The sequence below is a fragment of the Papaver somniferum genome, chromosome 10 (assembly GCF_003573695.1).
Source record: "Papaver somniferum cultivar HN1 chromosome 10, ASM357369v1, whole genome shotgun sequence".
In the NCBI taxonomy this organism is placed as follows: domain Eukaryota; kingdom Viridiplantae; phylum Streptophyta; class Magnoliopsida; order Ranunculales; family Papaveraceae; genus Papaver; species Papaver somniferum.
Window position 1 is genome coordinate 124786034 of NC_039367.1, and position 72089 is coordinate 124858122.

Below are 72089 nucleotides of genomic sequence, written 5' to 3' on the forward strand. Positions count from 1 at the left end.
GGGAGGTGGGGGGTGAGGGTTAACAGATTACACAAACTTGTACGAAAGTAATGTAAAGGGGTCATCAATATATTAACGTGAGAATCCAACATGCATATGGTGGGAGAAGATTTTGAATCCTTCAGTGTGAAAGAGCTACAAAATTTGGAGCACCAACTTGATACTTCCCTGAAGAACATTAAATCAAGAAAGGTATATACAAATAAACATTACTTGGTAACTAATTTGTATCTCTGTATTGAGTTATTTATACGATTTTTTTCATATTTATTTTATACGGAACCAGCTGTTGAATGAATCCATTTCTGACCTTCAGAGAAAGGTGTATCCTCTCCATTCCTCTCATATACAGAAAAACATGCTTTATATACGTTTGACTAATCATAGGTGACAAATTTCTCATGCATATACATTGTTGTCGTTATAAATGACATGAGAAAGCTTTAAAAGAGCAGAACACCGTTCTAGGGGAAAAGGTAATTTACTATCTCTAATAAAATAAAGGGGTAGCATTAGTTGGATTCAAATAGAGGGTGGATGCTTGGTCTAGGGTGTTAGAATCCACCTTAAAAGTAATTTTATGTCAACTTTAATATCTTTAATTTTCTAGCTAGGAACGTTCTTGATCATGATGTTATTCCTTGTTTTATATAGATCAAGGAGAAAGAAAAGAACTGGGGACATTGAGTCAGTAGCAGTGCAACCAAGCTCAAGTTCAAAATACATGCCCCAAAGCTCAGAACAAACCGACCATCCTTTTCTCGTAGGAACTTCTTTATGAGCCTCCTGCAAGAGCCATAGTTATTTCGCGGTGGATGCTTGGTATCAAACAATAGAAGGATATTCACTTCCATGGCGGGTGCTTGGTCTCAACTCTCAATCAATAGAAAAATATTGTGCTTACTAGGTATAGCCCTTGCGAATTTCATTCATAGCAGGTGCAAAAAAGATATTGCATCTACACAGACAGTGCAAAAAGTGTACTTCACCATAACGGCGAAAATATTGACCAATGTAAGAGCAACTCCAATGGGGTGCAAACAAGCCATTTTACACCCACAGTAGGACGGAAAAACAAGTAAAATGGATGTAGAAACCATCAAATAAAAGCGTTTGTCCATCGCCTCCTAAGATGAACGGAGCGTCTCAACTTAGGACGACCATCCCAAGTTGAGATGAGCCCTTCAATTGAAAATATTAAGTTGTATTGTATTAAGTACTTGTATCAGTGAGGTTCTGTTCAAGAGTTGTAGGGTCTCCAACTTCTATGGATCTCTTGCTAGTCTTAGATAGGTTACAAAGCTTTGCTATACCCCCCGAAAATATATTAAGCACCGAGTGGGCATCGAGAGGGATCGCACGGACCCAATACATCGTAGGGAATGGCAGAAGTGTGCCCCATCATAGAAGAGTAGCGTGAATTGCACTTCGGGGAAATCTGACGGAGTATGAATGGCTCTGAACATCGGGATAGGGAGGGGGCAGGAATGGGCCCCACCCTCCTCTCACACAGGGCACACACCGCTCGGTGTATAAATCATTTCCGGTGGATAAATAATTCTCTTTACATACTAGGCTACCATTCTCCTAGGGCATGGACTATCGAAAATCGAAAAAGAAAAAAGAGAGATAAAAGCAAATATCTTTTCTGAAGATCGGGGGCAGAGTGACTACGACTTGGATATCTAATTAGTACTACTATGCTTGGAAGGGTCTTGTCGTGTCATCTAAAGAGAAGAAACCCTAGCATAGACAAGGGGTGAGCAGTCAAGCAGACATCGATCTTATTAGGAATACAGGGTTCAGTCAAGTCCAGTCGTACTGACTTGACCTGCCCAAGTCTGTCTTAAATGTATCTCCCCTGTATCTGTTAGATGTACTGAATTTACCGTGTCATGATGGGTTTCTCACACCACATTGGTTGTTCTGGTTGTACATGGTGTCATGACTTTCTATTTAAAGCTCTCAAGAGAAGGCCAGGTTTGCTTCAACGACGTTGGTTCTTCGCAAGGCTTTTTTCTTTTTTTTCCTATTCGGTTTCTTGCGCTTTAGAGTTTTGTTGTCTGATATTTTTTGTTTTATTATTTGCTTTGCATGTTTCTCGAAAGTATGGTAGTTGTTGCTGATGACTACGACAACGGGAGGCGGTTTTGGAGCTTCATGGCGAAAGAGACTCATTCAAGGTATAATGAGATCATATTTTTTCATGTTTTGAGATTTTTCTTTGCTCTTATTTATTACAGTTGTTGGTGATACCGATGAAATTAATTTTTTTTTTTAAATTTCTAGGGTTTATACTATTTTGTTTGAACTTAATTATCCTGCTTCACTTTTGTTGTTTATAGCAAATAAGAGGATCTGAAGATAGGGAACAACTCAGGTGATTTTTTCTCTCTTTTCAGTTTACCTTGAACTTTATGTTTTAGGTCTTCAGAACTTCGTGTTCTTCTATGTAGAGTATTGTGTGTATAGATAAATACAAAATGAAGTTGCAGAATGGGATAGGTCAAGAGATTCTAATGTAGCTGGGTAAGTGCTGAATTCGTACTATAAAACTTCATACAAACTGCATATGAATGCTGGACTTCTATTAAATAAAACAATTAATCTCTTCGGGGTTTTGTTTGTTCTTTCATATGATCTTTATGAAGCGAAATAACAAGATCCCCTTTGTTTTATTTCTTATTTAGTCAATTTTATATTCCAGGTAATCTCATCGTAGATAATATAAAATTGTCTCTTATTTGATGGAAGAGATGCTAGGGACAAATTGCGGCAATGGCCACTGGTGAACCAGTTCTTACGGGAACATAATAACTTAACTGCGAATATCTTTCATTTTATAGTTTTGCGAGAAAAACTTGAAAAATAATGCTTAACAATGAACTAAAAAATAGGCGGCTGATTTGAGGAAGTGTTTTCTATATTATATTTCATTTTTGGATCGAATATATATAAAGATTGCAGTGGATCGAATATAAAGATTGCAACACAGTAATGTAGTTGTTTTACTGATTTCTTCTTTGTGGGTGCAGTGGCAAATGGGATGAAATTAATCGTTGTTTTACTGATTTCTTCTTTGTGGGTGCAGTGGCAAATGGGATGAAATTAAGAAATCAACTGTATAACTGATTGTGCACTGTAGGTTCATCTCTGTTCTTTTTCATTCTGGAGTTTATAGTTGTTGTTTTTTAGGTTTTTATCTCATATCAACTTATTTTCCTCTAAGTCTTCTGCAATCATCATGTGGAGACTTTGCAATCTATGTATATTTGGGTTCATTTCTTTTTGCACACAAGAAATAATGCTTGCAAAAAAAACTAAAGTGCCGGAGCAAGGTATAACAATATATCAACAATAATATCCACTTATTTTTGGGTTTTTGAAATTTAGTTGATCTCTTTGCCCAAAGTATGTAATGATGCTTATATGGGTTAAACATATGTATAGATATTGTTTGAGTTTCCGCAGACCTTTAGGCCATGGTTTTTGTGTAATGATGCTTACATGGGTTAAACATCTGCATAAATAAACCCCGCAGAATCTTTTGGGATTATCAGAATGGACCTTAAGCTATTAATATGTCAAAATAAATATTATTTTTGGTGTTATTTAATTTTCTGATACATACGGCTGATTAATTACGGACACTGTGTAGGTTACTTGCTGCCATAATTCAAGCATTAACAATGTTCGAGAAAATGTACCCTGTACAAAATGATGATATACAATAATGTAAGGAGAAATCGGTTCACTTCATTTCAAAATATTCGAGCACCCCATGGTTCATGGTAAAATTTGTCTCGTGCAACTGCATATCTTTGGTACCTTTAATAAGAAACAAGTAATAATTGCAAACTAAGCTTCCTACCAGAAAATATTTGTGGTGTGGACATCTTTTTTACCGGTTTTTGTTTCTGTTAGAAGCTAGGAGCTACATACATGTAAAAATGATCAGAAATAGAATGTTTTGAATTTTCATACGTAATTGCAGTAGGCTTGATTTATAACCAATAAAATTCAGTGGGTTATGTAGTTCCAAGATAAGCTTGGGAATGTGTTTGTGGAAAATACGCAGCTTGCTATTGCTAAAAGAGAATCGCCTAAACAAGTGCGTCATTTTTTAAAAGAGAATGCGTATGGTTATATGTTTTGTTGCTTTGGCAGGTCATCTATGGGAGCATGAAAGCTAGCAGGCTCTGAGGATATAGACTCGCTTGCATTGTTTTCACTTTTGAGTAGATTTTTCTTCATTGTTCATGATATGCGTTATGGTGATATTATATACACCAGCAGCTGATCGATTGAATCTTAATGTTCCATTTATAGCCTTCAAGACAACCTGGTGGTACTATCACAGTTTCACAATTAAGGTATCTCCAAGGGCTGCACAAATCCTTAATTGAGCCATAAACCACCAGTAATTTCATTGATCCTCAGTTAATATTCGAAGTTAGCTGTTTACTTTATATTCTTTTAATTACTCCGTACTACCATAAGTTTAGTTTTGGAACTAAGTCAAATTGATTGGATTTTATTACACAACTATTTGAGTTATCGGTTTCCTATTTGAGTTGGTCACGTACATTTAACATGGATAGAGAGAGGACAAGAAGGGTTACTCTACGATTTTGGTTTTTTCGAGTTTTTTTTTTTTGGTTACTCTATGATAGTTTTTTTTAGTCCATATAGATGTTGCTAGCCTGACAATATCTTTTACAATGTTTTTGGCAGTGTTTTAATATTTTTCTTATCAGCAAAGACCAGCAACCAGGATGTACGCCTTGGTAGGTTAGAGTTTGATGTTTTAGCTCACTGAAATTGATTATCTAAGTCATCATGGCAGCTTGCTACTGCACAGTAGCGTCTGATGATTTCAAACTCAATAATTACATACCTCCTTCATCTGCTTACTTATAAAACATTCACTAAAATCCGCATGAAGCGAACCAAGTTTAACAGTTATTGGCTCCTATATCAGGTAATAAAGTGGATGCTTTAACTGGAGGGCAGGCCACTACTATGTTATTGCCAGATGATACGTGATTTAGTTAAAAACCACGGGCCAGAAGGACTGGCACATCATTTAGCTAGGAAGTTGGTGATAACATGTCATTTAGTGTAGTGTGCAAGGACACAGATGGGCATGCATGGATAACTAATGGGATCACTACCATGACTTGATGCGAACTTGATATATGAGAACTGAAGTTCAAAAAAAAAAAAAAAAAACTATAGCTCAACGAAGTTTGTTTTGCAAAGGTGTCGAAGTTGTGTGACTGATTAGCAATGATGGTTCACGAAAATACAAATTTTTGTTGCCCTTCCGTCAACTTCTATTCCTCAGTTTCACATTCCTTTTCCCGAGATAATCAATATCTAAAGGAATGATTCTACGTTGACGTCGTAGAATCCCGGATTACAAGTGATATAGCCCCTGGGCTGACCGGGATTATTGTATCCAAAAACATCTACCACAATTGCTCAAACAATAAGAAAAATGATAAAATCATGTCTAATAAACATGTGTGGAGATCGAAGCGGCTCAAACAAGAAGAAAATGATAGCATGAGATCCAATAAACAAATGCGGAGTTCGAAGGGCAACTGGTTGCCAAAATTGGTCATCAATAGTGTGAGAATAACGAAAATAAACAAGTGGACATGCACTTCTTATGTAACTTAATCAGAAACAATACCTAACCAATAAACTACTCCCGTAAAATGGTATCCCATCAACTCCAGTAAGAGGAAGTCAGCGGTTCAATCCCCGATATTATAAAAAGGTTTCTGTTAAATTAATTGTATAATGGGTTGAGCGGTGTTGGGTCTGACAGAAGGGCCAGTCCAACTGGCTGGGTTTCTGTAGGAGCCTAGGTCCGGCTTTCGCGTATAAAAAGAAAAAAAAACCAATAAAACAATATTTTCTTCCACAGAAAAGAAAATGATTACTACTATGCTTTTTTTTTTACAGATACACCGAGTAATCTTAAAATAATTGTATGGAATTCATAAAAAAGAACGAAGAAAAAAAAACTCAAGCGCTAAAATATAATACTCATGACAGACTTTCTGGTTTTAATTCTCAATGAGAAATTTAAGCATGTCTATGGAAATCTAAGATTGCACTTCTCCGATTAAACACGCATCAATTTGGTTATCGAGAGGTAAATGAAATTATTACATACATTAAGTTTTACTGAACCACAAGATATTCCAATGAATTGTGCAAATAAATTCTTAGATTTCCCACTTTGTATTTGATTTTTTTTCTCCATCGTTTAAATTCTTATTATTCAATTTTAATGATCTCCATGTAAATATATTTTTATGTTTGTCGAGAGATAAAGAAAACTAAGAGAAAATCATAGCTTAATAAAATTAATACTTGGCATAAGCTTAATAAAGTACCAAAAAAGTTACATGATATATTTGAGATGGAGAAATTTATATAGAATCAAGCAATTAAACTACATCAAAGAAAGAAAAAGAAAAAATCAATTAAACGAGATATATTAAGATTATGATGTACCATGATCTCTCGATAACTCTCCACAAAAAAAAAGTGAAGCATATAATGATGATGGACCAAAAAAGGAAAAATTATATAAGAAAAAAAGAAAAACATAAGCCCCATAAGTCAAAGAATATTAGATTTGCAAAATGACTAAAAAGGCATAGCTTTAGCAAATATATGAACCGGAAGTAAATACTATAAGATCGGAAGCTGTTGAAATCCCAAATGCTTCAAAAAAAAATGTTGCAATCCCCTGACTTTTTAATTTTTTTATCTTCCATAGATTTTCATTAGTTTACTGAATGTTTCATTAGTTCTTAGTAGTTTTTTAGTAGCTTATTGATTTTCTATTAGGAGTATCGCATAATATTTTTTGAGAAATGATTCCGTGCATCGCACGGGTGAAAAACTAGTAAAAATAATGGAAATCAGCATATCACGGGAACAAATATTGTCGTCTTGGAATCCGAAAATCGGTGAGAATGGAGATTTGCACTTGAAACACTGATGTGAAAAAAAAGAACACCCATTTCCCTCGGAATACACATAATATTAAAGTAGACCACCACCCTTGCATCAGTTAGGCGGACAAAATAAGCTGCTTTTCCAGACACAATGATCAGTTGTGATGTTTCCGTCCTTGTAGTGATGCTCAAGCATTAGCCGACGAAAACAATAAAACAAAGCTTTAAGATCTTTGGCACTACGTAACCAGCAACACACATAAATCTTGCGAACATTCACATCAATGCCACTAAATCTAAAATATACCTTCGACGTAGATATCATTAGCTATATTTAGCTCATCAAGTTGAGCCACCAAGTTCTTGAGAGTGCGGCTGGTTTTCCAGACCATAACCTGACCATTTACCAAGGCATCATCTTACTTCTTGATCAAATTATTCAACCGCGACACTTTCTGATTGTGTGGCCTTTCTTTATCAGCTTCAATATCCTCAATAGGTTTTAAAGCACAACCATTGTTCCTCAAGTTTTTCCCTACAAGACATTCAGAATAGTAATCATCCTTCTTAGCGACCCACGCATACAGACCTTCCTCTACCAAACCCCCAAGGTTATCCAAAGCATAATGTTTTTCCCTAAATTGGTTGTAATTATACTCACTCTCCAAAGACATTGCATGAGTAAAGCCCAACCAATCTTCCGTAAAATCCATAATCGCCTGACCAGTAGGGCTATTCTCAGGACCCCATATAGTACGTACCTTCACAGGATTAAACCCAGCCAACTGCTCCTTAATCGCCTTGTTACTGATATCTATGACCTTACTCACAACAACAACTTTCCATGGGTATACAAATTTTTTCTTACCCACCACAGTAGATGATGAACCAACATCCCTGGAAAACTCCTTAGCAGATTTGTTCTCCAAATAGCGAGCTAGAGCCCTATGATTGGATTTACCTCGAAATTTAAGGGAAGATCTCATCTTACCAGAATCCTTAGCATGTTGAACTAAATGATCATATGCATAGGTTTTTGTTTTTTACCTATACGATAAGGACATTTATACATAGAATTACTTTCTGCTACTATAACTAAACCATTTTATAGCATTTTAATATGCTTTTTCTTCATAACGTGGCATTTCACTCTCACTTTCGCTCTCACATCTGTTTTCTTCTGATGAATAAATCTCATCTATTTTTCTTTTTGGAGTAGGAGAAGAAGAATCCATTCTTGAACAACTCTCTGATTTTTTTACTAACTATATCTCCTAATGTCTCTGATATGTTTTAATGGTTTCTACGAACTCACAATGCTTCTAAGATTCCAGATGAATGCTTAATATATTGTGAAAACCTAGGGTACTTGATTTCGAGATACATACCCTTTGCCTAATACCCATACCCACTATTGTCTTCCGGCGGGGCCCACTTGGACCCACCATACCAAAACTGTGAGAGATTTTTCCCCATTTTCCTTTTGTTTTCGTGGTTCAACAGCTCGGTCTGTTTAGAACTACTGTTACCTCTATATTGGATGTCAGTCTCTTGTCACATTTCAGTCATTTACGTGTGGTACACAGGGTATGTCTGTCTCTTGTCTTTTCAGTGACACACGTATAATCTTAGTAAATCTTAATACACCCCTACGGGGACGGAAAAGCAGACGTCTTATATTCCCCAGGACAATTTCAGTGGACCCACATTTCGAAACAAGGGAAATGATTAATTTATCGGAAGAAAATCCAATAAGTATATTGCTTGGGTTTCGTCTCGTCTAGTCTAATCGGTTAGAGAGTAGTACAGTTGAGCGTAGATAACATAAACTCTAGACTCTAGAGTTCTAGAATCAGTAAGTTTGTAACCAGGAGGAGGAGAAGCAGACATCAAATATTAGCTGTCTAGGATAGGTAGTGGCCTGGGTTTGGAAACGGGTCAATAAATTCTAGCGATTCAACTTTAGATTAAATTTTCACTAATATGTTTGCAGATTTAAATAATATGATTCATGCGCACGCGTAAGCCCACACATGTAGGGAATTAGTCATTTAACGGTTAGTTTCAATATCCGGGAAATATATTTTTTATTTTTTGTAGAAGTAAGGGAAATATCCAGTTTATATAAAAAAAATAGATAAGTGAAAACGAGACATATTCACCATTTTCCCTGGAACAAGCATGTGAGAATAATAATTCTTCACGGCGATGAAGGTGCAAAAACCAAGTTAAAGTTACTCTTAAAAATCCAAAAATTATGTTTTGCACTTGAACACTGATGTGAAAAACCAACTTCCATTCATCACAAGTGAAAAATGAAATATTCCCTGAATACTTGAGACAAAAATAATTCTTCTCTCGATTCTAAATAGAGGCGCAAGACACAAGTTATAATTATAAACTCCCTCACTTTAGATGATGTTTTTGGAATTTTCATGTATATTAAGAAATGGAGAGAGATATGAAGATTGTCCATCTATACCCTTAAGAAAAGTCTTCAAACATTACAGTTAAACCTCTATAATTTAATAGCCTTGGGACCACTAAATTTTATTAATTTAAAGAGATATTAAAGTATTATTGACTATTGACTACAGAAAATTAGATATTCATCAATTGGAAACTGGTGGTCAATAACCATAATTAAACCATCTAAATTGTTGGTCGGTCATTAACCGTAATTAAGGATGAAATACAATTAGATTTGAATTTCAAAGAAAAACAAGCAACTATTGATTCATATTTTTCCTAAAGTTTGATATGTATAAAAAACTTTCAATTTTTTTATTAGTGATTATATTAATTTATATAATACATAGGACCTATAAATAGTTAAGGGAGATTTTTGAACCGTATTAAATTATTATATTATCGAAATTATTATTTTAGCACTATAGGCCCAAGAAGGGACCAAGAAATTTTATTATTTTAGTGAGATTATTATTTTAACGAGTATTAATTTACAGAGGTTCTACTGTAATTGCTATTAGTGCATTAAATTTTTTTTTATAGTTCCTAGAAAAAAGTTAGGGTGTTATATTTTGTGGAACAAAAACATCATCTTTAATGGAACGCAGGGGAATATTCCCTTTTTCACTTATGAGTTTAGCACTTGGGCACTAATGTGAATAAGACAGCTTCCACTCATCACAAGTAAAAAGAGAACTATTCCCTCACATAATATAGTTAGTATAAGACAACACATTTAATGCACGTAAAAACCACAATGTTTCACTCCAAATAATGTGAGAAAATAAGTGAAAACGGGTCATTCACCATTTTTCCTGGGAACAAGCATGTGAGAATAATAATTCTTCACGGCAATAAAAGTGCAAGAATCAAGTTACTATAAAAAATTAAAAGGAAAATTATGTTTTGCACTTGAATACTGATGTGAAAAAACCAACTTCCACTCATCACAAGTGAAAAATGAAATATTCCCTCAAATAATAGTGCAGATAATGCAGGTAAATAAACAGTATTTCTCGCCGAATACATGAGACATAAATAATTCTTCGCTCGATTCTAAATAGAAGCGCAAGACACAAGTTATAGTTATATACTCCCTCCACTTTAGATGATGTTTATAGAGTTTTCATGTATATTAAGAAATAGAGAGAGATATGAAGATTTTCCATCTATACCCTTAAGAAAAGTCTTCAAACATTAATTTCCTCCTCCATCGTGACCTGATTAGATTTAGAAATTAAGCAATCTAGGATATTGCTTGTGTTTCACTTTCGCTAGTTAGTTAATTCTTATTGATGGTGTTTTAATATAACCATTGAGGCCTTCGGCACAAAAGGTTCAAAGATATTATGTGGTGTTTACATAATCGAACATAACTATCTCCCTATCTCCTTCGTCGCACTTAAAATTTAAAATATGGTGCACAATCAATTCATTACGTGATATTCAGACCTCTTTGGAAATTCAAAATTATCTTTTTTTTTTGGTGAAAAATCAAACCACGTTTCATTCAATCCAAAAAGGTGATTACATGATTGTTTACAAGAACAAGAACATAAAAATACAAGAAGATTAGAACTCAAATACAAATAAAGATACCAATTACATGTAATTTACGAAGAGAAAGAGCAAAATACCGCAAAGATACTCAATTTTTGTATGAAAAGTAGAGAGAAAAGATGGCATAATCCGGAATCAATTCCGACCATTTTGATTGTTTGTCTTCTATAACAAGAGATACTCCAAAAATAAAGGAGTGCTTATCCCATAGTCTTGTATATATGAACGAAAAATCTGGATGCCCTAAATCCCTTTTGTTGAAGATGAACTCAAAACGATGCCGTGTTGAATCGTCGATGTTCTCGGATCTAGAATAACATGTCATGAACCAACCAACAAAGATTGAACAAATCACCATCAAAGTGAAGAAATAATCTCTCTCAAAATGAAAAAAGAATCGCCGAAAAAGTAAAGATAAAATCACCAAAATGGTGAAGAAATGTGTCAAAAGACACCACAAATTAAAAAACAACATCTTGTTCAATCATAAAATATACTAAAACAAAAGAAAAACAATACAAAAGACTCAAACAGATAATGAGACTCTGAATTCCATGATTTATAAAGGCTGATACCAGTATTATTGGGGGTTGATACTATTTAGTTGATCCAACATCCAGGATCACTTAACATCTTGAGATGGTATCAACCCTTAATAATACCAGTATCAGCCCTTATAAATTGTGCTAAATTCTTCAATTGAAAGTTTCAAAGTAGAATCTCAAAATGTCTCTCTCAAAAAGTTCCATCCTAACCAGTTGTGTGTAAAAAGGGTTTAGCACCCAAAAGTCAAAACACTTAGGCCTCTTCCTATGCACATGTCAAAACATGATATTTGGCATATATGCACCCACTATGGGTATGCCAAACTGCCAAACTCATATGCCTATATGCCAGTCCTGGCATATAGGCATACGAGAAAGAGTTTCTATCAAGCGATAGAGACTCCATCGCGCGATGGTCTTTCCATCGAGCGATGGTCAGACTATCTCCAAGTAATTTTATATATATAAATATTCTCCGTCTCTCCTACTTTCTCATTATTCTATTATATTTTTATATTTAAAGGGTCCCACTAAATATATTATATCACTAAAACTTTTATAAATACCCCACCACATAAATACAAATATATTTTTTATTCATTAGGGCCCCGCCCAACACAATTAAATGTCTGTTTTTAATCAAGTTTGACATGTCTTCCATAGTGGGGAAACTCATTTGCCATGCCACATGGCATGCCAAACAACATATTTTTGCCATACCCATAAGAATAGGCCTAAATGGAAAATAAAAATATCCAATACCAATTAACAAACAATAGGTTACATCGTTGACTTTGAATAATAACTACCAATGACAAGTGCAAAACAATTACCTCACATCCAACTAGATACACGTTCAATTTTTCCGGCTTTTTAATATTCAAATGTTGTGCTGAAATATGAAAAATAAAATAAAATAAAAGAATCACCTTAATGGAGGTGGGACAAATTTATAAGATGCTTCACACACATCTCAAAGAGGCCACAAATATCTCAAGGGCCCACGCATTTTCTTTTAATAAGTATTTGTAGTATTGTATTTGACTTTCTTGGAACATTAAACATCAACTATAAATGTAAAATTATAATGTAAGTTTGTACATCATTCATTTTTCTTCCCTTTCTTTTTGTATCCCTGAGATGATGAACGTGGATCTCCGACTTTATAATTTCCAACTTCCCATCATCCTTTGCAGCATTTTAAGGCACCGATGGAGGATGCTTACATAATCATCCTTTATCAATGCGGATAAATTCTCTCTCTAAGAGGCCGTCAAATCCTAGACCCAGAACCATTTTCGTACTACCACCATCTACTGAGATTGACATCTTAGGGGACACACTCACCCGGAAGTTGCTCCTATCCCTAGGAAGCTGAAATCGAAAAAAAAAGAGAGGGAGAAAAATAAATGTCTTTTCGGATGATCATAGGGGGAAGACTACGACCTAGAAATCTAGTAATAAGTACTATGCCTGTGCCCTGGAAGGGTCTTGTCATGTCATATAGAGAAAAGAGACCCAGTATAGACCGAGGGAAGCAGGCATCAGTCTATGACGGCAGTGCTACAGAGACACCGGATTTATACACCACTATGTGGCGCCTATATTAACCGCAGTAGTTCTTTATGGACCGTCATATTGAACTACATGAAAACTAATTAGACACACAAACTGTGGACCCCACCCCCAAGAGAAATGCAGGGGGTCCCACTTTTAGGTATAGTTGTGAGTATGTTGTTTTCAAGTAGTTTATTTACACGGTTTGTAGAGAATTTTTATATCAACCGTTGCTTTCCTCCCACTCTACCCCACCAGGAAAAACAAGGGGCCCCTTGTTTACTACGTTCCAAAAAATAGGCGTCTTTGTAGCAACTTCGATCATTTATCACATTCCAAAAAAAATATGTTTAAGCTTAGAAAAAAAAAGTTTGATTGACACCTAGCTTCAGCCAGGGGAAGCCTGTGTGTGCAACTGTGCATACATGATCCGCCCCTATTTGTTCCGAAGATTCTTAACCTTTATGCACAATACCCGCCCATCGTATCCAAACCCTCCCGTACCCGCAAAATCCGTGGGTTTTTAATCCAAACCCGCCCGTTGTGGGTGCGGGGTTGGAGGCAAAGAAGGACACCGTTGCTTATAGAGCTTTGTAGGTTTTCGGCTAATCTGTTCTGTGGAATGCATGACTTGCAAATAGTTATGAAAATGAAAACCCGCTGTCTATGGGTGCGATGTTGGTTAAACCGAAACCCGCCCAACCCGTAGCGGGCGTGTAACAAAACCCGCCCGCTATTTGGTTTTAGCTTATACCCACCCAATCTCGCCCATGTGCATCCCCTTTATGATGGTCGAAAGAAGGTAGAAATACAATTCTTCACCTGGAACATTGGTGAAAAAACAAGTATGCACAGACAAACTTCACAAAAAGGGTGAAGCGCAAGGAAATAAATAACGTTGTTATTCTACACAGTACCTCGATCCTCGACAAATAAATAAATTTTCTGTTCCCAGACTTGGATAAAGGGAATAAATGAATAACCTCGATAAATGCATTAATGAATAAATCCTCCACGAAATTATAAGTGAATAATTACTAAATTCCGTACCAAAATTGTATTGTAGTAGATATTAGACTAGAGTACTATTACATCCATTTAAAATATTTATTATAAGAATTCAGCTCTTCCAAAATAAATACATTCAAAATTGATTTTTTTCCTTCACCTCTTTATTTTTTGTAATGGTGCACAACTTCAAGAATATTATGCTTCAAAAAAAAATAAAAATAAATGAACTTCTAGAATATTTTACTATGTGTGGTACATAGTAATTTTTAGTGGAGGTTGTTATTTGAGAAGCCTCATTTGATATGGCACCGTTATTACATGGTTCCGGATTGGGATCCATAATTTCTTCAGAGATAGTTAATGAGACGTAACTGCAATATTCTTGCTAGGATTGATTCATCAAAGGGTGATTGTAAATATGTGGATTTTTTACTCCCTTTATATATTAATTTGGAAAAAAAGAGTCCTTTTTACCATAGATACTCGATTTCCTAATTGAATTTGGATTTCCATAAAATTCCAAACATCGTAGGTAAGGTTTACCTTTTGAGATTTTAACTTTTAAACCAATCATACTTTGCCAAGTGTCCTCGTTGAATCCATAATGAATGTAGTTTCCTTTTTTTTTTTTTTTAATTCTTTTCCTATTTTTTTAAACTAATCATACGTTGCCAAGTCTCCTCACCAATTCCAAATTGAATTTGATTTCCTTTATTTTATTTTCTTATTCTTTTTAAACTAATCATACGTTGCCAAGTGTCCGCACCAAAATGTTGAAAAGTTTTTTTTTCTTCGGTCACTTGGGAAACGGGGATAAATGAATTCTTAAAAAATTCCCATAAATGAGTAACCTCCACCCAAGAGGTGGTATTTTGGGGAACTTGGAAAGTTTTGGAATTGTTGTTTTTGTGATGAAACCATTTTTCTACGAAAATGCTTCCCATTTACCGGATTTTCAATAATGCTTGTTGTACCGCCTAGTTAGCAATTCGGGGTACGGGTAGTAATTCAAGACGACATACGTACGGGAACTGTAAGGATTCAGATAGGTCGGATTCAGTCAACGGTTCATTTTTGGGACAGTAGTTCGGAACGACATACGCACGTGCATATTCGTTTTATAAATGTGAGTTCGACACTTAAAATTCGGCTTACATATATGATAAATTTATAAGTATTGTGACCTTATTACGAGACTAATATTGTTTGTATATGATTTTAAGATGGATTGAATTCAAAATCGATTGAATTCAAAAAATGTTTGGAGACTGCAACACGCCAACACGTTTGTTATGTTCTATTTCTCAATACGGGTTTTGAGACTGTAAAAGAAATTTTGTGATCCTGGCCTCCTTTTTTTTTAGCAAAAATTGATCCATTTCACCCAAATTCATCTTAGTCCAGATAATGGGTCAATTTCATGTTGCATTAGACCAGTGATACACTAAGTGAGAATGTTTATCAACTTTATTTAAGCACGACCACCACAACACAGTCATTTGAGTTTGACACAAAACCACATCTGCAGAATATTAGAGAATTGTTAGGAGTTGTAAAACATCACATTAAAGAGGAGATTGTTAGTTAATGTGATGTGCAGAATATATTCTTCACTTGAACTAGTATGTTAGTTAGAGTGATGTTTTCATTCTTCACATGGACTAGAATGATAGTTCATGTGATGTTTCTGTTTTGCACAAAAAGTTGTGTAACCTATACATCCGGCCATCCGTTCATCAGGCAATCCCTTGGTTTCCCGTCATAGTTGTGTTTCACTTGATATATTTGTTTCCTAACTATTCCTAAAAGGATATATTTATGGAAAAAAGTCTAGATTTCCTTCCAGTACTCTTAACCCTAAAAAGATGTGTTTATTTATAATTTCATTAATGGATCTATGAAGGCCATTGTAAGCTGCAGGAATTGATGAGAGATGCAGCACTGCTAGATTTCCTTCCAGTATTCTTCATCACCACTCGTGTTTTATTGCTTATCGCCTAACAAGTTTTAATATCATGTAAACATCAGTATTCTCCCTTCAGCGGTACATTATCCCGGTCAACGTAGCATCTTACTGATTGTTCCAACTCCAGCGGGTGCCAGGGGTTCTCTCTTGCGGGAATTCTGGCGGTGACGCCCACGGTCAGCGTAACATCATTCCCCAAGGGCTCCATGTGACCCTTCATTCCCTCTCACGGGATTTGTGGCGGTGATAGTGGTGGTCATCCTAGCATCACTCGTATAGAAGCAAGAGAATGATTTAGTGACCGTGGAAGAAACCGGGAGAAATCTCGTGGCATTAATACAGGTGGGCCCCACATCCACATGTATTACTCATAGAAGCGGGGGCTCTAAAGCATTTTCGAGCTGAGAAAGCGAAAATGCTCGGAGGTGGTCGGGGATGGAAGTGATGGAAGGAGGTGAAGTGATGATGACATATGGCCTAACCAATGCATAATTTCGGTTGATGATGACATATGCCCTAAGACCAAAATGCATGTACCAATCAAGATATGTCTCTTCTGGAGCTCCGAGACCAAGAGTGCTTCAGCGTTATGCTAAGGTTATTTTGGTAACCATCCAAACTCTTTTTCCTTTTAATACGAAAGATCCCCTCTCCATAGCCTCACTGACCTACTAATCGTGTTATTACCTTTCGTGTATTGCTGGATTATATGGTAGTCAATAATGCTAGGTTGACCGCGAATAATCCCGCAGGGATAACCGCGTGAGAGATAAAAAAAGGTGGTGGGTCCCACCATTAACCCCACCCCCTGCAAATCTCTCCAACAATGTTACACATACCGCCCCTGTCACCGCCAAAAATCCTGTGGATCTGATCCAAGGGCTGAGAGGGGAGCCCTGGGAGAGATTTGCAGGGGGTGGGGTTAATGGTGGGACCCACCACCTTTTTATATCTCTCACGCGGTTATCCCTGAGGATTATTCGCGGTCAACCTAGCATTATTGTCCCACACCCAACCCAACACATTAACCTAAATCATTATTACAAATAAAAAAACATCAGCAAAAGCACAAAACACTTAACTTTCCGAATGCTCAATAATAATGCTTGATCTACAATGTATTCTTCTTAATCAATAGCGTTAGAAAGCACACAAAACTTCCAACTTTGCGTATGCTGAAGAAACGTTCAATTTACCTTCCATTGGATGCAAAATACTGTTGTCGGAGAATCGTTCAATCTTCTATCTTAATGCTTGTTAATAATTGTTAAAAACTTCAGTGTACTTATCTTTCTTCCTCGAATCTCCGGCCACAGTATATTGCTCCAATGGAAGGTAAATATATATCTTCACGGTCCTATATTAAGAATAAATTCCGGAAAAAGAAAAGAAAAAGATTTCCTTATTATTCCAAATCAGTTTTTGTTTATATAATGGTTATAGGTTTCTTCGAATTAGCATTGAATTATAAAAAGGTAAACATATGGAAACCCTCATAATTTTCTTTGCCATTTCCCCCCCCATCTAATTCAGTTCATGACCCCGATCTAATCTCATAACCCAGTTTGTTTCCATTTTGCAGCCATCAACACCACAATGCAAAGAATATTCTTTACAAAAAATTGTTTGGTTTCTTCGAATTTTGTTTATATATGACCCTGATCTAATCTCATAACCCAGTTTGTTTCGATTTTGCAGCCATCAACACCACAACGCAAAGAATATTCTTTATAAAAAATTGTTTGGTTTCTTTGAATTTTGTTTATATAATGGTTAGGTTTCTTCGAATTAAAAAGGTAAACATGTGGAAACCCTATAATTTTATCCTTAAGAATTTTCTTTGCCTTTTTTTTCTTCCATCTAATTCAGTTCATGACCCTGATCTAATCTCATAACCCAGTTTGTTTCGACTTTGCAACCATCAATACCACAACGCAAATTCTTTTTTGTGTTTAGCCCTATATATCCGGTTTGCAGAATGTTTTATTTGTTATATGTCGTGATAACATGTAGTATTATGCAGCTTGGAAGAATGAAGGTGGATGAATGATTTAAGGTAATTCTCTACTGTTACATTATATCAGTCGATACTGAAATCTGTTATTATCTGAGACAAGTCCAGCAAAGTTCGTGAGTGGTTAATTGACAGGAATACAGGATGTAAATGTATATTCAAGTCTGGCCTCTATCACCCGAAGTAACCCCTTTATCTGTTTGTTTGTGCAGCTCTGACCTGAATGAGGGTATCTGGCATTTTGGATATGCAAGTATTATGTCGATGAGCTTAACCCTGGATTTGTTCATGGTTATTTTGCCATTTTTTATTAAATGCAACCACACCTTTTGTTGAAGAAGAAAATCCTTGTCGAAATTCTATAGGTCGTATTCTGGTCGTTTAAAGATGCAAAAATTCTGTTAAACAAAAATACAAGTTGCTTGATTGGCTGCTTGGTTGGGCTTTTAGTTTTTTTTTTTTTGGGCTTGCTTGCCTTTTTCTTTGGTTATCAAAATTCACCTAATTTGCGGATTTAGCCGGGATCAACCGTTCATTTGTGGATGGATGTCCGGGCCGTTCGTTAATGGTTTGGATGCCGATGGAATTTTGAAATCCAACGGATAACGGATCCGGCCCTGATACAACCTTGAAAATCCGTTGGACATCCATATCCGTTAAATTAAAATAAAGACACACAGCAGTAGGAAAAGAAAAGAAGAATATGCTTGATTGAAGAAACAAGATAAAAAAAGAAGTAGATATTCAGCAAGTAAAATTCTAGGATAAAAATTTAGCTAACCCCAAAATGCCATTTCATTCCTCTACAGCAGACACCACTAATAAACTGTAAACTACTTCCTCCTAAATGTCAAGATTCAAGAATCAGTTTTTTGTTGTTGTCCGTCTATACATAGGCATGGTTCCTGTTCTTAGATCACTCTTTCCATACCCCTAATTATGATAGTCTTGTTACACAAAATAATTTAGTACTGTATTTCGTTTTCATCAAAACGAAAAAGAGTAAAACAATAAAGAAGGTGGGATATATATTTATAAAACCGTACAAGGTCCCTATGGTTTGGCTTACTTTTGATGATATCCATAAAACATTGGGGCCAACCGGCCAAGAACAATGGTCAAGCCTTTTCCTTGTTCATTTGACTTCCCAAAATTTCCAAGTCTCCCAAATTATCTTGGTTAGAGGTTATTCATTTATTGATCATCCATTTATTGAGCATTCATTTATCCCCTTTAACCAATCTTTTTTTTATGGCAGTGACTAAATACAACCCTCACTTGGGTTAAATACAATCCAAATTTTGATTTATTGTACTTTAAAAACAACTAAATACAACCCAAGTCAAGTCAAATCCGAATGATTATCCAAGAGTTATTAACCTAAAATAACTAATTGTTTCTAATTAACCAAAATTGATGTGAAAATTCCTAAAACTCTAGTGCTTTCACCGTCAGATTTTACTTAAGTAAGTTAAATCTTTAAAAAAAAATAAAAAAAATATTAATATATAATACTTATGTTTACTTTCGTGTTTTTCTCTCTGCGTGAAGAATTCTCTCTCCAACTTTTCTGAGTGCAAAATTAGGGTTCCACCTAAATTTCTCCAAAATGAGGGAAGGGCTATAGCCCAGATTATCCCCTTGCAAGGCCTGTCCCTGACGGTAAGGCTTTGGTGTAGAGTACTTGTAGTTGCAGGAAATCCTACACTACACCCCTCACAAGATTTCATTAACATTCAACTCATTTTAGATGAACAATCTTAATTTTATTGATGAATCTTTGAACAATCTTACAAGAAAAGATAAAAGAATCAAGAATAACCACTGCTCTAGGTTTTCTCTCTCCTATTTACTTGCTTCTTACTCAAAAAAGATCTCTTTCTTTCCTTTACCACTGAATGACTATTTATAGGGAAATACATAGTGGATGACAGCTAATTTATCCTTTATTTTCGGATATGGTTTGCGATATTCTCGCAAACTTACAAATGTTAATCTCACTCTCTAATTTTCGCAGAACTCTCACATCTTTCTCATGATTCTAACTGACGTCGTTTATTATATCATTTTTGAAATTATTCTGCGACGTTGTTGTGTTGTGTTGTTGTTAATTTCGATAAGGCATTATTGCTGCGAGATTCTGATCCTACATCTTGCCTCTTCTCATATCTTCCCTGCAAAGTAGAGAATGATGTGAGAAATGCCGCAGCTGTTCATCTCTTCATATTCTGTATTTATCACACGTATTTCTCCTTCCATCTGTTTCTTGACACGTCTTCTGTAACCGCTATTTTTCAACAGCTCACGTCTTTTCGTTTTAATGGTGTTTATTTCTTCGAGTAAAAAATCTCCTTTATATACTCTTCTTACTCTTATTTCCAGTTTCTTTTTACTTTCTCTTCTCTTTTTATTCTCTCATCTCTGCAACTCTGTTATTCTTCTGCAAGTTCTGCTACTGTAATTTTTCCCCCTTCAATCTTCTTACTTTTCATTCATTCCTATACTCTATATTCAAATATGCCTCCAAGTGGTCATAGACATGAGAAGAATTAAAATATGTCTAAAAAGATCTTGTTGAGAAAGGTTTCACACTTTCTACTATTCCCGGTGAAAGTGCCAAGTCAATTCTTTCTGTCAGACTTTTCTATGATCAGTATTGTGATGATCAATCAATCATAATTTAGCTAGATCGGATTCTCGCATATCTCCCCATTCCTCTTTATGACCCAGATATTCCTCTATTCTATGAAATTCTCGCTCACTCGGGATTTTCGCGAGCTATCTTCCAACTGAGTGGGGATTGCATCCGTCTGATGCTAGAGTTCGCTAACCGTGGTGCTGGTAAAGGATCTCTGTACTCCAAAGAACTTAGGGATCCTAAATTCGCAGACTTGGAGATAATTGCTGAGAAATACACAGTAGCGAGTTTCTTTGAAATTATGAATTGATCTCCATGAAGAAAGAGAATACTCGCTGGGGTATTCTTGAAAAGGAAAGATAACATTGATGAAGCTAAAATACTCATGCAAGACATTGATTGGCATTCTGGTAAGAACACAACTCCTCGCCAATCCAAAGATGATAAATGGTGTGTTTTTCCCTTGATGCTAAAGGACCTTACATTGCTGGGTCAAATGTTCTTCCTGAGAATCTCTGCTATCAACCTTGGGTATTCTCTTGGCCCGAGAAGGAGAAAGAGGTATGTTTCTTCCAGTTTCGCTCACTTTATATTCTTTATTTGTCTTTATTCTTTTGTTCGCTGACTCTTGCGACATTCTACAGATCCAAAACTGAAAGATAGTTATAACAGGACTGGGAAGCTAGTACCTTGTTAGCTCTTCGCTCATACACAGATGAGGTAAGAAATATTCTCTTATGATTTTAAAATATATTGTTGCCTCTATTTCTTATTTCTATCTGTGTGTGAAGATTATTGCTGAAATAGAAGAGCCTGCCAATGTTGCGAAGACTGGTGATAAAGGCAAAGGTGCTCTTCGCAGGGAAAAACCAACTGCTCCTCCTTCAAAGAAAAAAAATCCGTTTCCTCTCCTTCAAATATTCCTTCTCATGAAAACTCCGAGAATGATGAGGATGATGAGGATAATGATGACCTTGCAAATGAAGATTCTCCATCTGAATCTTCTATGGCTAAGCTCTCTGGCCTCTTTTCTGATTCTTTGCAAGGAATGGGAGATAGTCAATTCGCTAACACTGTAAAGCTCTCGCTACAATTTGCGATGTTCCTTTGGATGGTGATAATTCTCTTCGCGGAGTTTCTAGATCAGTGACTCCCAATTTCCTGCATTCTTAATAGTCTGGTATGCTTTATCCTTTTACTTCTTCATTGTTGTAACTCAAAATCTCTTTCTATTTTAATACTTTTTATATTTCGCAGGCTGGAAAAGCTTCTTTCGCTGTTGCCTCAGATCTAGAGAGGAGACGCGAAATCTTGAAAGAAGAATCTTCAATTTCGCGAAAGAATGAGGAACTGGAAGCTGAAGTCAAATGTCTTCGCGAGAAAACAGACAACTAGAAATTGATTCTTCGTATAAGAACAAAATCTCTAGTCTTCAGCAAGCTAATAATACTCTATTATGTTACTTTTCTCCTTTCCTTCATTCATTCATCCTGTTTTTTATCTTATTTAATTGATCCTTTTTGCAGACATTTATGGTCTTTCTGATGAAGCTACCATTCTTCGTTCATTTCCTAATGCCTTGGATAATGATACCCTTCTTGAGCGTCTTAATAAATCTTTAAATAGTTTCTCAAATGATAAAATTTCATCTCTTTCTCTGAATGAACTAAGATCCAAATTTCGCCTCTTAGAATTGACCATAGATCTAGTTTAGGCTTAGCCAACCGATTTAAGCGTCTCTTCTTAATTCTAAAGAGAAAATCAATGAGCTGAGAACCAAAATTAGCGTCTCATAGATGATAAGGATCGCATCTCTGATCAAGGTGCTAAGGCTTTGGCGAAATTCCAAGAGCCCTTCTTGAAGTTCAACTTGAACGAGATGAAGCTAACCGCAAGAATACCGAGCTCTGTGCGAAAGAGAAACCAAATTCGTTCTCGTCTTCTTATAAGTAATGAGGATGAATTCGCTTGGGCTGCGAAAATCTTAGATGCCAGAAAAGATTTAGGTGTAAATGTTAGTCTCCAAGTTGAGCATACACCTTGATTAGAGATATGATTTCTGACAGAGAAGGTTATTAACTGTTCTTCTACTAATCTTTTGTTTCTTATGAATTTTCATCAAGTTATTAATTGATTGCCTTTTGCTCAGATTCTGAAAGTAGATATCGCAAAAGATTGAGGAACTTGAAGCTGAAAAAGAGGAACTCGCAAAGAATCTTTCTTCTCGCAACGACAAGTATTCTAGATTAAAGAATCAAATCAAGATCACTGTTGCGAACTTTAAGAATGATGCTATGCATTTTCGCAATCAAACTATTCAAATGGTTTGTGATGACCATAGTATTCCTCATTCTGATTATCCTTGTCTCTTGGAGGAGATCCAAAGAACATTCCCTCTGATTATTTCTGATAGCGAAGCTGATGATGAAGAATCTGATGTGATGAAGGTTCTGATGGTGAGAAGGTCTGATGGAGATGAAATTCTGATGCAGACGAAGAAGGGAACAAGTCTGATGAAGATGATGAAGGATCAACTAAGAAGTAGTCTTTGTTTCTTTCTTTAATCTTCTGTAATACTTGTACATTTATTCCTCTTTCTGTATATTTGCGAATTCTTTTGGTTTCCATATTCCTTAATATATGAGTTTCTTTCATTTTGACCTGCATTCATTAAAACAATTCTTCCTTGCAATATGGTTAATCAATATAATCATTAATTTTTGCGTAAATCTATCATGTGGAGACAAATAACATTTTCTAATTTCATTCATTCCCATACTTGCCTCTGTTATTTGTATCCAAATGAGAGATTTTGCAGATTTTTCTTTTTTGTGCCTCAACTTCGCAGTTGTTTATTATAATTTCGCAATCTTATGCGAAGTGAATTTTGATTCTTTTCAAAATCTCATTCCTGTGTGGTCTTATTTTGCCTTCCTATTAAAGGTCTTATTATGCCACCTCTTGTCATTGCGACAAAATCGCAGGACGTTCTTGCACTTTCATGCAAAAACCCATTGATCTTGCCTTAACTTTTTCTTTTGTATTATGGCCTCTTCAGGAATGTTGCGACAATATGACAGGCCTAAATATTCTTGCGAAAATAAAGCCCCATGACATTGCCGTCTTGCGACGAAATCGCAGGACGTCTTCGCACTTTCATGCGAAAACCCATTGATCTCGTCTTCTTTTTCTTTTGTATTATTGCCTCTTCAGGATTGTTGCACAAATATGACAAGCCTTAATACCCTTGCGAGTAAAAAGCCTCATGACATTTGCGTCTTAAGACACTTATCAGCTCCCTAATGGAGGGTGCCGCCCTTATCTTCCCCCTGGTTGCCCCTTCAAGGAGGCGTACTTCTACCATACAAGGTTAGCTCCTCCCATCCAGTCTTAACAACAACCAGTTGTTTTCGCAGCCTCTTATCCCTTTTACCTATAGGGCTTATGGTTACGAGACTGCACCCTAAGTGGGGTTTTCTTCGGGCCGAGTGCAGTATAAGCCAAGACTTGTCAAGAATGGCAAGGTACGCTTCAACGCCCCTGGCACTCTTGACTCAACCGTGTACCTCGGCGCCTTGATCAGATTCTGCACTCCTTGGGAGAGTCCTTATTACCTTAGTCGCCCAACCTAAGTCATATGCTTAAGCTGAGAATCCAAGGTGCCTCTCCCGGATGGGCTTTATTGACCCCAAATCTCCATGACTCAGGTTCCGGTGGCGGTGTAGCCTTTCCCTGAGCCATGCAACAGGTACCCCCTTATATGACGTACTTTAGGTCTTACATTTGCCTCTTGCGAAATTGTATTCGCGAACTAGGGTGTACGCCATAAAGGTTCGCCCCTTTCTCTTTTGTCATTGTTCTCTGATTGTCTTTTGTAAATTCATTATCTCTGCGAGATTCTGCACATCATATCGTATTTGCATTTCGCAATCTCAATTTTGTCATTCAATAAAATGTATTTTTGAGAATTTTATTTATTGCGAGAGTGTCGCAACAAATAATCATTCATACATTCTTATTTATTACCTTTCCATCCTCTGCTTCTTTGTTATTTTCTGCTACTGCTTCCTTGGTAGTGGTATGTTCACCATTTTTTATTCTGAGCTAGCATTAGTTTCGCAACATCTCTTCTTCTTTTCTTTCGATTGCATCCACCATCAACCTCTCACTTCTTTGTGTCTCTTTGATTTTGTGTCGCCAATTTTCCTTCTTGTTTGCTCTTCCTTCGCAGGATTCTACCTCAGTTTCGTAACACCTCTTTCCTTCAACCCAATCTCCCTTTATGATTCCTACACCGCTGGGGTGAGGGAATTTGATGCACTGGTGGAAAGTTGAAGCTACACCTAGAATCCCATGTAGCCAAGGTCGACCAATTAATGCATTGTAGGGTGATTCTACATCAACGACACAGAATAGGATTTCAGAAGATATTCCCTTCAATGGAATTCGCATAGTAACCTCCCCTTTAGGCTTGTTGGCAGTACCATTAAAACCATATATCTTATATGTTGATGGTATAAGATCATCATCTCCTCCCATAGTTTTATAAGTATGATAAAATAAGATGTTCACAGAGCTTCCAGTATCGATTAGAATCCTATTAATTGCCCATGAATCTTCAGCTTCATCATCCTCATCTTCTTTCGGTTTTGGATTAATTTCTAATTTTACTACCAATGGATTATCATGTACCTCTTCACCTTCGGGGATTTCTTCTGCGGTAAAAGAAATAATGTTTCTGCCATTCCTCTAGTGGCGAGATTTTCGCAATATTCATAATTTCTCTTCCATCATTATCTCTTGCGAACACTCTACTCAAAACATTGTCATGAAAATCTTCAATTGTCTTGTATGAATGTACGATAGAGTGACAGAATATTCTTTGCTTTTGCACCAACTTCTATGAAGAATGTTTCCTTCTTTTTCATCGTGTTTACTTTGTGATGCTCTGGTGGTGGTGGCAATGGTTGAGATTGTGGGTGCCCTACCAAAAAGTGGTTTAGTTTTCCTTGATCTATCATTCTCAGAATAATTCTTTTTACATTTCTGCAATCATTTGTAGTATGTCCATGAAAATGATGATAAGAAAAAACTCATGACTTCTGTGGTTTGGAGGTGGTTCCGTTCCCATGTTCCATGGTGTTGGTATATTCTCCATCAAAATTATAGCTTCCCATATTTTCTCCACACTTGCATTTAGAGGTGGCATCTTGATTTCTTCCCATACTACCTTGTGACCTCCTTGTCCTCTATTATAGTTTTGTCTTTGACCTCCATAAGTTTCTTGTGGCTGATCGAGTCTTTGAATCTTGTTATTTCCACCACGATTGTAGAAATTTCTTTCTCTTCATACTCCTCTTGATCTCGGCTTCCCATAGCCACCAGTTTCTGTTGATTGTTCGTCACCTTTCTTGTTGTACTTGCGAAGTTCGCCACTGTGTTTATTAGTTTGGGTAATAAGCTTGCATTCGCTGTTTGTGAACTGGTGTTCGCAACTGGGTATGATTCCATTTCATTTTGCCTTTCCTCTAGAGCAATATATTCTTCTTGAAGTTCTCGCAATTCAGTCATTGTGATCGTATTCTTGACTCTGAAAATTTGGATATACAATAGGTTGGTTGCAAACATAGCATTGATAAATGATAAGATAAGATATCTCTCATCTACACGGCCAGCCATTTCGCTACACATAGTCCTCCATCTTTTAGTTAGGTGCTTCAAACTTTCGCCAATCCTTTGTTTTAATCCAAACACGTCTTCAATACCAGGTCGCGAAGAATTATTACTTATATATGCCCCCAGGAATGTAGTCTGCAAATGATTGAAGGATGTTATTGTATTCTTTGGTAGACCTTCGAACCATTTTAACGCCTCCCCTGTTAAGCTGGATGCGAAATACTTGCATAATACGCATCATGATTTTCCCATTGCAACATGCACCTCATAGGCTTTAATGTGTTGAATTGCACAAGTTGTTCCATCAAAAATGCTGGTTAATGCGGGAAAATTGCATTTCGGAGGTATTCCTCCTAGTTGTACTTCCCTTGTAAATGGAGTTTTCGCAGCTTCTTCTATAGCTTCATCCAATTGTCTTCTGCCTACTTCTCCTCTATTATTTAGCATTCCTCTCATTTCTTCTAATTCTTTAAGATTTGTTTATTTACACCTGAATTTTGATCCATTGGTCTTTTTAATTTCGCCTCCCTTCTTCTGCGTTCATGTCTTTCTTTTCATTCTTCATTTCTCATTCTTCTTCTGCGAGTTCTTCTTCATCTCTATCTTGAATTCGCATATGATGATGTCTCTCATTTTCCCCTTCATGATTTTGTTCATTTCTTATTAATTCCATTCGCTGTCTTTCAGCCATCCTCTGTACTCTATCATACTCTTCATTGATATTACCGTTATTCCGGTTTTGTGTCGCTTCTTTCTCGATTGTCGTGATTGTTCTGGCGAATTGTTCCTGAAGCTCTTGTTCTTCCATTTCCGCTCTCAATCTTTCACGTTCGCAAATTAAACGTGCTTGTTCAGCATAATGTCTTTCAATTTCTTCTTCAATCGTTTGTTGATTTCTTTGAGTTTCTCTTCATGTAAAATTCTCCTTCCTTCCTCTCGATTCCTTCGCCATCTTGATCATTTCGTCCCTGACGTTGTCCATTCTCTTGATTTCTTCATTTTGCCTATCATCAAAAGTTTCATTTTGTGGAACGTAACGATCATCATCTTTCTCTATTTTCGCGATTTCTTCATTAGGATTTGATATTTCTTCTTGAATATTATTTCCAGCATTAATTGTGGGTGAGTTTCGCCTCATCTCTTCTAGTCGATCTTGAATATGATTTTGTAATACTTCTCGATCTTCTACTCTGTAGTCTCATATTTTCCATCCTCAATTCGTGATTTTGCCTTGTTAATTCGCACGTTCTTCTGCCTCAGCTCTTCTTTCTTCATGTATTCTTCGTCTCAACGTTTCTAACGCTCCAATTTCCTCATCTCCATGAATTATTCCTTCATCTGCTTCTTGATTTCTCTCTACCTGTCTATGGTTTCTGGTTTGTTGCTCTTCTTCTTCTGCTGAATTTGATTGCCAAGTGTGTATACTCACCCTATCATAATCTGTATTCCTTCCTTGTACTAGTGTTTGTTGAACTGGTGGTTGAATTTGATTTTCTCCATTATTTCTCATTCTAGTAGATTCTCCCATTTCACTTCTTTCCTTCCAGCAATTCTCTTGCTTCTTCTAACAGTAGTTGGTTGTTCTGATGTATTTCTTCTTCTAGCCATTTCTTCAATATTAACGAATTGCAAGGATTATGTAAAATTCTTAATCAATCACTCCAAATCTTCACAAATCTCAATATTAATCTTCAATTTTTTCTAGAATAATCTTCAATCTTTCCCTGTTTCTAGCGCCATTATGTAGTTGCAGGAAATCCTACACTACACCCCTCACAAGATTTCATTAACATTCAACTCATTTTAGATTAACAATCTTAATTTTATTGATGAATCTTTGAACAATCTTACAAGAAAAGATAAAGGAATCAAGAATAACCACTGCTCTAGATTTTCTCTCTCCTTTACTTGTTTCTTACTCAAAAAAGATCTCTCTTTCCTTTACAACTGAAGACTATTTATAGGGAATACATAGTGGATGACAGCTAATCTGTCCTTTATTTTCGGATATGGCTTGCGACATTCTCGCAACCTTACAAATGTTAATCTCGCAAACTCTCTAATTTTCGCAGAACTCTCACATCTTTCTCATGATTCTAACTGACGTCGTTTATTATATCATTTTTGAAATTATTCTGCGACGCTGTTGTGTTGTGTTGTTGTTAATTTTGCTGAGGCATTATTGCTGCGAGATTCCGATCCTACAGTACTGGTGTAAACCTTTTGCATATATCGGGGCTGGTGGTCTATCTATCTCTATATATATATATCTGATACTATATATAAAGGAAACTCCCTTCAACGATAGCGTTTCAGCGAAATTATCAATGACACAATACAACAGCGTCGCAGAACAATTTCAGAAATGATAAAATAAATGACGTCAGCTAAGATCACAAGAAAGATATGATAATCCTGCAAAAATTAGAGAGTATGCGAAATTAACATCTGTAAGGTTGCGAGAATGTCGCAAACCATATCCGAAAATAAAGGACAGATTAGCTGTCATCCACTATGTATTTCCTTATAAATAGTCATTCGAGTTGTAAAGAAGGGAGAGATATTTTTTGAGTAAGAAACAAGTAAATAGGAGAGAGAAAATCCAGAGCAGAGATCATTCTTGATTTCTTTATCTTTCTTGTAAGAACATCCAAAGATTTATCAATAAAATTAAGAGTGTAAACCTAAAAATGAGTTGATCAACAATGAAATCATATGAGGGGTGTAGTGTAGGATTTCCTGCAACTACATAATGGCGCTAGAAACGGGGACTTGAAGATCGAAAGTTGAAGATTGTTGATTGAGAATATTCAAATCAAGAAAGTGATTAAATAAATCATTGAATCAGTTAGAAGAAAGATGAATAAAATTAATGAAAATGACAAAAGATTTGAGTGTAATATGATAACAAAAAGCTTGATTAATGAATTCCATGAAAACATCAAAGGAAGAATAAATAAACGAAATTTTGAAGGAAAGAAAGTTATGGCGGTAGAAAAAACATCACCCTTGAAAGATTGGGAAAGGCAAAAAATTGCGTTCATGGCAGAAGAAATACCAAAAGAAAATTTGAACCATACATCTCCGTTGGTCATCACAATGCCTATTACACGAAAAGAGAAGGAGACAACAATAAAATCCACAGGAAAATGGATGTTGAACAGAATTTTAATCGATACAGGAAGTTCAGTTGAAATAATATTTTATCATGCATTTCGGGGAATGAGATTTAAAGACGAAGAAATGTCCAGTTCAACATATTTTGTTCACGGCTTTGGAAAATCCACAACAAAACCTAAAGGAGAAATAGTGGTACGAATTCCACTCGGAGAAATCGAAACACATGTAACATTGTGCGTGGTGGATATGGAATCGCCATATAATATGTTATTAGGAAGATCATGGATACATACGGTAAAAGTTGTGGTATCAATGTTGCATCAATGTATTAAATTCCCCACTCCAAATGGAATAGGTGAAATCAGAGGAGATGTTGACAATGCGAAATTATGTCATCAAATTGAAGTAAAACATTATGAAGAACAAGCAAAAAAGAAACAATTTCGCAGAAAATTGGCAAAGGAAGCAAAGAAGGAAGAAGAATTTAGAGTATATATGATAAGGGCAAAAGAAGGCAAAGGAATACCCAGCGAAATTTCGGAAGAAGGGGAAGGACCCATAAAAACAATAAAAGAACCAATACCAATGGGAGAACCTAAACCCAGTTACACTGCCGCAGAACCAACAAAAGAAATAAACGTTGAGACTATAGAAGAACCTCTAATATTGAGAATTGGAACCAAAATGGATATGGAAGAGAAAGAAAGAACTGTTAACTTGTTGCGAGAATATAAAGATGTTTTCGCAGGAAACATGGATGATATACCAAGAATAGATCCATCAGTTGCATGCCACAAGTTGGAGATTAACAAAAATGTGAGACCATTTAAACAGAGAATAAGAAAAATTGCAACAACTTACCATTCCCAAATAGAAGAAGAATTACAGAAAATGCTTGAGGCAGGAATTATAAGAGAAGCTAAATACCCAGAATGGATAGCGAATATGGTCATTGTCCCAAAGAAAAACAAAGGAATCAGGATTTGCATAGATTTCACTGATTTAAACAAGAGGTAATTTGCGTTACCTCCCCTGACGAAGATCATAATTTGAGTTACCTCCCCTATAGAGATACACTTAGTGAAACCTCCCCTCGTTATAAATTCCGTCTATTCCAAGTTAGCTGACTCATCAAGAATATACACGTGGCCAAAAAAATACACCGACTCAGCAAAAATATCCGCGTGGCAAAAAGAAATACGGGTGGCACAATAAAAAAAGAAAATTACAAAATACCTAAACAAATAAAAAAGTGAACATACTTTCTTCTTCTTCATCTCCGTCATCTTCTTCTTATCTCCGGCGACGTTGTTCTTCATAAGAACAGGCAAAAAAAAAATAAAAAAATATCGCAAGTACTGATTTTATATGGGAGGAAATATTCTGACACGAGTATGCCTTTGGACGAAAATATCGGACGGTTCTGCACCATGTCTGTTCTTCACAATCAAACCTGCAATTGATATTTAAAAAAAAATAAAAAAAAATTGATGTGATGAGAGTACACAAAATTTGCGAAAAATAAAAGAATTGAATCCCCTATTTGTACCTAAGGTCTTCGTTGATCGTCATCACCACTACCAATTAATCGAAAATCTATATACAGCTGAGTACATTCGAAATTCGGTCCCAAATTATAATCAAGCAATCCCAAATTAGTTCCTTTAGAACAACTCTCTTATGTTTAATTCAGCTGTTGAATCCTAACTCACCCAAAAATCCGTCCATATTAAATCCTAAGCTACCACCAAATTCCTCTTGCTCTCCATCGTCTTACAGCAAGTGGGCCATCATCGTCTTTAAGAGTCACTGATGATATAAAGAACAAATTGAATCGGTACCTTAGTTAATCAAATTCCTAAGCCATCATTAATATTTACAAAACAGACACCAGAGGATTAATATCATCGTCGAAAACAATTTTCATTTCTTGATTAATCAAAACAACTCAACAAAAAAATAGGAAGAAAACCCAAAGAACACCAGATCTGGCAATAGTGGAGCATTTCTAGCGAGTTGTTGAATGAACCCAGAATCTGTCTCCCGCATTCTACCCATGTTCGATCAGAGGTCTTGTATTATTTTTTTGTGGAGGAAATTTTCGGTATCAAAGTGCTACACGTGTCTACAACCTGTTTTATATGCTACACGTACGCGTTTTAGTTGGCAGATAACAGAATTTTTGGACGGAATTTATAACGAGGGGAGGTTTCACTAAGTGTATCTCTATAGGGGAGGTAACTCAAATTATGATCTTCGTCAGGGGAGGTAACGCAAATTACCCCTTTTAACAAAACTTGCCCCAAAGATAGTTTTCCGTTACCAGATATTCCTCAAATGGTGGAATCCGCAGCGGGAAATGATAGGGTATCATCTTTAGATGGGCACAAAGGATATAACCAAATCCCTCTCGCTGAAGAAGATCAAGAACATACTGCTTTCTTTGCCCCTAGAGGTTTATATTATTACACGAAAATGCCATTTGGTTTGCGAAACGCGGGAGCGACATATCAAAGAATGGTAGAGAAGGTGTTCGCAAAATGGATACATAAAACATTAGAAGTATACGTGGACGACATGTTAGTAAAGAGTAAAGAAGATAAAGACCATGTACAAGACTTGAGGGAGATTTTTGAACAAATGCGGCAACATAACATTAAATTGAATCCTGAGAAGTGTACTATTGGAGTTGCATCGGGAAAATTTTTAGGCTACATTGTATCAAAGGAAGGAATACAGGTTAATCCAGAAAAAGTGTAAGCAGTTCGTGACATGCCAACACCAGCAACAATAAAAGATGTACAGAAGTTGAATGGGCTTCTAGCTTCGCTGGGGAGATTCATTTTGCGATCATCAGACAAATGCAAATATTTTTTCGATATACTCAAGAAGGGTGCAAAATTTAAATGGAGTGATGAATGTGAAAAGGCTTTTCAAGGAATCAAAGAACATCTTATGAATACAACTATTTTACAAAAGGCAGAACCAGGAGAAGAATTATTGATTTACCTTGCGACAACGTCGCATGCATTAAGTGCTGTGTTATTGCGAGTAGACGCAGGAGTGGAGAAACCCATTTATTACATTAGCAAAACTTTTAATCCCCCTGAGAAGAATTACTCAAAGATTGAAAAGTTAATCTTAGAATTAGTTTATGCATCATTTAAGCTCCGTATATACTTTCAAGCACACAAGATAAAGGTATTAACAAAGTACCAATTGAATCAGTGATGAAGAATTCTAAAAGATCAGGAAGGGTGGAGAGATGGAATGCACAAGTAGGCCACTTTGATATTAAATATGAAATTTTTTCTTCACCAAAATCACAAGTTGTTGCGGATTTCTTGGCAGAATTTCCTTTAGAAGAAGATGAAGCAGTAGAAGAAACGATGGATGTAGAAGAAGAACATGGAGATCCAAAAGATTTATTAACAGAACCAAATAGATGGGAAATATTGGTAGATGGATCATCAAATGGACAAGGAAATGGAGTTGGAATTTTTTTAATTTCGCCAGAAGGAATAAAGATGGTTTTTTCATTCAGATTGGAATTTGCATCCACTAATAATGAAACAGAATATGAAGCTGTGATACATGCCTTAAAATTCGCAATAGAAATGAAACTAGAAAATGCCAGGATCACTAGTGATTCACAGCTAGTTATTCGCCAAATAAAAGGAGAGTATACTACAAATGAACCATCCTTGAATAAATACAAGAAGATGGTTGAAGAATTATCAGCGAAAATCCCAAAGATAAAATGGAGGCACATTTCAAGAAAGGATAATAGACTCGCAGACGCTTTTTCTTTCATCTCAAGCATGATGACAGATCCAACTGCGAGATGCATAAAAATACAAACAATTCTGTCACTATCAATAAATAAAGAAGAGGAAGATGTGGATGTGATGATAATGGATAATGAAAAAGAAGAACAAATAAACAATGTCGCAGACTGGAGAATGGAACTTCATGCATATTTGGCGAAAGGAGAAACACCAAGAAATAGATTGGAAACACACAAATTAAAAAGCCGAGAAACGAATTATGAATTAAGAGATGGGTTGTTATACCGAAAATCCTTTAGTGGACCATCACTCAGATGTTTGACACGAGAAGAAGGAGAAAAGGTGCTGAAAATGTTACATAGTGGAGATGCTGGCAATCATAGTGGAGGAAGATCTTTGGCACATAGAGCAAAAATGCAAGGTTATTACTGGCCATACATGCATGAAGATGAAAAACAAATATCAAGGCGTTGCGAATATTGTCAGCGGCATGGAAAGAAAATACATGCACCAGGAGAACCATTGTCATCTTCAACCAGTGTGTGGCCCTTTGAAAAATGGGGCTTAGACATTGTGGGGCCATTTTTACTAGGAACTGGACAAAGAGGATACTTAATAGTCGCAACAGATTATTTCACAAAATGGACAGAAGTAAAGGCAGTACAACATATTCGCGACAAAGATATATTTACATTCATATTCGAAAATATCATTTGCAGATTTGGAATTCCTGCACAGTTGGTGTCTGATAATGGGAAACAGTTTGAGGGGCAGAATATAAAAATGTTACTTAATGCATTCAAGATAAAATGTGGAAAGTCAACTCCTTTGTATCCACAAGCTAATGGGCAAGTAGAAGCAACAAATAAAACAATTGCAGATATATTAAAGAAGAAATTGGAAGGACATCACAGAGCATGGTGCGAACAAGTATATAATGCAGTATGGGCTTATAATACAACTAGAAGAGAATCTACTCGAATGTCACCTTTTTGTTTAACATACGAAGTTGAAGCGGTGTTACCAACAGAAGTTGTTATTTCGACAACAAAAAGAGAAGCTTGGGAGAAAAATCTTAGTGCGGGCTTAATTTTAAACAAACTTGATGAATTAGAAGAAAGAAGAGAAAAAGCTTTACAACATATGGAGAATTATCAGCAAAGATTAGCTCGAGAATATAATAAACGTGTCAAAATACGCGAATTTCAACCATGAGATTTAGTTCTGCGAGAAACACCAATATATCAGCGGGAAAATGGTGGAAAATTAGCGAAAAAATGGGATGGACCTTACATCATTAAGGAGATAGTTGGAACAGGAGCTTATAGATTAATGGATCCAGTAGGAAGAGATGTTGGTCATAGATTAGAAAGACCATGGAACAGGTTGTATTTAAAAAGATATTATCAGTAAGAAGCTTTGAGAAGTTATGGAATCTGAAAGAAAGAGGCAAACCTTTATAGCGTACACCCTAGTTCGCGAATAAAATTTCGTAAGAGGCAAATGTAAGACCTAAAGTACGTCATATTAGGGGTACCTATTGCATGTCTCAAGAAAAGGCTACACCTCCACCGAAACCTGAGTCATGGAGATTTGGGGTCAATAAAGCCCATCCGGGAGAGGCACCTTAGATTCTCAGCTTAAGCATATGACTTAGGTTGGGCGACTAAGGTAATAAGGACTCTCCCAAGGAGTGAAGAATCTGATCAAGGCGCCGAGGTACACGGTTGAGTCAAGAGTGCCGGGGGCGTTTGAAGCGTCTTTGCCATTCTTGACAAGTTTTGGCTCATACTGCACTCGGCCTGAAGAAAACCCCACTTAAGGTGCGGTCTCGTAACCATAATACCTATAGGTAAAAGGGATAAGAGGATGCGAAAACAACTATTTGTTGTTAAGACTGGATGGGAGGAGCTAACCTTGTATGGTAGAAGTACGCCTCCTTGAAGGGGCAACCAGGGGGAGATAAGGGCGGCACCCTCCATTAGGGAGCTGATAAGTGTCTTAAGATGCAAATGTCATGAGTCTTTTTATTCGCAAGGATATTAAGGCTTGTCATATTTTTGCAACAATCCTGAAGAGGCAATAATACAAAAGAAAAAGATAAGACGAGATCAATGGGTTTTCGCATGAAAGTGCGAAGACGTCCTGCGATTTCGTCGCAAGACGACAATGTCATGGGGCTTTATTCTCGCAAGAATATTTAGGCCTGTCCTATTGTCGCAACATTCCTGAAGAGGTGATAATACAAAAGAAAAATTTAAGACAAGATCAATGGGTTTTTGTATGAAAGTGCAAGGACGTCCTGCGATTTTGTCGCAATGACAAGAGATGGCATAATAAGACCTTTAATTAGGAAGAAAAAATAAGACCATATGATAAAACAAATTAATTATAAGCATTTGTAACAGATTAATTTTTGCAAGAAAGATAATTAGAGGCAAGTATGGGAATCGATACACAAGAAGCATTATCTTTCTTATCAACAAAATATTAAAAGGAAAAGTTGACTCCAAAGTTGGTTGAAAAATGTAACTCTCAAAAGTGATAAAAATAAGACAGTTCAAGAAAACAAAGCTAGATAAGAAGCTCAACCTTTAATATTAATGTCAGTAGCAGGAGATGACAGAAATTCTTCGCCAATATTCTCGCAAACTTCTCCTTTATTTCGGTTTTGATCTTCGCCATGACTAGCATCTTGATTATCGCCAGCAATTACTTCTTCAGGAGAAATTTCTTTCTCATTCTGATTAACACCAGCAGATACTTCTTTAGAAGGAACCTCTTCTTCATCTTCCAAGAAATTATCCTCTGCACCGCTTTCGTAATCATAATCATGATCAGCAGGACGAGGAACTTCATCATCATCTACTTCTAGAGGATCAATTGATGTAGGAGGAAGAGAGTTGGACAATAAAATGTCATTTACAAGGACTTCAGCCCGGAGATGAACTTGGCGAAAAAGTGCTCTTTGATGATTCCTATCTTAAATATCCTTAAAATAAGCAAGATAATCAAGTCTTCTTTCTGCTCGGTCGCGAGAACCAGTAAGGGTAGAGACGAGCAATGCATTTTCTTCGCGAATTTTAGCATATTTAGCCTCTAAATCAGAAATAGAAGAATGAAGATTCTTCTCAGACTCTGCGAAAAATAGAATACAAAATTTTATTAAGATAAGGAATTCAGAGAGATATGACAAAGAAAAGATAATTAAGGCAGTCAAACATTATGACTACCTTCCTTTTGCGAAATAAGGTGTTGAATCAAGGACAGACAACTATTCTCCCAATGGTCCATTGCGTCATCAAATTTATCTCCAACTAAACCTTTAAGTCGAGACTGAAGATTTTTCTCTTTAGAAACAAGAAAGGCATTTTTCTTCGCAAGAGAAGAATAAGATTCTTCCAATTTGGAATATTGTTCTTTAAGCTGATTTGCCTTCACACTTAAAGCTATTCTACCTTGAATGAGTGTATCTCTTTCACCGATAGATGATTTTGTTACTTCTTTAAGTTCATTTCTCAAAGAGCGAAGAGATTGCTCTTGGTCAGCACATACTTTTTGGAGAATACTAAGTTGTAGCGAAGATATCGCCATCTTGTTTAAATAAGTTCGCTTCTCTTGAGATAAGGTTTTATTCTCATCTGATAAAGTTTCCATCCCTAAATTAGCTTTAGTTAAAGAATAAGAAAGACGAGATACTTCATTACTTAATAGATCTTGTCTTTGAATTAATTGGGTATTTTCATTGGTAAGATTATTTATCTGATCAAGAGAATATGAATAGAGGTTATCTAATTGGTTATATTGATCCATCAAGATTTATTTATCAACACGAGCTTCTTCAACAGCAGATTCAAATTGATATCTCTCCATTATTCGTTTCTGATTTAATGTTTAACATGCGAAAGAGGGATTTAAAGGATAATTAAACATGGGAAGGATAAAACTATCGAAAAGGAAAATTAAAGACATAAATAAGAAAATCATACCTCTTAATTCATCATTCTTCTTGGGAAGATTGTCACGATCCAGCAAAAAATTCTGAAGCTTCTGATTTTCAAGACGAAGAGCATTACATTCTTTTTCTAAAGCTATCTGCGAAGCAGCTCTGTCAGAACCCAAATGCTTGCTCAGAATTTCGCAAACATTAGACTTGATGGGATCAATAGAAGACTTCTTTCCATCATCCAGAATTTCAGATAAAACTTTGAAAGCAATATCTATCCCTTCCACGTTTTCTTTCGACATAGGAAGAGACTTGGGTAGAGAACTGGTAGAGATAGAAGGTTGAGAAACACTCTCAATGGGAAGAGAAGAGGTTTCATTCGCAGAAGGATCCACAAGGGGAATTTCAATCATATAAAGGTCAGTTGAAGAAATGAAACCAGAGGCAGCATTTTCGCGAATTGGAGATAAAGGTTTATCTTCCGAAGATGTCGCAGGAGATTTGGAAGAAATGAGTAGGTGGAAGGGAACAGAAGTTGGAACAATTTTAAGGTGGCGAGGTTTCTTGGGAAGTTTATTAAGATCTTTATCACCCTGCGAATTACAATCCAGATAAGAAACAAAGGCAACAATATTGTTATTAGAAAAAGATAGTGTTTCTTACTACCTTCTCATTCGCAAACTTTCTTTTATGTGCGACAACCTTATGCTGTGATTTGGGAATGTTAGGGTTCTGAACTGTAAATTTAGTGTTGGAGCCGCTTTTGCTGAAATAACAAGAGTATGGGAATCGCATAAACAACATCAAATAAGGCAATAAACAAGATCAATTTCAAATATATCAATTTCAGCAAAACTCATAAAGAAGAAAAAAGAAGACTAACCTTGATGAATCCATGAAAAATGATAGCAGGGAGGTTGTCTCGAAGAAAATTACGAACTATGAAGATCTAGTATGAAGATGAAGAAGAACTTAAAAAGGTTGAAGAAGAAAAAAGAAAAGTTGCAATAATGGAATTTGCAGAAGAATGATGAAGTTGCAGAGAGAATTAAAGGAAAGAAGAAGAGAGTGAAAAGGAATATATATAGAGGGAATTTTTCCTCGAGAAAATAAACACAGTTAATATGGAAAGATATAAGCGGTTAAAAAGTAACGGTTACAAAAGACGTGTCGAGAAATAAACGGAAGAAAGAATACGTGTGATAGATGCAGAATATGAAAAGATAAGCAGTTGTGGTATTTCTCACATCATTCTCTACTTTGCAGAGAAGATATGAGAAGAGGCAAGATGTAGGATCAGAATTTCGCAACGATAGCGTTTCAGCGAAATTATCAATGACGCAATACAACAGCGTCGCAGAACAATTTCAGAAATGATAAAATAAATGACGTCAGCTAAGATCACAAGAAAGATATGATAATCCTGCGAAAATTAGAGAGTTTGCGAAATTAACATTTGTAAGGTTGCGAGAATGTCGCAAACTATATCTGAAAATAAAGGACAGATTAGTTGTCATCCACTATGTATTTTCTTATAAATAGTCATTCGAGTTGTAAAGAAGGGAGAAGTCCTTTTTAAGTAAGAAACAAGTAAATAGGAGAGAGAAAATCCAGAGCAGATATCATTCTTGATTTCTCTATCTTTCTTGTAAGAACATACAAAGATTTATCAATAAAATTAAGAGTGTAAACCTAAAAATGAGTTGATCAACAATGAAATCATATGAGGGGTGTAGTGTAGGATTTCCTGCAACTACATTGCAAATTGTGTTTGAGAATTTTACCCCCGTATCATACCAATACAATAAATTACCCGTAAATAAAGTGAGGGCATGTTAGTAATCTAGGTACTAAATATAGCTTGGATGAATCGAGAGTCCAAAAGAAGCAGAAAATGAATTGGTGGCAACATAAAAGAGACAACAAAGCTTCCGCTAAAAAGCAGTGAAGAATATTTTGTGTACCTCATCCGCCAGTGAACAAATGTTGTTTGCAAGACTCAAAACTAGATGTGGGCATGAGATATTAGCTTTGGAAAAGATCCAAACCCATCTTCCAATCAAAGTTGTCGGATTCAGTTTAACTGCATAGCATCCAACGACTACTCCATGTGGTGCATCAACTTTCGCTACTCCATCTCAACACCCTAGCCTCACATTTTCTCCCTTAACCGAACAAAATCCAAACACTCCCTTGTTCTCCTTCCCACATCAACCAACTCTATACCCGACCATTTCTGATTATATCCGCCTTCTCAGCATCCATCAATCAAGCTCCTTACGCATGTCAAAGGTCGTGACGGTAATCCTGATTTTCAATAACAAACTCATTCCAGCCCGGGTATAACAGATGCGGACACGACAAAACTGAACGTGGATTCACGTGATTTTCTAAAAAATTAGGACGCGAACATGGATTTAATTCCCACTTAATTACAATGAATTATTATACACATTATATTTGTAAAACTCCGAATCAAATTCATATTATAACCCAACACCAAATCCGTAAAAAGTGAACCCTCGGGGACATCTATTAAAATTGGAACTTTTGTGACAACAAATCAGCAATGGCAACATCCAAAAATACGGTTGAGCATTGTAAAGCAAGGCACATAAAGCTCAAGTATCACTTCATTCGAGAAGCGGTTGAAGATGGTGAGATAAAACTCAAGTATTGCAAGACGGAACACCAATTGGCGGACATACTCACCAAGGCACTTCCCAAAGGCAAGTTACAAAATTTTAGAGAATAGTTAAGAGTTGTAGAACATCACATTAAGGAGGAGATTGTTAGTTAATGTGATGTGCAGAATATATTCTTCACTTGAACTAGTATGTTATTTCAAGTGATGTTTTCATTCTTCACTTGAACTAGAATGATAGTCCATATGATGTTTATGTCATGAATACACAATCTATAAAACTCCTATTATAGATGAGTATAAATTATTTGATATGATTAAACATTTTTTTAATTTTAATTATTATCTACAAATGTACAATAATTATTATTTTAATTTATTGTTACACTTTATTGTATTTTATTGAACAAAAGAAATAAGTTATATATATATTTAAATAATTTATTTTTATTTGGTTGAAGTTACTATAATAAATAAGCTACAATAAATTTTGTATTTACGTCTATCATGCATATTTCCATATAACATTTGTTTTTACAACTCTTAAGGACTCTACAAATGTCTGCAAGACGTTGGACAACTCTGCATAACTTCGCAAAATTTTTCTCAACTCTTTATATTTCTCGCAAACTTATTAATATCATGACTTTTTAAATCTTTACAAATCTACGAATGCTTTTATAGAGTAAACCCCTATTAATCACCCTAACCTTTCCAACAATTTTCACTTGGTTATGAGTGAATTTGTTTTCCTTCACAGCAGTTGTCGGTGTATTATCAACTTCAAGTGTAAAACTCCGTTTTCGTCAATTAAGAGATTGCATTCGATTGCAAGTGTTTTTCACCTCTATTTAGAGTTGGGTGAAGAATTCGACAATAAAAAAGAACACCTTTCTCGCATGTGACCTCGACTTCTGAAATCTACTGGAGAAGACTTATTATTACCGAAGCTGCTAGGTATCCTATTTTTTTACTATTAATCCTCGAATCTCGACCTATTTTATCGTAACAATCCGAAAATGCTAGATATACACCACCATCATACACTAACATTTTACACCCCTATGTGTCATCAATACCCTAGATTCCATCTCCATTTTCGTATTGTTACGATAAAATAGGTCGAGACTCGAGGATTAATAGTAAAAAAATAGGATAAAGCAAACATCTTTTCATGACGGACCAGTAAGCATGGGGTTTTGGGGTACAATGAGACTGGATGGAAAAGCAAACGTCTCGTCTTGTCTCGTCTGGCCTCTTTCTCGTATTTTGTGTGTCCAGAGAGTATAGACCACCTAAACTCTAGACTATAGAGACCAACTTGAAGATTAAAATGTATTTTAGTTTTCTTGGGAATGTATCTAACACATAGAAAAGGTGTGGAATGTTTGGCCCTATCAAAATGTCGATCGTGTGAATAAGATCCCGGACCTGTTAATAGGAGGAGTCCTTACAAACCATTGAATGGTTGTCTATTTATAGTTAAACTGGTCCCCTATTCATCCATAATATCCCTTATGCAGATCAGAATTATACTAAAACCGATGGATAAGTTTCCTTTAGAAATCGCTACCCAGATATTAGGTCGACTCCCTACAACGTTGTGTTCTTCACAGCAAATCTGTATGCGGCAACTGGAGGGCCATCCTTAATAACACCAAATTTGGTCTCCTGTTCTGTATCACATCACGCTGGGGAAACGACTTTGGATCGCGACTCATTTACAGCGAGCACATGAACACGGAACTTTATAACACTATCATAGCTAACAATCACCCAGATGATGGACCACTTAAAAGATTATCACACCCAGTGATCGGGTCGTGCAACAGTCTTGTGTGTTTCTATGTTTACCACGACAACATCCAAGATCCTGTTTATATTATAAATCCAGAAACAGGTCAGTACATTCATCTCCCTCAAAAATATATGCTTCCGGAGGAATGTGTTGGACGAATAAACGTGTTAGGAGGTTTCGGCTACTGTCGAAGTTCTGATCAATACAAGGTTGTTCGAATTGACCCTGACGGAAAATTGGAAGTCAACACTCTCGGCGATAAGATGGGATGGAGAAATGTTGAACATATTTATGTATGTTTTTGTGGAGGTGAATCCGGTGTATATGCGAATGGGTGTATTTTTTGGCTGGTCTACAAGGACACAATTAAGGAATTATTGTCTTTCAATTTGAGGAGTGAGACATTCAGCACACATTCATTACCGCCCAATCATATACCTGGGGGTAATGTCCCTGTGGATCAATTCCCAGCCGTTGGGATGATGTTGTTTTGGGTTACTCTCTTCGTGTACAACATGCATAGTCAGCAAGAAAACCGTATATATTTCTGGACGCTAGACGAGAATAACAAGGATTTATCCACACCTGCCGATGAACCCGGACATTTGATTTGGAGACGCCGGTTTAGCATTAACTTACCAAAGCAAAATAATGATTGGCTAACTTATAACCCGATTGCTCTGGGTAATAACAACGACGTCCTGTTATGGGACAATTGATGCATATCGCGTTATGATACATCTACAAGAACATTTAGGGAAATATGGGGAACGATACCGTTTGGAACATGTATTAACATAGTTCCGCACATGAAGAGCAGCGTCTCCTTATAAGATTTCGGAGCAGTATCGGAGACGTGTGGTGACTGATTTATAGAATTAGTACTGTGTATTTGTAATAAGTTATAGAACTACTATTGTATATTTTCTGTATTATTTGTTATAACTTATAGAGTAGGTTAAGGACCTTAAGGGTAATTAGTGGATGTGAAAACATAACGTTTCACTCCAAATACATGTTAGAAAAGTAATTCTATACTCAAAATTTATTCAATATAAAGTAGATGAAAATATAGTTTTGCAACTGAAACACTAGTATGTGTGATAGAAACCACACATATGGCACATGTCTAGAACTGGCGTGCCAAATAGACCTTACAGTTCTGCATCATGCAAAAAGGTTGTTTTCTAGAAAATTGAGGAGGAAGGTGGAGAAAAAGGAAAAACTTAGAATATGTTTGTTATTATAGTTTGTTTCAAGCTTCTTCTCAACTTTCATTCTCTTTATTGTTGTGATATTGGATTGTTATCATACTCGAGTTTCTTTGCCTTCTTGTTTTTAGTAACGGCAATTATATACAAGGATTTTTTTCTTAAATATACTAGGATTTTTTTCTTAACCTTGTTTTGTCATTTGCTCCTAAGTCCTACCTTTATAAGAATCAAAGAGAAAGAAGAGAGAATGGGAAAAAGAGGTAGAGTACAGCTGAAGAGGATAGAAACAAGATCGATAGACAAGTTACTTTCTCAAAGAGAAAGCCTGGTTTAATTAAGAAAGCTAATGAAATTTCTGTTTTATGTGATGCTGAAGTTGCTCTGATTGTTTTTCACTGAAAGGAGAACTATTTGAATACCCTACTGATGCTTGGTACGTACTCGGTACTCTATCTACTTATTTCCTCGATCTATCCTATTTATCCCAAGTATGCAATGTTAATAGGTAGAGAAAAGTAGTACTGTAATGTGATGTTATGTTTTGTTCATTATCTAATGCGATAATTTAAAATTATGTATAAATAATTGATCAGTTAAACGATATAAAGATTACCACACAGGGTTTTAACTTTTAAGCTGATCATCGCAAAATCAAAAGAAGATGAGTCTTTATTTGAGTGTTTATATTGTTACTGGGTTTATTTATGTTTGGAGACTTCAAAATATTCATTTACTATATAAGTAATACAACATTTAAAGATTTTTCACACCACCCTACTACCCTTAATTGGTTTCTGTTGATCCTTTATATAAGTAATTTTAGCCAGTAGTTGTAATCTGTTTAATCTGATCGATAAGATGCAACTATCCATTATTATTATTTATTTATTTTGGCAAAGCTCACGAGGAGATTTTATTAATAAAAAGGCAAAGAAAACAGAAAGAGGGGGCTAGGCCAAACCTCAGGAGAAGGAGAGAAAGAGAAAAAGAACAAAAGATAACATTCTACAGATTATTTCAAACGATAAGAAGACATACTTGATCTCTCTTGAGAGACAGAGATGTTCACACACTTATTTTTCTTTCACTAAGAATATTTTCTTTCCTAAATTCACGTCATAAAAGAAAAACTTTCAAAGACTCTCCAAGTTCTTTTGAACACCAAAAACATAAAAGAAAAGAGTCCTGTTGTCACGCGCGCGCTCGCGTGACAGCAAATATGAAGTCGCGTCTGATTACCGTTCGATTTCTAGAAAAGAGATTTTTCACACAAAATTCCTGTGTTTAAGAAAAAGTTCTACAACTCCTCTAAAGACACACTTTTCATCAAGGAAATTCTGATTTTATTTTTTAATAGCGAAGGGAATAAATATGAGTAAATGAATGACATTATTAAGATGTTAATTATCTTCATTAACCCACTCAATAAAAAACAGTTTTTGGCATTAACACAAAATAAGTATAATTCAATCTTTAAGAAAAAGAATAACGGCCACATTAAAACCCTTTAATTGTGAGAATAAAATTGGAAATTAATTAATGTTTTGAAAACATATATCTCAACAAAAACTAATAGCAATTGTTTTTCCTTGTTTATAACCGGATTAGTTGTAATAAACTTTTAACAAACTTGTGGTCCATATTCATGTAAACCAAGGTTCAATATTATTTCGCTCCACCATCTAAGCTTCTGTGTTCATGTATGACTGCTTCTTTTCTTTTAACCTCTTAAATTTTGGTGCACTAACGCAGCATGGACGCCATCCTTGAACGATATGAAAGACATGTTGTGTTGCGGAAGAGCTTGTTGCAACTGATCAACAATTACTGGTACGTGAGTATTGCATATATACAAATTGATAACCTCTAGTTTGAAGCTCGTGACAAGATATGTCCACATACACATAGTTATAGATGAAGATCAATTCAAGCTAAGATCAATAAGCCATTCCTTCAGAAGAAAAAGATCTAACCGATAAGCCTTATTAGCGGCCTACTGATGAGCTTGAACTGATTAGCTCGGCATATCTCAATTTCGTACAAGGAAAAAAGAACTTCACCCATATAAATTGGTACCCACAACATGTCAGGAAAAATCACCTAGAATAAATAATGCGGAAGGAAGGTGAAGTTCAAGTTAGTTAAACATCTTTGATTGAGTTGGAAATTCCCTGATTTCATATATATTTTCCTCTCATTTGTATGTTTTAGTATACGAGTTGTTTAAGAAAAAATAATAACAACATGGAATATTATTTCTTTGATAGCCTTAATGGTGGATTAATACGAAACTATCATACTGGATGCATGTGTAACTATTTTAAGCATGTCCTCCATGCATCTCTTTTGCTCCTTTTTAGTCTAATTTTCTTTAGCAGTGATCCATCACTGTGCTTCCATAGCTAGGGTTCTTCATATGCCTTAAGGTCTAACATGCATAGTGAAATTGTGAAATTAGTTAATTCAATGATAAATAACTCAGAGCACTAGATATAGCTTGTAACTTGATTGGTGCTTCTTATTATAACGCAACTGGTCCTCAGAATATACCTCAGTTAAGGCCAAAGTTGAAGTTCCGCAAAGAAACCAAAGGTACGTATTTATACATCAGGTCTGTATATTCATATGTAAGATGAAACACTATACTTACCATGTGGCAGCCGAATCATCTGCATATCATCTAAAATGTCTAAGTTCAGTAGAGATGCATGTATCTCTTTGTATACAAATATCATTTGTAGCGCCTTTGAATGGAATAAACACAGGAATTTTGTAACTAGATTGCAATTTAAGTTTGAAACTCGATCAAAACGGAGAACTCTGACACGCAAATAACTAAGGATTTACTTTTTCTTATGGGGAGGTGGGGGGTGAGGGTTAACATATTACACAAACTTGTACGAAAGTACTGTAAAGGGGTCATCAATATATTAACGTGAGAATCCAACATGCATATGATGGGAGAAGATTTGGAATCCTTCAGTGTGAAAGAGCTACAAAATTTGGAGCACCAACTTGATACTTCCCTGAATAACATTAAATCAAGAAAGGTATATACAAATAAACATTACTTGGTAACTAATTTGTATCTCTGTATTGAGTTATTTATACGATTTTTTTCATATTTATTTTATACAGAACCAACTGTTGAATGAATCCATTTCCGACCTTCAGAGAAAGGTTTATCCTCTCCATTCCACTCACATACATAAAAACATTCTTTATATACGTTTGACTATTCATAGGTGACAAATTTCTCATGCATATACATTGATGTCGTTATAAATGACAGGAAAAAGCTTTAAAAGAGCAGAACACCGTTCTAGGGGAGAAGATAATTTACTATCTCTAATAAAATAAAGGGGTAACATTAGTTGGATTCAAATAGAGGGTGGATGCTTGGTCTAGGGTGTTCGAATCCACCTTAAAAGTAATTTTATGTCAACTTTAATATCTTTAATTTTCTAGCTAGGAACGTTCTTGATCATGAAGTTATTCCTTGTTTTATATAGATCAAGGAGAAAGAACAAGAACTGGGGACATTGGGTCAGCAGCAGTGCAACCAAGCTCAAGTTCAAAATACATGCCCCAAAGCTCAGAACTCACCGACCATCCTTTTCTTGCAGGAACTTCCTTATGAGCCTCCTGCAAGAGCCATAGTTATTCCGCGGTGGATGCTTGGTATCAAACAATAGAAGGATATTCACTTCCATGGCGGGTGCTTGGTCTCAACTCTCAATCAATAGAAAAATATTTTGCTTACTAGGTGTAGCCCTTGCGAATTTCATTCATAGCAGGTGCAAAAAAGATATTGCATCTACACAGACAGTGCAAAAAGTGTACTTCACCATAACGGCGAAAATATTCACCAGTGTAAGAGCAACTCCAATGGGGTGCAAACAAGCCATTTTACACCCACAGTAGGACGAAAAAACAAGTAAAATGGATGTAGAAACCCTCAAATAAAAGCGTTTGTCCATCGCCTCCTAAGATGAACTGAGCGTCTCAACTTAGGACGACCATCCCAAGTTGAGATGAGCCCTTCAATTGAAAATATTAAGTTGTATTGTATTAAGTACTTGTATCAGTGAGGTTCCGTTGAAGAGTTGTAGGGTCTCCAACTTCTATGGATCTCCTGCTAGTCTTAGATAGGTTACAAAGCTTTGCTATACCCCCCGAAAATATATTAAGCACCGAGTGGGCACCGAGAGGGATCGCACGGACCCAATACATCGTAGGGAATGGCAGAAGTGTGCCCCATCATAAAAGAGTAGCGTGAATTGCACATCGGGGAAATATGACGGAGTATGAACGGTTCTGAACATCGGGATAGGGAGGGGGCAGGAATGGGCCCCACCCTCCTCTCACACAGGGCACACACTGCTCGGTGTATACATCATTTCCGGTGGATAAATAATTCTCTTTACATACTAGGCTACCATTCTCCTAGGGCATGGACTATCGAAAATCGAAAAAGAAAAAAGAGAGATAAAAGAAAATGTCTTTTCTGAAGATCAGGGGGCAGAGTGACTACGACTTGGATATCTAATTAGTACTATTATGCTTGGAAGGGTCTTGTCGTGTCATCTAAAGAGAAGAAACCCTAGCATAGACAAGGGGTGAGCAGTCAAGAAGACATTAATCTTATTAGGAATACAGGGTTCAGTCAAGTCCAGTCGTACTGACTTGACCTTCCCAAGTCTGTCTAAGTCTATCTTAAATGTATCTCTCATGTATCTGTAAGATGTACTGAATTTACCGTGCCATGATGGGTTTCTCACACCACATTGGTTGTTCTGGTTGTACATGATGGATCAACGTAATCAAAGGCAGAATTTGCGTTAAGGAGTCCCAGAATTTATGGAAATTTCAATCTATGTATCGGAAAGGCATTGTCTTATTTTATAATTTATTGTATGAGCAAATATTATTAGTATGCGTATAAAATTGTAAATCCATATCGCTGATTGTGTACATCAGAGCTTATTTAATTCTCTATATAAAAACAGAGTTTATTCGAGCGATATGGTTAACCGGAGCTTCTGGTTGATTCTGGCCCCACCATTTAAACTTTCGGCCAATAGAACTATAGAAGAATATTTTTGACCCACAATATATATTTTCAACCAATCATATTTAATAAAATTATTACCTAATTAAATTTAAAAATCTCCTAAAATTACAAAAGAAAAGTAGTCTAATTATCCTAATTAAATATTAAATTTAAATACACAAATAAATAAAATCACGATAATCACGATTAATAAAAGATATTAAACCATTCATCACAAATTGATCACAAAACTAAATCAATCATAAAAATTAAAAAGAAAATCCAATGTCCAATTACACATCTCATAATTATAAATTTATCTTAATTACAATTCCAAACTATTAATAATTAAACTAATGCTAATTACAATCTACCATTATAATTTCAAATTTACTATTGCGATTCGAATAAAATTAACAAAAATCTTGGTCAAAAAGAGACTAGGCGTGATTAAAATTATAAATAAATATACATGATGTTTTGGATGTTTACCTGGGATCGAATCGTGCTTCCTCTTCCACAAAAAATAAATAAATGATAATCCTGTACAATAGTCAAAATACAAAATGGTTAGTAGAAAATCGTGGATGTTTACAAGAATAAAAAAGAAAATGATGAGTCTCAGTATTTTTTTTCTTCTTAATATCGTTCATTCCATAAGAAAAAATAAATAATCAAAATTCTATTCTAAACGTGTAATGATGCTTGGTGTACTTTTTTAGAATGAAAATATTGCAAGAAGTAAATATGGAGATATCCAAAAATATGGTGGCTATTTAGAATTTTATATAAATTGCAAGAATTTTAAGATTTGCTTGATTTATTTCAAAGTTGGATGAATTTTAAGATATTGCTTGATATTATTTCCAAAATGAAGTTTTTTTTTTGTGCAGTAACTTAATGTTGATGACTTTCTATTTAAATCTCTCAAGAGAAGGCCAGGTTTGCTTCAACGACGTTGGTTCTTCGCAAGGCTTTTTTTTTTCCTATTCGGTTTCTTGCGCTTTAGAGTTTTGTTGTCTGATATTTTTTTGTTTTATTGTTTGCTTTGCATGTTTCTCCAAAGTATGGTAGTTGTTGCTGATGACTGCGACAACGGGAGGCGGTTTTGGAGCTTCATGGCGAAACAGACTCATTCAAGGTATAATGAGATCATATTTTTTCATGTTTTGAGATTTTTCTTTGCTCTTATTTATTGCAGTTGTTGGTGATACCGATGAAATTGATTTTTTTTTTCTTTTTTAAAATTTCTAGGGTTTATACTATTTTGTTTGAACTTAATTATCCTACTTCACTTTGTTGTTTATAGCAAATAAGAGGATCTAAAGATAGGGAACAACTCAGGTGATTTTTTCTCTCTTTTCAGTTTACCTTGAACTTTATGTTTTAGGTCTTCAGAACTTCGTGTTCGTCTATGTAGAGTACTGTGTGTATATATAAAGACAAAATGAAGTTGCAGAATGGGATAGGTCAAGAGATGCTAATGTAGCTGGGTAAGTGCTGAATTCGTACTATAAAACTTCATACAAACTGCATATGAATCCTGGACTTCTATTAAATAAAACAATTAATCTCTTCGGTGTTTTGTTTGTTTTTTCATATGATCTTTATGAAGCGAAATAACAAGATCCCCTTTGTTTTATTTCTTATTTAGTCAATTTTATATTCCAGGTAATCTCATCGTAGATAATTTAAAATTGTCTCTTATTTGATGGAAGAGATGCTAGGGACAAATTGCGGCAATGGCCACTGGTGAACCAGTTCTCACGGGAACATAATAACTTAACTGCGAATATCTTTCATTTTATAGTTTTGCGAGAAAAACTTGAAAAATAATGCTTAACAATGAACTAAAAAATAGGCGGCTGATTCGAGGAAGTGTTTTCTATATTATATTTCATTTTTGGATCGAATATATATAAAGATTGCAGTGGTCGAATACAAAGATTGCAGCACAGTAATGTAGTTGTTTTACTGATTTCTTCTTTGTGGGTGCAGTGACAAATGGGATGAAATTAAGAAATCAACTGTATAACTGATTGTGCACTGTAGGTTCATCTCTATTGTTTTTCATTCTGGAGTTTATAGTTGTTGTTTTTTAGGTTTTTATCTCATATCAACTTATTTTCCTCTAAATCTTCTGCAATCATCATGTGGAGACTTTGCAATCTATGTATATTTGGGTTCATTTCTTTTTGCACACAAGAAATAATGCTTGCAAGAAAAACTAAAGTGCCGGAGCAAGGTATAACAATATATCAACAATAATATCCACTTATTTTTGGGTTTTTGAAATTTAGTTGATCTCTTTGCCCAAAGTATGTAATGATGCTTATATGGGTTAAACATCTGCATAGATATTGTTTGAGTTTCCGCAGACCTTTAGGCCATGGTTTTTGTGTAATGATGCTTACATGGGTTAAACATCTGCATAAATAAACCCCGCAGAATCTTTCGGGATTATCAGAATGGACCTTAAGCTATTAATATGTCAAAATAAATATTCTTTTTGGTGTTATTTAATTTTCTGATATATACGGCTGATTAATTACGGACACTGTGTAGGTTACTTGCTGCCGTAATTCAAGCATTAACAATGTTCGAGAAAATGTACCCTGTACAAAATGATGATATACAATAATGTACGGAGAAATCGGTTCACTTCATTTCAAAATATTCGAGCACCCCATGGTTCATGGTAAAATTTGTCTCGTGCAACTGCATATCTTTGGTACCTTTAATAAGAAACAAGTAATAATTGCAAACTAAGCTTCCTACCAGAAAATATTTGTGGTGTGGACATCTTTTTTACCGGTTTTTGTTTCTGTTAGAAGCTAGGAGCTACATACATGTAAAAATGATCAGAAATAGAATGTTTTGAATTTTCATACAAAATTGCAGTAGGCTTGATTTATAACCAATAAAATTCAGTGGGTTATGTAGTTCCAAGATAAGCTTGGGAATGTGTTTGTGGAAAATACGCAGCTTGCTATTGCTAAAAGAGAATCGCCTAAACAAGTGCGTCATTTTTTAAAAGAGAATGCGTATGGTTATATGTTTTGTTGCTTTGGCAGGTCATCTATGGGAGCATGAAAGCTAGCAGGCTCTGAGGATATAGACTCGCTTGCATTGTTTTCACTTTTGAGTAGATTTTTCTTCATTGTTCATGATATGCGTTATGGTGATATTATATACACCAGCAGCTGATCGATTGAATCTTAATGTTCCATTTATAGCCTTCAAGACAACCTGGTGGTACTATCACAGTTTCACAATTAAGGTATCTCCAAGGGCTGCACAAATCCTTAATTGAGCCATAAACCACCGGTAATTTCATTGATCCTCAGTTAATATTCGAAGTTAGTTGTTTACTTTATATTCTTTTAATTACTCCGTACTACCATAAGTTTAGTTTTGGAACTAAGTCAAATTGATTTGATTTTATTACACAACTATTTGAGTTATCGGTTTCCTATTTGAGTTGGTCACGTACATTTAACATGGATAGAGAGAGGACAAGAAGGGTTACTCTACGTTTTTGGTTTTTTCGAGTTTTTTTTTTGGTTACTCTATGATAGTTTTTTTTAGTCTATATAGATGTTGCTAGCCTGACAATATCTTTTACAATGTTTTTGGCAGTGTTTTAATATTTTTCTTATCAGCAAAGACCAGCAACCAGGATGTACGCCTTGGTAGGTTAGAGTTTGATGTTTTAGCTCACTGAAATTGATTATCTAAGTCATCATGGCAGCTTGCTACTGCACAGTAGCGTCTGATGATTTCAAACTCAATAACTACATACCTCCTTCATCTGCTTACTTATAAAACATTCACTAAAATCCGCATGAAGGAACCAAGTTTAACAGGTATTGGCTCCTATATCAGGTAATAAAGTGGATGCTTTAACTGGAGGGCAGGCCACTACTATGTTATTGCCAGATGATACGTGATTTAGTTAAAAACCACGGGCCAGAAGGACTGGCACATCATTTAGCTAGGAAGTTGGTGATAACATGTCATTTAGTGTAGTGTGCAAGGACACAGATGGGCATGCATGGATAACTAATGGGATCACTACCATGACTTGATGCGAACTTGATATATGAGAACTGAAGTTCAAAAAAAATAAAAATAAAAAATACTATAGCTCAACGAAGTTTGTTTTGCAAAGGTGTTGAAGTTGTGTGACTGATTGGCAATGATGGTTCACGAAAATACAAATTTTTGTTGCCCTTCCGTCAACTTCTATTCCTCAGTTTCACATTCCTTTTCCCGAGATAACCAATATCTAAAGGAATGATTCTACGTTGACGTCGTAGAATCCCGGATTACAAGTGATATAGCCCCTGGGGGTGACCGGGAGAATTATAGGGGCGGTTTCCTCCCATACTGGGCCCACAATGTTTGTGTCTCCTGACCAGGATTATTGTATCCAAAAACATCTACCACAATTGCTCAAACAATAAGAAAAATGATAAAATCATTTCTAATAAGCATGTGTGGAGATCGAAGCAGCTCAAATAAGAAGAAAATGATAACATGAGATCCAATAAACAAATGCGGAGTTCGAAGGGCAACTGGTTGCCAAAATTGGTCATCAATAGTGTGAGAATAACAAAAATAAACAACTGGACATGCACTTCTTACGTAACTTAATCCGAAACAATAACTAACCAATAAACTACTCCCGTAAAATGGTATCCCATCAACTCCAATAAGAGGAATTCAGCGGTTCAATCCCCGATGCTGTAAAAAGGTTTGTGTTAAATTAATTGTATAATGGATTGAGCGGTGTTGGGTCTGACAGTAGAGCCAGTCCAACTGGATGGGTTTCTGTAGGAGCCTAGGTCCGGCTTTCGCGTATAAAAAGAATAAAAAAACCAATAAAACAATATTTTGTTCCACAGAAAAGAAAATGATTACTACTATGCTTTTTTTTACAGATACACCGAGTTATCTTAAAATAATTGTATGGAATCATAAAAAAGAACGAAAAAAAGAAACTCAAGCGATAAAATATAATACTCATGACAGACTTTCTGGTTTTAATTCTCAATGAGAAATTTAAGCATGTCTATGGAAATCTAAGATTGCACTTCTCCGATTAAACACACATCAATTTGGTTATCGAGAGGTAAATGAAATTATTACATACATTAAGTTTTACTGAACCACAAGATATTCCAATGAATTGTGCAAATAAATTCTTAGATTTCCTACTTTGTATTTGATTTTTTTTCTCCATCGTTTAAATTCCTATTATTCAATTTTAATGATCTCCATGTAAATATATTTTTATGTTTATCCAGAGAAAAAGAAAACTAAGAGAAAATCATAGCTTAATAAAATTAATACTTGGCATAAGCTTAATAAAGTACCAAAAAATGTAGGATCAGAATCTCGCAACAATTATGTCTCAGCGAAGTTATCAATGGTATAGCACAATAGCGTCGCAGAACAATTTCAGAAACGACGTCAGCAAGGATCATGAGAAAGATGTGATAGTCTTGCAAAAATTAGAGAGCTTGCGAAATTAACATTTGTAAGGTTGCGAGAATGTCGCAAACCATACCCGAAAATAAAGGATAGATTAACTGTCATCCACTATGTATTTCCTTATAAATAGTCATTCGAGTTGTAAAGGAGAGAGAGATCTTTTTTGAGTAAGAAACAAGTAAATAAGAGAGAGAAAGTTCAGAGCAGAGATCATTCTTGACTTCTTTATCTTTCTTGTAAGAATATTCAGAAATTAATCAATAAAATTAAGAGTTTAAACCTAAACATGAGCTAATCAATAATGAAATCATATGAGGGGTGTAGTGTAGGATTTCCTACAACTACATAATGGCGCTAGAAACAGGGACGAGTGGAAGATTATTCTAGAGAAAGATAAAGATTGATATTGAGATTTGTGAAAATTTAAAGTGATTGATTAAGAATTTTTCATAATTTCTTGCAATACTGTTAGCATTGAAGAAATGGCTAGAAGAAGAAATACAACAACCCGACTACTATTAGAAGAAGCAAAGAATTGCTGGAAGAGAAAGAAGTGAAATGGGAGAATCTACTAGAATGAGAAATAATAGAGAAAATCTAATTCAATCGCCAATTCAACAAACATAGTTCAAGAGAGGAATACAGATTATGACAGAGTGAGCGTACACACTTGGCGATCAAATTCAGCAGAAGAAATAGAAGAAGAGCAACAAAATAGAAATTATAGACAGGAAGAGAGAAATCAAGAAGCAGATGAAGGAATAATTCATGGAATGAGGAAATTGGAGCGTTAGAAACATTGAGACGAAGAATACATGAAGAAAGAAGAGCTGAGGCAGAAGAACGTGCGAATTTAACAAGGCAAAAATCACGAATTAAGGATGGAGAATATCAGATTGCAGAATAGAAGATCGAGAAGTATTACAAAATCATATTCCAGATCGACTAGAAGAGAAATGAGGCAAAATTCACCCACGATCAATGCTGGAAACAATATTCAAGAAGAAATATCAAATCCTAATGAAGAATATCGCGAAAATAGAGAAAGAACTGATGATCGTTACATTCCACAAAATGAAACTTTTGATGATGGGAAAATTGGAGGAAATCAAGAGAACGGGCAAAATCAGAGACAAAATAACCAAGATGGCGAAGGAAATCAAGAGGGAAGAAGAATTTTACATGTGAGAGAAACAAAGAAATCAACAGACAATTGAAGAAGAAATTGAAAGACATAATGCTGAACAAGCACGTTTAATCTGCGAACGTGAAAGGTTGAGAGCGGAAATGGAAGAGAAAGAGCTTCAGGAGACAATTCGCCAGAACAATCATGACAATCGAGAAAGAAGGCGTATACAAAACCGGAATAATGATAATCTCAATGAGGAGTATGATAGAGTGAAGAGAATGGCTGAAAGACAGCGAATTGAGTTGATAAGAAATGAACAAAATTATGGAGGGGAAAATGAACGACATCATCATTTGCGAATTCAAGATAGGGATGAGGAAGAGAATCGCAGAAGAAGACGAGATGAGGATAATGAAGAAGAGATACAAAATTTCGCAAGAGAAGATAGACGTGAACGCAGAAGAAGAGAAGCAAAATTAAAGAGACCAATGGGTCAAGATTCAGGTGTAAATAAACAAATCTTGAAAGAATTAGAAGAAATGAGAGGAATGCTAAATAACAGAGGAGAAGTAGGTAGAAGACAATTGGATGAAGCAATAGAAGAAGCTGCGAAAACTCCATTTACAAGGGAAGTACAATTAGGAGGAATACCACCGAAATGCAATTTGCCCGCATTAACCAGCATTTTCGATGGAACAACTTGTGCAATTCAACACATTAAAGCTTATGTGAGGTGCATGTTACAATGGGAAAATCATGATGCGGTATTGTGCAAATATTTCGCATCCAGCTTAACAGGAGAAGCGTTAAAATGGTTTGAAGGTTTACCAAAGAATACAATAACCTCCTTCAATCATTTGCAGACCACATTCTTGGGAGCATATATAAGTAATAATTCCTCACGACCTGGTATAGAAGATGTGTTTGGATTAAAACAAAGGATTGGCGAAAGTTTGAAACACTTGACTAAAAGATGGAGAACTATGTGTAGCGAAATGGCTGGCCGTGTAGATGAGAGATATCTCATATTATCATTTATCAATGCTATGTTTGCAACAAACCTGTTGTATGTCCAAATTTTCAGAGTCAAGAATACGATTACAATGACTGAATTGCGAGAACTTCAAGAAGAATACATTGCTTTAGAGGAAAACAAAATGAAATGGAATCATATCCAGTTGCGAACACCAGCTCACAAACAGCGAATGCAAGCTTATTACCCAAGCTAATAAACACAGTGGCGAATACTTCGCAAGTACAACAAGAAAATGAGACAAGTAACAATCAGCAGAAATTGGTAGCTATGGGAGCCGAGATCAAGAAGAGTATGAAAGAGAAAAATTTCTACAGTCGTGGAGGAAATAACAAGATTCAAAGACTCGATCAACCGCAAGAAACTTATGGAGGTCAAAGACCAAACTTTAATAGAGGACAAGGAGGTCACAAGTAATATGGGAAGAAATCAAGATGCCACCTCTAAATGCAAGTGTGGAGAAGATATGGGAAGCTATAATTTGATGGAGAATATACCAACACCATGGAACATGGGAACGGAACCACCCCAAATCACAGAAGTCATGAATTTTGTTCTTATCATCATTTTCATGGACATACCACAAACGATTGCAGAAATGTAAAGAGAATTATTTTGAGAATGATAGATCAAGGAAAACTAAACGACTTTCTGGTAGGGCATCCGCAATCTCAACCATTACCACCACCGCCAGAACATCACAAAGTGAATACGATGAAAAAGAAAGAAACATTCTTCATAGAAGTTGGTGCAAAAGCAAAAAATCTATTCTGTCACTCTATCGTACATTCATATAAGACAATTGAAGATTTTCATGATAATGTTTTAAGTAGAGTGTTCGCAAGAGATAATAATGGAAGAGAAATTATGAATATTGCGAAAATCGCGACTAGAGGAATGGCAGAAACAGATCATTTCTTTTACCGCAGAAGAAATTCCCGAAGGAGAAGAGGTGCATGACAATCCATTGGTAATAAAATTAGAAATTAATCCAAAAAAAAGAAGATGAGGATGATGAAGCTGAAGATTCATGGGCAATCAATAGAATCTAGTCGATACTGGAAGCTCTGTGAACATCTTATTTTATCATACTTATAAAACCATGGGTGGAAGAGATGATGATCTTATACCATCAACATATAAGATATATGGTTTTAATGGTACTGCTAACAAGCCTAAAGGGGAGGTTACTATGCAAATTCCATTGAAGGGAATATCTTCTGAAATCTCATTCTGTGTCGTTGATGTAGAATCACCCTACAATGCATTAATTGGTCGACCTTGGCTACATGGGATTCTAGGTGTAGCTTCAACTTTCCATCAATGCATCAAATTCCCTCACCCCAATGGTGTAGGAATCATAAAGGGAGATTGGGTTGAAGGAAAGAATGTTACGAAACTGAGATAGAATCTTGCGAAGGAAGAGCAAACAAGAAGGAAAACTGGCGACACAAAATCAAGGATGTACAAAGAAGTGAGAAGTTGATGGTGGATACAATCGAAAAGAAAGGAGAAGAGATGTTGCGAAATTAATGCTAGCTCAGATAAAAAGGATGAACATACCATACCAAGGAAGCAGTAGCAGAAAATCATAAAGAAGCAGAGGAGGGCAAAAGTAATAAAAACAAGAAATGTATGAATGATTAAGTTGTTGCGATAATCTCGCAATAAGTAAAATTCTCAAAAATACATTTGATTGAACAACAAAATTGAGATTGCGAAATTCAGATACAATATGAATTGCGAGACTCTCGCAGAGATAATGAATTTTACAGAAAATAATCAGAGAAGAATGACAAAAGAGAAAGAGGCGAACCTTTATGGCGTACACCCTAGTTCGCGAATACAATTTCGCAAGAGGCAAATGTAAGACCTAAAGTACGTCATATAAGGGGGTACCTATTGCATGATCAGGGAAAGGCTACACCGCCACCGGAACCTGAGTCATGGAGATTTGGGGTCAATAAAGCCCATCCGGGAGAGGCACCTTGGATTCTCAACTTAAGCATATGACTTAGGTTGGGCGACTAAGGTAATAAGGACTCTCCCAAGGAGTGCAGAATCTGATCAAGGCGCCGAGGTACACGGTTGAGTCAAGAGTGCCGGGGCGTTTGAAGCGTCCTTGCCATTCTTGACAAGTCTTGGCTTATACTGCACTCGGCCTGAAGAAAACCCCACTTAGGGTGCAGTCTCGTAACCATAAGCCCTATAGGTAAAAGGGATAAGAGGCTGCGAAAACAACTGGTTGTTGTTAAGACTGGATGGGAGGAGCTAACCTTGTATGGTAGAAGTACGCCTCCTTGAAGGGGCAACCAGGGGGAGATAAGGGCGGCACCCTCCATTAGGGAGCTGATAAGTGTCTTAAGACGCAAATGTCATGAGGCTTTTATTCGCAAGGATATTAAGGCTTGTCATATTTGTGCAACAATCCTGAAGAGGCAATAATACAAAAGAAAAAGATAAGAGATCAATGGGTTTTCGCATGAAAGTGCGAAGACGTCCTGCGATTTCGTCGCAAGACGGCAATGTCATGGGGCTTTATTTTCGCAAGAATATTTAGGCCTGTCATATTGTCGCAACATTCCTGAAGAGGCCATAATACAAAAGAAAAAGTTAAGGCAAGATCAATGGGTTTTTGCATGAAAATGCAAGGACGTCCTGCGATTTTGTCGCAATGACAAGAGGTGGCATAATAAGACCTTTAATTAGGAAGGCAAAATAAGACCACACAGGAATGAGATTTTGAAAAGAAACAAAATTCACTTCGCAAAAGTTGCGAAATTATACAATAAGAAATTTATGAAATCTCTCATTTGGATTCAAATAACAGAGGCAAGTATGGGAATGTATGAAATTAGAAAATGTTATTTGTCTCCATATGAGAGATTTACTCAAAAATTCAAGAATTAATGATTATATTGATTAACTTATTGCAAAGAAGAATTGTTTTCATTTACAGGTCAAAATGAAAGAAACATATACAGAAAGAAGAAATAAATGTACAAGTATTACAAAGAATCAAAGAAAGAAGTAAAGACTATTTCTTGGTTAATCCTTCATTATCTTCATCAGACTTGTTTCCTTCTTCATCTGCGTCAGAATCTTATCACCATCAGAACTTCCATCACTATCAGATTCTTCATCGTCAGCTTCGCTATCAGAGATAATCAAACTGGGAGTATTCTGTGGGATTTCTTCTAAAAGACAAGGATAATCAGAATGTGGGATATTATGATCATCACAAACCATTGGATGGTTTGATTGCGAAAATGCATAGCGTCATTCTTAAAATTCTCAACGTGATTTGATTTGATTCTTCAATCTAGAATACTTGTCGTTGCGAGAAGAAAGATTCTTTGCGAGTTCCTCCTTTTCAGCTTCAAGTTCTTCAATCTTTTCACGATATTTATTTTCAGAATCTGCGAACAAAAGACAACCAATTATTAACTTGATGAAAATTCATAAGAAGCAAAAGATTAGTAAAGAAGAGCAATTAGCAACCTTCTCTGTCAGAAATCATGTCTCTAATCAAGGTGTATGTTCAACTTGGAGACTAACATTTACGCCTAAATCTTTTCTAGCATCATCTAAAATTTTCGCAGCCCAGACAAATTCATCCTCACTACTTATGAGAAGACGAGAACGAATTTGATTTTCCCTTTCGCAGAGTTCAATATTCTTGCGGTTAGCTTCATCTCGCTCAAGTTGAACTTCAAGGAGAGCCTCTTGGAATTTCGCCAAAGCCTTGGCACCTTGATCAGAGATACGATCCTTATCATCTATGAGACCGCTAATTTTGGTTCTTAATCATTGGTTTTCTCTTTGGAATCAATAAGGAGACGCTTAAATCTGTTGGCTAAGCCTAAACTGGATCTATGATCAATTTCTAAGAGGCGAAATTTCGATCTAAGTTCATTTAGAGAAAGAGATGAAATTCTATCATTTGAAAGCTATTTAAGGAATTGTTAAGACGTTCAAGAAGGGTATCATTATCCAAGGCATTAGGAAATGAGCGAAGAAGGGTAGCTTCATCAGAAAGACCATAAATGTCTGCAAAAAGGATCATTTAAATAAGATAAAACAACAGGATGAATGAATAAAGAGAAAAGAGAAAAGTAACATACCGTAAAGCTGATTATTAGCTTGTTGAAGACTAGAAATTTTATTCTTATAGGAAGAATCAATTTCTAATTGTCTATTTTCTCGCGAAGACTTTAACTTCAGCTTCCAATTCTTCATTCTTTTTGCGAAATTGAAGATTTTCTTTTCAAGATTTTCGCGTCTTCTCTAGATCTGAGGCAACAACAAAAGACTTTTCCATCTGCGAAAAGAAATAAAAAATATTAATATAGAAAAGATTTTGAGTTATAACAATGAAAAGTAAAAAGATAAAAGTATACCAGACTATTGAGAGAATGCAAGAAGTCGGGAGTCACTGATCTAGAAACTCCGCGAAGAGAGTATCACCATCCAGTAAAGGGACATCACAAAGGGTAGCGAGAGCTTTGCAGGTATTTGCGAATTGGCTATCTCCCATCCTTGTAGAGAATCAGAAAAGAGGCCAGAAAGCTTAGCCATAGAAGATTCAGGTGGAGAATCTTCAGTTGCAGCAAGATCATCGTTATCTCATCACCCTTATCACTTTCAGAATTTCGTTAGGAAGAACATTTGAAGGAGAAGAGAACGAACTTTCTTTTCTTTGGAGGAGGACCAGTTGATTTTTCCCTGCGAAGAGACCTTTACCTTTATCACCAATCTTCGCAGCATCAACAGATTCTTCTACTTCAGCAATAATCTTCACACACAGATAGAAATAAGAAATGGAAGCATGGAAGTAACAGTACTATTTAAAGTCATAAGAGAAAATTTCTTACCTCATCTGTGTATGAGCGAAGAGCTAACAGAGTACTAGATTTCCCAGTCCTGTTATAACTATCCTTTAGTTTTTGGATCTGCGGAAATGTCGCAAGAGTTAGCGAACAGAATAGTAAAAATCAATAAAGAAATATAAAATGAGTTAAAGGGAGAAACATACCTCTTTCTCCTTCTCGGGCCAGGAGAAACCCAAGGTTGATATGCAGCGAGATTCGCAGGAAGAACGTTTGATCCAGCAATGTAGGGACCCTTTAGCATTAAAGGAAAACACACCATTTGTCATCTTTGGATTGGCGAGGAGTTGTTTTTTACCAGAATGCCAGTCAATATCTTGCATAAGAATTTTGGCTTCATCAATGTTATCTTTCCTTCTTAATCGAATACCCCAGCGAGTATTCTCTTTCTTCATGGAGATAAGTTCGTAGTTTTCAAAGAAATTCGCCACTGTATATTCTCAGCAACTATCTCTAGGTTGCGAATTTTGGATCCCTAAGTTCTTGGAGTAAAGAGATCCTCTACCAGCACCACGATTAGCGAACTCTAGCATCAGACGGATGCAGTCCCCACTTAGTTGGAAAATGGCTCGCGAAAATCGGATGAGCGAGAATTTCATAAAATAAAGGAATGTCTGGGTTATAAAGAGGAATAGGGAGACCTGCGAGAATTGACCTAGCGAAATTATGATTGATTGATCATCACAATTTTGATTGGAGAAAAGCTTGACAGAAAGAATTGATTTGGCATTCACACCAGGAATGGGGAGAGTGTAAGACCTTTATTAGCAAGATCTTTTTGGACATCTTGTAATTCTTCTCATATCTATGACCACTTGGAGCCATGTTTGAATAGAGTATGGGAATGTATAAAAGTAAAAGAATTGAAGGAAGAAAAAATTACAGCAGCAGAATTTGCAGAAGAATGACAGAGTTGCAGAGATGAGAGAATAAAAATAGAAGAGAAAGTAAAAAGAAAAGTGGAAAGAGGGGGGAGAAGAGTATATAAAGAAATTTACTTCTCGAAGAAATAAACACCATTAAGACGAAGAGACGTGAGCGGTTGAAAGTAGCGGTTACAGAAGACGTGTCAAGAAATAAATGGAAGAGAGAGTACGTGTGATAAATGTGGAATATGAAAAGATAAGCAGCTGCGATTTCTCACATTATTCTCTACTTTGCAGAGAAGTTATGAGAAGAGGCAAGATGTAGGATCAGAATCTCGCAACAATTATGTCTCAGCGAAGTTATCAATGGTATAGCACAATAGCGTCGCAGAACAATTTCAGAAACGACGTCAGCAAGGATCATGAGAAAGATGTGATAGTCTTGCGAAAATTAGAGAGCTTGCGAAATTAACATTTGTAAGGTTGCGACAATGTCGCAAACCATACCCGAAAATAAAGGATAGATTAGCTGTCATCCACTATATATTTCCTTATAAATAGTCATTCGAGTTGTAAATGAGAGAGGGATCTTTTTTGAGTAAGAAACAAGTAACTAGGAGAGAGAAAGTTCAGAGCAGAGATCATTCTTGACTTCTTTATCTTTCTTGTAAGAATATTCAGAAATTAATCAATAAAATTAAGAGTTTAAACCTAAAAATGAGCTAATCAATAATGAAATCATATGAGGGGTGTAGTGTAGGATTTCCTGCAACTACAAAAAAGTTACATGATATATTTGAGATGGAGAAATTTGTATAGAATCAAGCAATTAAACTACATCAAAAAAAAAGCAATTAAACGAGATATATTAAGATTATGATGTACCATGATCTCTCGATAACCCTCCACAATAAAAGTGAAGCATATAATGACGATGGACCAAAAAAGGAAAAATTATATAAGAAAAAAAAAAACATAAGCCCCATAAGTCAAAGAATATTAGATTTGAAAAATGACTAAAAAGGCATAGCTTTAGCAAATATATGAACTGGAAGTAAATACTATAAGATCGGAAGCTGTTGAAATCCCAAATGCTTCAAAAAAAAAATGTTGCAATCCCCTGACTTTTTAATTTTTTTTATCTTCCATAGATTTTCATTAGTTTACTGAACGTTTCATTAGTTCTTAGTAGTTTTTTAGTAGCTTATTGATTTTCTATTAGGAGTATCGCAAAATATTTTTTGAGAAATGATCCCGTGTATCGCACGGGTGAAAAATTAGTAAAAATAATGAAAATTAGCATAGCACGTGCACAAATATTTTCGTCTTAAAAAGTCGTTAACAATTTTCAAATTCACTCAAAAAATCCATAGAAAAACTATCTTTTTCTCGAAATAGAGTGATGGAATCCGAAAATCGGTGAGAATAGAGATTTGCACTTGAAACACTGATGTGAAAAAAAAGAACACCCATTTCCCTCGGAATACACATAATATTAAAGTAGACCACCACCCTTGCATCAGTTAGGCAGACAAAATAAGCTTCTTTTCCAGACACAATGATCAGTTGTGATGTTTCCGTCCTTGTAGTGATGCTCAAGCATTAGCTGACGAAAACAATAAAACAAAGCAAAACGAAGCTTCTAATCTATTCTCTCTTCCTATAAAAAAAAAACAATAAAACAAAGCTTTAAGATTTTCGGCACTACGTAACCAGTAACACACATAAATCTTGCGGACATTCACAGCAAAGCCACTAAATCTAAAATGTACCTTCGACGTAGATATCCTTAGCTATATTTAGCTCATCAAGTTGAGCCACCAAGTTCTTGAGAGTGCGGCTGGTTTTCCAGACCACAACCTGACCATTTACCAAGGCATCATCTTTCTTCTTGATCAAATCATTCAACTACGACACTTTCTGATTGTGTGGCCTTTCTTTATCGGCTTCAATATCCTCAATAGGTTTTAAAGCACAACCACTGTTCCTCAAGTTTTTCCCTATAAGACATTCAGAATAGTAATCATCGTCCTTAGCGACCCACGCATACAAACCTTCCTTTACCAAACCACCAAGGTTATCCAAAGCATAGAGTTTTTCCCCAAATTGGTTGTAATTATACTCACTCTCCAAAGACACTGCATGAGTAAATCCCAACCAATCTTCTATAAAATCCATAATCGCCTGACCAGTAGGGCTATTCTCAGGACCCCATATAGTACGTACCTTCACAGGATTAAATCCAGCCAACTGCTCCTTAATCGCCTTGTTACTGATATTTATGACCTTACTCACAACAACAACTTTCCACGGGTATACAATTTTTTTCTTACCCACCACAGTAGATGATGAACCAACATCCCTAGAAAACTCCTTAGCATATTTGTTCTCCAAATAGCGAGCTAGAGCCCTATGATTGGATTTACCTCGAAATTTAAGGGAAGATCTCATCTTACCAGAATCCTTAGCATGTTGAACTAAATGATCATATGCATAGGTTTTTGTTTTTTTACCTATACAATAAGGACATTTATACATAGAATTACTTTCTGCTACAATAACTAAACCATTTTGTAGTTTTTGATATGCTTTTTCTTCATAACGTGGCATTTCACTCTCACTTTCGCTCTCACATCTGTTTTATTCTGATGAATAAATCTCATCTATTTTTCTTTTTGGAGTAGGAGAAGAAGAATCCATTCTTGAACAACTCTCTGATTTTTTTACTAACTATATCTCCTAATGTCTCTGATATGTTTTAATGGTTTCTATGAACTCACAATGCTTCTAAGATTCCGGATGAATGCTTAATATAATGTGAAAACCTAGGGTACTTGATTTCGAGATACATACCCTCTGCCTAATACCCATACCCATTATTGTCTTCCGGCGGGGCCCACTTGGACCACCATACCAAAACTGTGAGAGCTTTTTCCCCATTTTCCTTTTGTTTTCGTGGTTCAACAGCTCGGTCTGTTTAGAACTACTGTTACCTCTATATTGGTTGTCAGTCTCTTGTCACATTTCAGTCATTTACGTGTGGTACACAGGGTATGTCTGTCTCTTGTATTTTCAGTGGCACAAGTATAATCTTAGTAAATCTTAATACACCCCTACGGGGACGGAAAAGCAGACGTCTTATATTCCCCAGGACAATTTCAGTGGACCCACATTTCGAAACAAGGGAAATGATTAATTTATCGGAAGAAAATCCAATAAGTATCTTGCTTGGGTTTCGTCTCGTCTAGTCTAATCGGTTAGAGAGTAGTACAATTGAGCGTAGATAACCTACACTCTAGATTCTAGAGTTCTAGAATCAGTAAGTTTGTAACTAGGAGGAGGAGAAGCAGACATCAGATATTAGCTGTCTAGGATAGGTAGTGGGATGGGATTTGAAACGGGTCAATAAATTCTAGCGATTCAACTTTAGATGAAATTTTCACTAATCTGTTTGCAGATTTAAATAATGTCATTTATGCGCACGCGTAAGCCCACACATGTGGGGAATTAGTCCTTTAACGGTTAGTTTCTGTATCCGGGAAATATCTTTTTTATTTTTTGTAGAAGTAAGGGAAATATCTGATGAGTCCTAAAAAGTACATATTTCTATATCTTTTTGTTGGCATTTAACTCATCTTTTGTGCATTAATTCTACATTTTATCCCATATTCTGTATTTTCTTTGTTTTCAAGAATAAATATTTTTATTAACTAATTTTGCATTTTTAGGTAATAAATAAAGTTTGGATGAATTGCGGAGCGAAAAGAGCAGAAAAGTAGTGAAAAGCCGGAAGAAATTACGCAAGGAAGCCGCGAAGAATGGTGCGCATAAACCCAAAATACTAGAAATGGGCTCAAGAAGGAAGATTTGTTCTTAAAGAAGAAGTGGGCTCAAGATTTCCCAAGCCCAAACTCATTTCTTAAACCCATATTCTATACCCAAAATCCTAAAACCCAAATCCATATCCGCTTGCGTTTTCAGCCGTCAAAACAGTTCTCAGAAGCATCCTACGGTCGCTCCCTTGCTGTGCATCAAAGTTTGATATCTCCGCTTTACACTACAGTACCTAACTCCACCAAGTGCCGTTCGTTTCGTTGTATCCCTTCATCCGACGGTCGCTCATCGCTTGCCTCCGCATCGCCGTCAGATCTACCTACCATCTTCTCATCCTACGGCGCAGATCGCATAACATCTTCCCTCGCTGAAACCGCTCAACACCATAACATCCGAGCCATATACCCCTACCAAACATCCCCTTCCCCTTCTTCCATCGACCTCTCCTCCTCCATACCCTGTGCAGAACCACCTCCATCTTCTCCACCTGCTCTGACCTCACCACCACCACTACCTACGCCACCAAACCAACCCTAAACCTAAACCCATCACTACCATCATCACCCCCTCTTTCTAGCCCCCTATTTGATTGATATTTCTTCTCACCTTTCTCTGAAACCCTAGAAGAAAAATCAATCGATTAGGCGAGTCTAGAGTAGCAATTGACACATGGGAATGGAGCAGGAGAGTCAGAGGAAGAATGGGTCGACGCATGGGGGAGAGATTGTGCCATCAAATTAGGTAAAGTCGAACCCTGATCTCAACTGCCAATTTGGGGGAAAATTGTAAACCCTAAAAATTTGGGTATAAATAGGATGTATGTTGTGTTGTAGGGGGCATACCTGGACTAGCCAGTGTGTCATTAGGTTTAGGTTTAGTCTTTCTTTGTTTTCCAATTTCAATTTTTGCTTCACTGTTTAGTTCTTAGGTTTTGTTTAAATTTTAATATCTTTAATTCAATATCAGTTCATGTGAATGTATTGTTCAAATTCTGTCAATGTTAATCACCATGTTTGTTATGTTCTAATCCATGTTATGTTTGTGTTAAGCTCTATGTATGTAATGTTTCTTCACATGATCATGTAATTTCCATGTTTAAACCTTAGAGAAGACCATTGAACCATGATGGTTAGCCATTAGGATAGTTTTTGTTGAACTCAAAATAGCTTAGGCTAGTTAGATTCCTAAAAGCCCAACTGACTTGTGATTAGTGGTGCTGTAAGAAGACCACTAATGCTAGGGGTCAGTGGTGGCTCTAAGGGGTTAATCAGCTACATTAGTTAGTAATCCATTGCCTAGTTGACCTGTGATTGCCTGTGCCTTAAACAGACAGCCAATACTAGGGGTTAGCTAAGGCTGTAAGGTTAGTTAACTAGCCATATGACAAAAACTTAACCTAGGTGAACTAGCTAGGTGAAGGGAATTCTCATCCATCTCCATACACTTCATTCCCATCCACAATTTCTTTCCCATGTTCTGTTTTGGTTAAGTTTTTCTTTGTTTCTTTGGTTCTTTAGTTCACTGCCTTAGGCTCACTGCCTTTGTTTAACTTCCACTGTCACTATCTCACTGCCACTTAGTTACTTGTTTAGATAACTTTAGTCTAGGAAACTTCAATACACCCCAAGTCCCTGTGGAATGATCCCTTGCTTACTTTCTATACTAAAACTTGGCCTTGTATACTTGCAAGAGTTTTTGTGTGTTTTCTAACCACACCAATATCCAGTTTATATATAAAAAAAAATAGATAACTGAAAACGAGACATATTCACCATTTTCCCTGGAACAAGCATGTGAGAATAATAATTCTTCACGGTGATAAAGGTGCAAAAACCAAGTTAAAGTTACTCTTAAAAATCCAAAAATTATGTTTTGCACTTGAACACTGATGTGAAAAAACTAACTTCCATTCATCACTAGTGAAAAATGAAATATTCCCTGAATACTTGAGACAAAAATAATTCTTCTCTTGATTCTAAATAGAGGCGCAAGACACAAGTTATAATTATAAACTCCCTCATTTTAGATGATGTTTTTGGAATTTTCATGTATATTAAGAAATGGAGAGAGATATGAATATTGTCCATCTATACCCTTAAGAAAAGTCTTCAAACATTACAGTTAAACCTCTATAATTTAATATCCTTGGGACTACTAAATTTTATTAATTTAAAGAGATATTAAAGTACTATTGACTACAGAAAATTAGATATTCATCAATTGGAAACTTGTGGTCAATAACCGTAATTAAACCATCTAAATTGTTGGTCGGTCATTAACCGTGATTAAGGATGAAATACAATTACATTTGAATTTCAAAGAAAACCAAGCAACTATTGATTCATATTTTCCTAAAGTTTGATATGTATAAAAAACTTTCAATTTTTTTATTAGTGATTATATTAATTTGTATAATACATGGGACCTATAAATAGTTAAGGGAGATTTTTGAAACGTATTACATTATTATATTATCGAAATTATTATTTTAGCACTATAGGCCCAAGAAGGGACCAAGAAATTTTATTATTTTAGCGAGAATATTATTTTAACGAGTATTAATTTACAGAGGTTCTACTGTAATTGCTATTAGTACATTAAAAAAAAACTTATAGTTCCTAGAAAAAAGTTAGGGTGTTATATTTTGTGGAACAAAAACATCATCTTTAATGGAATGCAGGGGAATATTCCCTTTTTCACTTATGAGTTTAGCACTTGGGCACTAATGTGAATAAGACAGCTTCCACTCATCACAAGTAAAAAGGGAAATATTCCCTCACATAATATAGTTGGTATAAGACAACACAATTAATGCACGTAAAAACCACAATGTTTCACTCCAAATAATGTGAGAAAATAAGTGAAAACGGGACATTCACCATTTTTCCTGGGAACAAGCATGTGAGAATAATAATTCTTCACGGCAATAAAAGTGCAAGAATCAAGTTACTATAAAAAATAAAAAAAAAATATGTTTTGCACTTGAATACTGATGTGAAAAAACCAACTTCCACTCATCACAAGTGAAAAATGGAATATTCCCTCAAATAATAGTGCAGATAATGCAGGTAAATAAACATTATTTCTCGCCAAATACGTGAGACATAAATAATTCTTCGCTCGATTATAAATAGAAGCGCAAGACACAAGTTATAATTATATACTCCCTCCACTTTAAATGATGTTTATAGAGTTTTCATGTATATTAAGAAATGTAGAGAGATATGAAGATTTTCCATCTACACCCTTAAGAAAAGTCTTCAAACATTAATTGCCTCCTCCATCGTGACCTGATTAGATTTAGAAATTAAGCAATCTAGGATATTGCTTGTGTTTCACTTTCACTAGTTAGTTAATTCTTATTGGTGGTGTTTTAATATAACCATTGAGGCCTTCGGCACAAAAGGTTTCAAAGATATTATGTGGTGTTTACATAGTCGAACATAAGTATATCCCTATCTCCTTCGTTGCACTTAAAATTTAAAATATGGTGCACAATCAATTCATCACGTAAAGTGTGGTGCAAACTGCAATTTTCACTTTAAACAAATGATATTCAGACCTCTTTGGAAATTCAAAATTATCTTTTTTTTTGGTGAACAATCAGACCACGTTTCATTCAATCCAAAAGGTAATTACATGATTGTTTACAAGAAAAAGAACATAAAAATACAAGAATATTAGAACCCAAATACATATAAAGATACCAATTACATGTAATTTGCGAAGAGAAAGAGCAAAATACCGCAAAGATACCCAATTTTTGTATGAAAAGTAGAGAGAAAAGATGGTATAATCCGAAATCAATTCCGACCATTTTGATTGTTTGTCTTCTATAACAAGAGATACTCCAAAAAGAAAGGAGTGCTTAGCCCATAGTCTTGTATATATGAACGAAAAAACCCGGATGCCCTAAATCCCTTTTGTTGAAAATGAACTCAAAGCGATGTCGTGTTGAATCGTCGATGTTCTCGGGTCTAGAATAACATGTCATGAACCAACCAACAAAAATTGAACAAATCACCATCAAAGTGAAGAAATAATCTCTCTCAAAGTGAAAAAAGAATCGCCCAAAAAGCAAAGATAAAATCACCAAAATGGTGAAGAAATGTGTCAAAAGACGCCACAAATTAAAAAACAACATCTTATTCAATCAGAAAATATTCTAAAACAAAATAAAAACAATACAAAAGACTCAAAACAGATAATGAGACTCTGAATTCCATGATTTATAAAGGCTGATACCAGTATCATTGGGGGCTTATACTATTTAGATGATCCAACATCCAGGATCACTTAACATCGTGAGATGGTATCAGCCCTTAGTAATACCAGTATCAGCCCTTATAAATCGTGCTAAATTCTTCAATTGAAAGTTTCAAAGTAGAATCTCAAAATGTCTCTCTCAAAAAAGTTCCATCCTAACCAGTTGTGTGTAAAAAAGGGTTTAGCACCCAAAAGTCAAAACACTTAGGCCTCTTCCCGTGCACATGTCAAAACATGATATTTGGCATATATGCACACACTATGGGTATGCCAAACTTCCAAACTCATATGCCTATACGCCAGTCCTGGCATATAGGCATACGAGAAAGAGTTTATATCGAGCGATAGAGACTCCATCGCGCGATGGTCTTTCCATCGAGCGATGGTCAGACCATCTCCAAGTAATTTTATATATATAAATATTCTCCTTCTCTCCTACTTTTTCATTATTCTATTATATTTTTATATTTAAAGGGTCCCACTAAATATATTATATCACTAAAATTTTTATAAATACCCCACCACATAAATACAAATATATTTTTTATTCATTAGGGCCCCACCCAACACAATTAAATATATGTTTTTAATCAAGTTTGACATGTCTTCCATAGTGGGGAAACTCATTTGCCATGCTACATGGCATGCCAAACAACATTTTTTTTCCATATCCATAAGAATAGTCCTAAATGGAAAATAAAAATATCCAGTACCAATTAACAAACAATAGGTTACATCGTTGACTTTGGATAATAACTACTGGCGATAAGTGCAAAACAATTACCTCACATCCAACTAGATACACGTTCAACTTTTCCGACTTTTTCATATTCGATTGTTGTGTTGAAATATGAAAAATAAAATAAAATAAAAGAATCACCTTAATGGAGGTGGGACAAATTTGTAAGATGCTTCACACACATCTCAAGGAGGCCACAGATATCTCAAGGGCCCACGCATCTTCTTTTAATAAGTATGTGTAGTACTGTATTTGATTTTCTTGGAACATTAAACATCAAATACAAATGTAAAATTATAATGTAAGTTTGTACAACATTCATCTTTCTTCCCTTTCTTTTTGTAGCCCTGATATGATGAACGTGGATCTCCGAATCTATAATTTCCAACTTCCCATCATCCTTTGCAGCATTTTAACGCACCGATGGAGGAGGCTTACATAATCATCCCTTATCAATGCGGATAAATTCTCTCTCTAAGAGGCCGTCAAATCCTAGACCCAGAACCATTTTCGTACTACCACCATCTACTGAGGTTGACATCTTAGGGGACACATTCACCCGGAAGCTGCTCCTACCCCTAGGAAGCTGAAATCGAAAAAAAGAGAGGGAGAAAAGTAAATGTCTTTTCGGATGATAATAGGGGGCAGACTACGACCTAGAAATCAAGTAATAAGTACTATGCCTGGGCCCTGGAAGGATCTTGTCATGTCATCTAGAGAAAAGAGACCCAGTATAGACCGGGGGAAGTAGGCATCAGTCTATGGCGACAGTGCTACAGAGACACCGGGTTTATACACTACTATGTGGCGCCTATATCAACCGCAGTAGTTCTTTCTGGACCTTCATATTGAACTACATGAAAACTACTTAGACACACAAACTGTGGACCCCACCCCAGGAGAAATGCAGGGGGTCCCACTTTTAGGTATAGTTGTGAGTATGTTGTTTTCATGTAGTTTATTTACACGGTTTGTAGAGAATTTTTGTATCAATCGTTGCTTTCCTCCCACTCTACCCCACCAGGAAAAACAAGGCCCCCTTGTTTACTACGTTCCAAAAAACAGGCGTCTTTGTAGCAACTTCGATCATTTATTACATTCCAAAAAAAATATGTTTAAGCTTAAACAAAAAAAGGAAAGAAATGTTTGATTGACACCTAGCTTCAGCCAGGGGAAGCCTGTGTGTGCAAATGTGCATACATGATCTGCCCCTGTTTGTTCCGAAGATTCTTAACCTTTATGCACAAGACCTGCCCATCATATCCAAACCCGCCCGTACCCGCAAAACCCGTGGGTTTTTAATCCAAACCCCCCCGTTGTGGGTGCGGGGTTGGTTATGAAAATCAAAACCCGTTGTCTATGGGTGCGATGTTGGTTAAACCGAAACCCCCCCAACCCGTAGCGGGCGTGTAACAAAACCCACCGGCTGTTTGGTTTTAGCTTATACCCACCCATTCCCGCGCCATGTGCAGCCCCTTTATGATGGTCGAAAGAAGGTGGAAATACAATTCTTCACCTGGAACATTGGTGAAAAAACAAGTATGCACACACAAACTTCACAAAAAGGGTGAAGCGCAAGGAAATAAATAACGTTGTTATTCTACACAGTACCTCGATCCTCGACAAATAAATAAATTTTCTGTTCCCAGACTTGGGTAAAGGGGATAAATGAATGACCTCGATAAATGCATTAATGAATAAATCCTCCACGAAATTATAAATGAATAATTATAAATTCCGTACCAAAATTGTACTGTAGTAGATATTAGACTAGAGTACTATTACATCCATTTAAAAATATTTATTATAAGAATTCAGCTCTTCCAAAATAAATACATTCAAAATTGATTTTTTTCCT

The 72089-nt window shown here is 35.8% G+C and overlaps 2 protein-coding genes, 1 long non-coding RNA gene and 1 pseudogene across 3 annotated transcripts; 2 read left to right on the plus strand and 2 right to left on the minus strand.

Moving 5' to 3' along the window:
• Nucleotides 1–30498: 30498 nt before the first annotated feature.
• On the minus strand, nucleotides 30499–31645 carry LOC113317453. The gene is made up of 2 exons (XR_003343543.1): nucleotides 31086–31645; nucleotides 30499–30989 (listed from the first exon to the last, which is right to left on the minus strand). It is a non-coding gene; the product is annotated as an uncharacterized LOC113317453 (long non-coding RNA).
• A 10003-nt stretch (nucleotides 31646–41648) lies between these two features.
• LOC113316181 (putative F-box protein At1g71320) lies at nucleotides 41649–42431 on the plus strand. The gene has a single exon (XM_026564401.1). The coding sequence runs from the start codon at nucleotides 41649–41651 to the stop codon at nucleotides 42429–42431; it is 783 nt and encodes a 260-aa protein (XP_026420186.1).
• A 742-nt stretch (nucleotides 42432–43173) lies between these two features.
• Nucleotides 43174–46621, plus strand: LOC113316182 (annotated as a pseudogene).
• A 16679-nt stretch (nucleotides 46622–63300) lies between these two features.
• Nucleotides 63301–64002, minus strand: LOC113316183 (factor of DNA methylation 5-like). The gene has a single exon (XM_026564402.1). It carries the CDS (start codon nucleotides 64000–64002, stop codon nucleotides 63301–63303), a length of 702 nt encoding a protein of 233 aa, XP_026420187.1.
• Between the last annotated feature and the right edge of the window lie 8087 nt (nucleotides 64003–72089).

Coding starts and splice junctions, on each gene's coding strand:
- LOC113316181 (XM_026564401.1), top strand. CDS start 41,649: ATGAACACGGAACTTTATAACACTATCATAGCTAACAATCACCCAGAT.
- LOC113316183 (XM_026564402.1), bottom strand. CDS start 64,002: ATGCCACGTTATGAAGAAAAAGCATATCAAAAACTACAAAATGGTTTA.